General features: G+C 39.6%; 1 protein-coding gene and 1 pseudogene across 2 annotated transcripts; one reads left to right on the top strand and one right to left on the bottom strand.

Moving 5' to 3' along the window:
• Nucleotides 1–12094: 12094 nt before the first annotated feature.
• PATL1 (PAT1 homolog 1, processing body mRNA decay factor) lies at nt 12095–45074 on the bottom strand. 2 transcript variants are annotated; one of them, XM_053561665.1, is made up of 19 exons: nt 44915–45074; nt 42807–42918; nt 34169–34386; nt 33808–33888; nt 33060–33254; nt 32021–32122; nt 31475–31564; nt 30764–30981; nt 29009–29098; nt 26644–26824; nt 25689–25812; nt 25131–25228; nt 24418–24477; nt 22956–23104; nt 21198–21357; nt 16567–16722; nt 14316–14407; nt 14078–14227; nt 12095–13753 (listed from the first exon to the last, which is right to left on the bottom strand). In XM_053561665.1, the coding sequence occupies exons 1-19, from the start codon at nt 44927–44929 to the stop codon at nt 13732–13734; spliced, it is 2313 nt and encodes a 770-aa protein (XP_053417640.1). In that variant the 5' UTR covers nt 44930–45074; the 3' UTR covers nt 12095–13731. The 2 variants fall into 2 exon arrangements, with proteins under 2 accessions (XP_053417640.1, XP_053417639.1); XM_053561664.1 differs by lacking the exons at nt 42807–42918; nt 44915–45074 and adding an exon at nt 36756–36871.
• On the top strand, nt 27138–27531 carry LOC128565304 (thioredoxin-like; annotated as a pseudogene).
• Nucleotides 45075–55875: the final 10801 nt, after the last annotated feature.

Below are 55875 nucleotides of genomic sequence, written 5' to 3'. Positions count from 1 at the left end.
ATCCAGTCACCTACCAAAGGACATCTTAGCTGCTTCCAAGTTCTTGCAATTATAACTGAAGTTGTTGTAAACATGCATGTGTGGGATTTTTTGTGTGGACACAGGCTTTCAACTCATCTGTGTGAACTATCCACATTGGCACTGGCCCCATCACCCAAATTTTGCCAAGGAACAGTTTGTTAACGGCACAGATATCATCAATGGAATGCAATGTGCAGGCATTTGCCTCCCTGGTTTTACTCTTTGTTTGTAGTTTCAAGGGATAGCAGGAGTCTCCCTCTCACTGACCAAGAAAATTGAGTTTGTTTTTGGTTAGATTCCCCTAGAAGTTTCCTGGAAAGTGTTCTCAGGAACACCTCCTGTGAGGATGTGAAAGAAAGGGGATACATCTTAGGGAAAAGCCTCTCCTTGGGCTTGCAGGAGAGGCCTCAGATATGGGGAGATCTGGAGTTGGCCTGTCCCAGGTGTCCAGTCTTGAGAGAAGATGGCTGGGTGCTTATGCCACAGCACTGACGTCACTGAAGGCAGGCTGTGTCCAAGGAGCGGGTACAACCGAGGCATTTCCTTTTGGGGGAGGATAATTACCAAAGGGAGAGAGGCTTAGCTGTGAGCCTGCTGCCACTGACACTTGTCCTAAAGAGGGGTCTTGGTGGCACTCTAGAGCATTCATTACAACACTAAACCGTTTTTTTTTATTTATAGGTCAAGACTTATATTGTGTGGTTCCCTTAATCTATGTGAAATCAGCAGCAGACTGGACACCTGGTACTACGTAGGTGCTATACTTGACAGTAAGCCTGTTATGTTGTCAGGGGCCTTGAGGCTAAGCCTCTCATTCATGCTTTCCCTAAAGAAGTCTTAAGGCCTACCAGTTTCAGGTACTTGCAGAATGAATTTGGGCTCCGTGGTGAGCAAGGAGTGGTCTGCCAGGTTTCCCTTGCTTGCTGTCTAAGTCTTCCTTGAGCAAGGACTACCTCCTAGCCCTGTGATTTTCCTCTTTTGTTCCTGTTGTTTGTTCAACAGGATGATGAAATTCACTGAAACTAGGAAGACACAAAAATGAGATGTCAGTGTATCTGGATAAGTTCTTTGACAGAGTCTCAGGAGAGGTAATTCAGCCCTCTACTTTGGGGTTGTTAGAATGGTCACTGTTACAGAACAAGAATCACATTCTGTGTACTGATTTTATAGTCATCCAGGGAGTAACTGTACATTCTAAAAGGGAAAGCTACATACAGACTGGGAAAATTGTATCTCTACTTCCCTGGTGAGTGGAACCATTGGCTTACTTATCCATTAGAGTGTAGTCTAACACGATCTCACAGTTTTGACCACCTGGCTTCGAATCCTGTTTTTTTGCTAAGCAAATGCAATCTTGAGCTGCTTACTTAACCTCTCACCAGCTTCCTTATGACCACACTAACAGCATCTATTTCTCAAGGTTTGGGGGAAGGATTAAATGAAATGCCTGGCATATGGTTAATAGTAAATGCTAAGTGTAATTATTAATTATGTAAGACTATACAGCACAACATAAATAACCCAAGAAGGACCTTCCATCTTCCTTGAGGGCCTTAGACATGCTACAGAAAAGCCTGGAAATATCAGGACTTTATATGATGTGATAATGAAGTTATACAGTGAAGGAATGCCAGCTTTTATTGAGTGTTAAGTACTTTCACAAATATAATTTTGAGGGGAAAGTTTAATTGTTTTTTTTTTTTGGTAGAGAAGAGGTATCACTATGTTGCCCAGACTGGTCTCAAACTCCTGGGTCCAAGCAATCCTCCTGCCTCAGACTCCCAAACTGTGGGATGACAGGCCTGAGCTCTCGTGCCCAACCAATTTCATTATGTTTTATCTTTTGGTCACAATTCCAGTTGTTCTACCACATCTTTTGGAGAAACAGACTCAAACAAGTAATCTACAAAGGCAAAGCTGGCATTTGAACACGGATATGAATAGGCCTAATATCCCTCATATTACATGTGCTTTGGAATCTCTTTTTTTTTTTTTAACAAAAGAAACAATTTAAATAATTAAATCAGGTGTCAAGATGTCATCAACACAATGAAGTAGCATTTCATTCTGATGACAGAAAATAATTACAAATAGTTTATTGCCTTCAGTGGAGGGCCATGGCATCACACAGCTCACAGCAACCTCCAGCTATTGGGCTTAGGCGATTCTCTTGCTTCAGCCTCCTGAGTAGCTGGGACTACAGGCGCCTGCTACAATGCCCAGCTATCTTTTTGTTGCAGTATGGCTGGGGCTGGGTTTGAACCTGCCACCCTCAGTATATGGCGCCAGAGCCCTACACACTGAGCCACAGGCGCTGCCCAATTAGTTTCTTTTTTTTTTTTTTTTTGAAGTTTTTGGCCAGGGCTGGGTTTGAATCTGTCACCTGCGGTATATGGGGCCGGTGCCTACACCTTTGAGACACAGGCACCACCCCAAATTAGTTTCTTTTTTAAGAAGTATCAGTAGCCTGCCCTGGAACTATCCCAACACTTTTTACCACCCTCTTCACAAACTCTTCTGTTTCACAACAGGTGATCATACTTTGCACTTCAGAAAAAAATGGACAATTGCTGTGGGCAAAAAATTCCCTGAAATTTGTATTAATTTTACAAAGTAGTAGGAAAAAATCTGCCCCCACTTGCACTTCATGTAATATAAGTTATGTATTCGTTATCTGCAATGCTTGGGACTGGAAGTGTTTTGGACTTTGGACCTGTTTGTATTCTGGGGTATCTGCATTATGTATACAATACTATCCAGTTGAGCATCCTTGAATCAGTAAAGCCAAAATCCAAAATGCTTCCATGAGGCTGGGCAAGGTAGCTCACGCCTGTAATCCTAGAAGTATGGGAGGCCAAGGCAGGTGGATTGCCTGAGCTCAGGAGTTTAAGACCAGCCTGAGCAAGAGTTAGATCTCATCTCTACTAAAAATAGAATAACTAGCCAATTGTTGTGGTGAGTGCCTGTAGTCTTAGCTATTCAGGAGGATGAGGCAGAAGGATCCCTTGAGTCCAAGAGTTTTTTTTTTTTAAGACAGAGTCTTACTATGTTGCTCTGGGTAGAGTGCCGTGGCACATTAACTTGAAACTCTTGGGCTTAAGCGATTCTCTTGCCTCAGCCTCCCAAGTGGCTGGGACTACAGGAGCCCACTGCAATGTGCAGCTATTTTTGGTTGTAGTTGTCATTGTTGTTTGGCAGGTCCAGGGTGGATTTGAACCTGCTAGCTCTGGTGTATGTGGCTGGCGCCCTAGTTTCTCAGCTATAGGTGCAGAGCCGAGCCCAAGAGTTTGAGGTTGGTGTGAGCTATGACACCATGGTACTCTACCCAGGGTGACAAAGACTCTGTCTCATACAAAGAGAACAAAAATGCTCCCATGAGCATTTCCTTTGACAAAGTGTCCTGTCAGTCTTCATAACATTTCAGACTTTGGAGCATTTTGGCTTTTCAATCTATGCCAAATGACTGAAAAAGTGTTTCCTAACAATTAGGATTGGGTTTGTTCGCAAGTAATAAAGACAAGTTACATTAGTTTAAACACATAAGAGTTTATTTTCATACATAAAAGAAAGACAGGGGTGGGCAGGTCAGCTCAGGGTTGGTATGGTGGTTCACTTAAGTCTTCAGAGACATGACTTCTTTCTCCCTCATTGTATATTGTTTCTGTGATTACCTTTTGATCCAAGGAGGCTGCCCGAGCTTCAGTCACTATGACTGCATTCTAGGCAGCGAGAAAGAAGGGAAGACAAAAGGGTAGCTCCTCCCTCTCTCTTTAGGAACATTTTTGGAAGTCCCCCACAACATGCCTTCTTACTTCTCTATTGAATGGAGAAGTAGACAATGACTGTAACTGTAATTGAGGTTTTCCTTGCCTTCCACTCACTCACTTCTGTCTTGCACAAGTCACATCCATGTTCTTATTCTCTTCTTCCTTCCTTCGAATATAAACCTATTGTATATTCATCACAAAAAATTTAAAAGGGCTCAGAAATGACAATTTAGAAAATGAAAATTCCCATTACCACACCTTCCAGAAATGACCATTGTTAACAGTTTGGTATACATTCTACTGTCTTATGGATTCTAAAAAATAATTTTAAAATGTTAATGATGAAATACTTGACATTTATATTTAGTAGTTTGCTAGGCCTCCTGCAACATAGTACCACAGACTGGGTAGCTTAAACAACAGAAATTTATTTCCTCACAATTTTGAAAACTACAAGTCCAAGATCAAGATGTTAGTAGGGTTGATTTCTTCTGAGGTCTCTCTTCTTGGTTTTTATTTTTTATTTATTTTTCGTTTTAGAGACTTTTTTTTGAGACACAGTCTCACTCTGTTGCCATGGCATCATAGGTCACAGCAACCTCAAACTCCTGGGCTCAAGTGATCCTCTTGACTCAGCCTCCTGAGTAGCTGGGATTATGTGTGCTCACCATGACCTCCAATTATTTTTCTTATTTTTAGTAGAGATAGGGTCTCCCTCTTGCTTAGGTTGGACTCGAACTCCTGAGCTCAGCTCCTGCCCTGGCCTCGTCTTGGGTTTTTAGATGGCTGTCTTTTCCTGTGTCTTCACATGATCTTCCCTCAGTGCCTAAGTCTTAATATCTTGTTTATAAAAACACTAGTCATGTTGGTTTTGGGCCCATCCTAATAGCCTTATTTTAACTTAGTTACCTCCTTAAAGACTACATCTTCAAATATAGTCACATTTTAAGGTAGTAGGGTTGAACTTTAACATGAGTTTCGATGGGGACACAGTTCAGTCCACAACATACACAGAATGCATACGATTTATGAAAGTCACAAAGCATAATCATGAACCTAATACTAATAAATCCAGCACTTGACATCAGAAATGAAAAATGACCCGTTTCCTATGTCCTTATTCTAATCCCACTCCCCTAAATACTTCCAAAAGTAAATGTTCTAAGTTTATTAAAAAAAAAATTCCCAAAGTTATTTTGCCTTTTAAAGGCACAGTCTTTAAATCTCCATACACAGAATGATTTCTAAAAGCATAAATCAGATATCTTTTGTATTTTTTTTAAATAAAAATTCTGCAAAGGCTTCCCATTCAATGAGAAGAAATCCTTTAAGGCCTTATGTAATCATAAGGTCTGTCCCATGACCTTCACTCTAGCAACACTGACTTTCTGTGGTTCCTTGATCTCTTCAGATTTATTCTCCTATCACAGACATGGCCACTTTTTTCATTTTGCTCAGAATGCTTCTCCAAGCTTTATATGGCTGTCCTCATAATTCACCCATCTGCTTAAATGTCACTTGCTCATCCAGGCCTTCCCTGACAACTTTGTCTAAAGCACAAATTCTGGCCAAGCGAGGTGGCTCATGTATGTAATCCTAATACTCTGGCAGGCCAAGGAGGCAGGATCACTTGAGCTTAGGAGTTTGAGACCAGCCTGAGCAAGAGCAAGACCCCATCTCTACTAAAAATAGAAAAACTAGCCAGGTCATGTGCTGGGTGCCTGCAGTCCTAGCTACTTGGGAGGCTGAGGCAAGAAGACCACTTAAGCCCAAGAATTTGAGGTTGCTATGAGATATGGGGCTATGGCCAGGACCACAGTGAGATTGTCTCAATGAATAAATAATGAAGTATAATTTCCTTCTTCTCCCACTGTTGATTCACTTCCTTCTCTCCTTAGTATTTATCACTGTTGAATATCCTCCTCAGTTCATAAGCTGGACCAGAACAGAGGCTGTTTGTTATTGTTATCACTGTAACCTGGAATAATGTGGGATGAACAAGTGCTTGCCTGACTTACATCATCGAATTGTTCCTAACCTGAGTTGCTGTGATAAAATGAGTGACAATGTATTTTGAAAAGGGCCTTTCATATGTAGATTAATTTATTACATCAAGGTCTATTCTCTGAATAACCCTATTAAGCTCTCCTTAGTGTAACTCTTTCATGACCAGTGAGTTCTTTTGCACATGCATACACAGATTTGTAGGATGCCTGCGAGGTGTTGATTCTGTTGGATTTTGGGGTACAGTTGTGAACAAGACAGTGTCTTCATTTGTGAAGCTCATATATTAATTAATTAAGGAATGAACCAATTACCAATGACTGTATCTAATGTAAAAAAATGCATTCAAAATACTGGGAAGGAGGCAGAGTGAAAGAAGTCTTTTTTTCTCCCTTCATCCCATTTAGACCAGTGGACCATCTAAATGGCTGACAGCTGCATCTCTGTGACACTGATCCTTATATATTGCAATTGGTTCTGATAATTATAACCTGAATTGACTGCTTTGATATTACTGAGAGCAATTGCGTAATTTGCCGACTGAAAGTGAAGGAATTAAAATTCAATCAGAAGAGACTGTAGAAGCGACATTAAGGTCTTGCAGCTTTTAGCTGCTCTTCTGTGAAGCATGGGTTCAGGAATAGGAGCCTTCTTGCAATCAGGACCCTGATGTGGACCTTAAAACTTAAGGTTTAAATCCCACTTTTACCTCTTACCAGCTAGAAGGTCTTACTGATCTAGTTTTGGTACTGTAAAATTATTTAGGTCATTAAATATGAAATGTCTGATTTCAAATCAAAAGTTTAGTTTGTCTCAACGAAGAAGTACAGAAATAATTAAAGTATGTGCCTAAACTATTAATACGGTTTTGCCATCTTAATGGTGGCTTGTGTATGCTAGCACCAAAGTCCCCTGGAGAGTGAGTGGCATTGATATAGCAAAAGGCATTTTCTACTTGCTGAGAAGTGAGTATTTTTCCTTGCAAGGAGTGGTCCAAAGCCTAGAAGTCAGGTGGTGCAAGATCTAGTGAATATGGTGGATGACAGTTTCACATTCCAGCTTCTGTAGTTTGAATGTCATTGTTTGTGTGACATGAGGTTGTGTTGTCTTGCAAGGGAATTGTGGCCTGTCTCTATTGACCTAATCTTGGCACACATCTTCATCCAGTTGGTTGCAGAAGATATCACTGTAATCGACTGACCAGGTTTTATGAGGCTGCTGTAAATAAAACTAGCACTGGACCACCAAACAGACACTACTAGCTTTTTTTTGATATTTGGTTTTGGAGTGTGTTTTGATGCATCATCTTTATCCAACCATTGTGCCAAATGCTTGTGAATGTCAAAAGAATCCAGTTTTTGGCCGGGCACCATAATTCATGCCTGTAATCCTAGCATTCTGGCAGGCTGAGGCGGGTGGACTGCTGAGCTCGGGAGTTTAAGACCAGCCTGAGCAAGAGTGAGACCCGTCTCTAAAAAAATAGCCAGGAATTGTAGCCAGTGCTTGTAGTTCCAGCTACTCGGGAGTCTGAGGTAGGAGGATCTCCGGAGTCTAAGAGTTTGAGGTTGCCTGAGCTATGATGCCACGGCACTCTACTGGGGGAGACAAAGTGAGATTCTGTCTCCAAAAAAAAAAAAGAAAAAAAATCCATTTTTTATCACATGTAACAATATGGTGTAGGAATGGTTTGCCTTATGTTGTGATAGGAAAGGCCAGCTTCAAGATGGTTTCCCTTCTAACACTCATTTGTGTAGAGCCCATCTACCCAGCTTTACCTTGCTGATTTGTTTCAGATGGTCTAATATTGATAGAATAGTATCAAACCTTGCTGCTCATTCCCACGTAGATGGATTCACTTCCACTATAGCTGTCAGCTCTTCATTATCCATGTTGGTCTCAGGTTGCCCATGTGGCTCATTTTCAAGATTAAAATCACCTAAACAGAACTTCTCAAGCCATTAATGTATTGTGTGTTCATTAGCCATGTACTTCCTGAACACTCCTTTATTAGTATTTCCAGCTGTCTGAGCTGCATTGATTCCACTCAAAAATAGCATGAATTTATAACTTAACCATGGTTTTACAACAAATGCTCTTAAAAGAAATTTGAAAGATAATTGAAAGTCAAAATGTGCATTTGAAAGACCAAGGATATACCTTCACAATGAAAATAAGTGTTATAGTGAAATGCTGGAGATACCAAATGTCAAACTTGGTACGTAAGGACATTGGACATTTCATACTTAATAACCTAGTAGTTGCCCACCTTATTTCAAAAGGTTGTAGAAAAGGCTGTTTTAGAAAATGAATGCATGTTTTTTGTAGATTACAAAATAGTCATAGAAATGTAAAGATACTGTGGTTTTATCTTTTGTTCCCTATTGGATGAAGAACTGACTGATAAAAGTAATTGAATCCTATTAACTGGGAGGTGTTAGATAAATGAATGGCATGATGGTGCACACTGGAATACTACCCAACCATCAAAAAGAACAGTGTAGCTCTCTGTACACTGACACAGAAACAACTCCATGATGTGTCAAGAGGAAAAAAAGTAAAAATATTTATAAATCTTTGTATGCACATGCATAGAGAAATCACTTCGAGGGCAATCAACTATTAGTAGTGCTTTTTCCAGGGGGTAGAATTTCAGATGCCCTCCCTTTGTTAGTTATATATGTAGATGTTTTTCTCATTCTTTAGATTGGTATAATCTAAGAAGAGATTATATATTTAAGAGATTATTCACAACTGGCAAAATACATACATCACTGATTACTTAGCACCCATCTAGATATTTCCCAGATCTCATGATTTCAGTTAATATTGCTTTGGAGAATGAACTTGCCTAAATTGGAATTTTGGAGAGTCATGCTAATTACAAGCTCCTCAGATTAGGTTTACGTGCAACAATGCAAACAGCAGCACGGCAGATACTGTCATGAGACCTGCAATCTATTCACAAGTGTGACTCTGATGCAAGAAGGAAAGAGGTCAAACAATGCTATTAGGTAATAGAAAGTGAAATCAGACTAAAGACTTATTTCTTAAAAACCTACGTACTAATTTCTTAGGAATCATAATATTAATGTATTTAAGCAAAGATGAAAGAACAGGAAAAGAGTAAGACTCAGCTGGACTCTGTGGCTCATGCCCATAATCCTAACACTCTGAGAGGCTGAGGTGGGTGGACTGCTTGAGCTTAGGAATTTGAGAACAGCCTGAGGTAAAGCGAGGCCCCCCTATCTCTAAAAACAGCTGGGCTTTGTGGTAGGCACCCGTAGTCCCAGCTACTTGGGAGTCTGGGGTGAAAGGATCGGTTGAGCCTAAGAGTTTAAGGTTGCTGTGAGCTGTGATTTCACAGCACTCTACTAAGGGTGATGGAGTGAGACTCTGTCTCGAAAAAAATTTTTTTTAAGTTAAAAAAAAAAAAAGAGTAAGACCCCTTCAATCTCTCCACTTCTGCTTCTCACACGGTGGACTCATTGCCCCCCAAAGTATTAATAGCTGGCCATGAGATTCAAAAAGTCATATTCTGGCCTTCTTAATGTTTAATAGGGCAACTTGGGTGATTTAACAACTGGAATAAAATCTAATTTAGTGTAAATATAGGCAATAGACCTTGAATTTATTATTAAAGTAGTTCTTTGATCTGTCAACTGGTGTATCATCTTTAACATTCATAATAACTGATCACATTTCTCAGGATAATTATTTATGGGTGACTTTTCCAAACTCCTACCATATACATCTGCTAAACAGTCAAATGCAATGGTTCTGAAGTTAAGCACAACTATATTAAGCACTTTTACCTTCTTAGAACTAGAAATAGCTACTAATTTTACTTTTTAGATAATAACCCTTTTATGGTTATAATAAAATACATGCTCATTGAAGACAAACTTGGAAAATATGAAAAAGCAGGCACAATGCCCTACACACAAAATCCTTCACCAACCTCTCCTTAAAGCAGCGGTTCTCAACCTATAGGTCGCCACTCACAGGAACTGTATTAAAGGGCCACAGCATTAGGAAGGTTGAGAACCACTGCCTTCTAAAAGGCAACCATTACTGTTTGATTATCCTCGAGTGAATTCTTTTTTCCCAAATACGTTTTCTCCACAAAGATTGACTTGTACAGAACTTTATTTTTACTGAACATTATATTCTTATTATTTTCCTAGGAAGCTAAATTCTCCAAAACCAAATTTTCTTTAAAAATATTTTAGAAGAACAGAAGGAATACATTTTCTCTGCAGAAAATCTGTAAATTACTAAAAAGCAGAAGTTCGCATAATCTCACTGTCTAGAGACACCAGTAACCTTTAAGAACATATCTTTTTTTTTTTCAGTTTTTGGCCGGGGCTGGGTTTTTGAACCCACCACCTTCAGTATATGGGGCTGGCACCCTACTCCTTTGAGCCACAAGAACATATCTTTTCAATATGCTTTTGTTCACCATATACACTTTTCTTTTAAAAAATTGGATTCAGGCTTGGCGCTTGTAGCTCAGCAGCTAGGGTGCCAGCCACGTGCACGGGGATTGGTGGGTTCGGAACCGGCAACAACAAAAAGAAATAGCTGGGCATTGTGGCAGGTGCCTGTAGTCCCAGCTACTTGGGAGGCTGAGGCAAGAGAATGCTTAAGCCCAAGAGTTTGAGGTTGCTGTGAACTGTGACATCACAGCACTCTAGTGAGGGCAATATAGTGAAATTCTGTCTCAAAAAAAAAAAAAATTGGATTAAAAGCATATATACTGTATGCTTTCTCACTATGTCATAAACACTTTCTTTGATCCTACTCTTTTCTATAGGGTATCCCCAAAATCACCACACATAGGGAAATAGGACTAAATAGGGAAAATAGCTGGTTTTTCTATTTTTAGTAGAGATGGGGTCTTACTCTTATTCAGGCTAGTCTTGACCTCCTGAGCTCAAGCAGCCCCCCCACCTCAGCTTTCCAGGGTTGGGTGGTAGGATTACAGGCATGAGGCATCATGCCCAGCCTATTAGGGTCCTCTCTTACTAGAATATACATATTAACATGAGTTTTTAACTCTGTGCCTTATCTTTGTAAAGTGACTATTGCTGACACACATTAATGGGAAGTTAGTACATGTACCATCCTCACTGGTTACTCGGAGGCTTAAAAATGATTTTGAAAGCATTCATAACGCTATCAGGTACATACTCTCTGACTAAACATCAGTTGGTATTGTTACTTAAAACTATTAGTACATTCAAAAAGTAGAAGCACTTCTTAGTATTATTACTACAAAAAACATATATTTAAATTTTCTGGACCAGGGCTTGTATTTCTCAAACTGCAGTAAACTATAGTCCAAAGAGCAGCAGAGCTCACACATCTCACTCTCTTTCTTGGCTTAGCCACTAACAAGCGGTGGGACCTCGGGTAAGTCACTGCTCTCTCAGAGCTTCAGCGTCCTTGAATCTTAAATGTAAGGGCTGGACTCTAGGATCTCTAAGGTCTTCCTCATTCCTGACATTTGGAATCTAGTCTTCCCGGAACCTAAGGGCATCCTCTGGCCAGTACAGCCTAAGAAAGCACGTAACACTTCATGTTAAGAGGTGGGCTCTTTTACCAAATGATAATTTATTCCTTACAGCAATAATATCCTGCAGGAGTCCATAAGCTGTGTCACCTCAGGCAAGCTATTTAATAACTTCAAGGAGCCTGTCCCTTCATCAGGAAAAAAAAAAAAAACTTTATGTAAGAGGGTACCTGATAATGTTATCTCCCTTCCTCTCTTTAACATTTAAAACTTTTTTCTTCCTTTCTCTACTTGTTTGCTAAATCTTTTATCTTGAACATTTTAGAGTAAAAATGATACTTACGTCTAAAATAATTACTATAAAATTTATTTTCCCATCTCTTCTGAAGAGATGAATTTTGAGACAGAATATAGTCAGGGTTAAGGAAATACTAATCATGAGGACTAGATGCCAAATGGGGTTAAACAAGTAGATACTTGTTTAACAGGAAGTACAGTACACACTACAGATGAACTCCAGTATATCTGCCACAATCTGTAATTCCACCTTGTAGTTAAAATGGAGGGAGGAGGACTGAAAGCATGATAGGTTTTTAAGGGAAAGTTAACATATAAAAATATTTATCTGCCTTCCTCACACAAAATTAAAAAGGTAAAAATATTAGGTAATAATATCCCTACAATCTCCAACATCAAGAGGTTTGCCAGTCAATCTGAATGTGCTAAAAACACATTGAAAATTATGTTCAGAAGTAATAAGAAAGCAGAAAGGTAGGCACGCATTTTCATCAAGTATACAATTTGTTTTTATTTACAATACCCTATAAAAATGTAAATTTAGAAACTTTTATTTTTATTAATTAGAACCAAACAAAAAAGATAATGCACAGTAAGGAAGAAATAATAATCAAGTATCCACTTGATCACTTGTGAAGGGAAGGTAGGAAAGGCGCGCAGTGGAACCGTCAGTAGATAATGGTAGAGGGAAGCTAGATAATGTCATTGGGAAACAGCTGGTGGAGCCTGGGACTTACAGGATGGGAAGAAATGGAGACCGTGAACAAAGACAGCTGGTCAGAACAGAGAATCTTTCTGTTGTACATGTATGTGCAAAATTTTATTCTTGTTAAATATCATAACCTGTCCCCCCCCCCACTACATTCAAAAAGGTAAGGACAGCAGAAAGGAGATAAGGACGGTCATGTCAAATTAATCAGATTTAATTTTCTTCAGGGCTGTAATCTCTAGGAATTAAAACCCCTTATCTTGGATGATTGCTGAATAGGACAGGGGTGAGTGGAAAAAAATCATGGCAGGCTGTGCCCGCTAGTATTCAAACCCAGGCCCCAGGCTGCCTGGGAACGGGACCTGGTGAGATGAAACAGCAAGGACAGCAGTTTTGCCCTGGTGCAGAGACTCTGAAGGAGGCCGAACTGAGCATCCACAGTTACATTTGGAGGTTTCTACCCATGACACCAAATAAAAATGGGGAAGAGAGAAGTACAGCATGGCTTACTGAAGAAGTCTCAGGAAGACAGGGCGAGTGTGCAAAAGGCAACACTGCCCAAAGCAGGCTGTGAGTGAGGATCATTCTGGGTGATCTTGAATGCACTTGACGGGACAGGTTCAAGTACACTGTAGTTATAGTAGGAAAAGGTGTATCTGTGTGCTGTTTCCGCTAAGGTGGACAGAAACAAAGGAAATACAGGTGGGAAGGAGAAAAAGGACTTAGTGTAGAGCTGGGCACCAGCCAATTAAGAGTTCTGATTTCATTAAATGTGCTGGATACCCTGTATTTATATTTAAAACAAGTAGAACTCAATAATTACAAAATGGAATAGAAACCAATTAAAAACACATCATCTGGTTTGTGTTTAGAGGAGGTATAAGTCAACTAAATAGTTTTCAATCTAAAACTCATTCTTTAAGGACCCTCTGAAGGCCACATAAATGTATGCATAGGGTTTGAGTGTGTATATGTTTCTATATCTTGATTTCTATTTAATTGGCTCTCCTAGTCATATTAATGTGGGGCAATGAAAAAAAAGACTTCAATAGGATGAGGGAAGGAATACTTTGGCAGGCTATAATCTACTTTGAACTGGAATAATGGTGGTGGGATAGAGGGAGAGATTATATTTGTGTCTCTAGGGCAAAGAAAATGCAAAATTGACTAAAAGTAGGACATGCAGAATTTTAACATAGAATGTAAAGAACAAACCAGCAGAAGTATCACCCAGCCAAATTTCACAGAGCGGTGGGGAAAATATCTGGCATTTAGAGACAACCCCGAAACAGGAATCGATCCCATCAGACTTTGCTTTGGGGAATAAGCTACCTTCCCTCCCTCATTAAAAACACTCCATTGGTGATGGCAGCAGTGCAGGTGGCAGCCAAAAGGAGGTACAGGACACATTTGGAGATCTTTTATCGTATCCCCTGAACTAGCCTACGGATATAAAGAGAGAAAGGAAACTTGTTTGTATAAATGAGTTAAAACAGAAGGCATCTTTTTCGTTGAAGTTACATACTTGTTAAGAATTCTGATAGGACACCCGAGATATTTCTTTACCCTTAGCATGTAGTCAACTTCTATGAGGGCACTTCTGCACCCAGTACAGTGTTTTATATCTAGTACATACACAAATAGTTAATAAATATCAATCTCTTCCATTAAATTCAGTTTTATTTCCCCTCCCCCTGCACCCTCCCAATCATAACTTCTAAAGTGCCAACTTTAGTGAGATGTGGAACTCTCCTGTTCCAAACTTACTGCAGTTTTGTCTCCAGCAAGTTCAGTTTCTGCCGGTCAACATAGCGAGAAAAGAGGGATACTAGGTTTGTGGGTATAGAGATTGGCTTGGCCAGGGCTGCTTGGGGAATCCGTAGAAGTTCTCGGGTTGCCATGAACATCACCTCTGTCCTGGTAAAGGAAAACCATTAACAATATGAGATAAAAAAATTAAAAGATTACTTAAAATAACTTGAGAGAAGAAACAGTCTGTACTGACCACTGATTATTTTGCATTGATTCTGTGGCAGAGTCTGAACTCTGTAGGTCTTCTCCACGGCTCAGGAGGATGAGGAGCAGTGACAGGCCAAACTACAAAAAAAGAGGGAATCAAACTCAACATGGCCTCTAAACCTCCTCCACCACTGCTGAGGGGATCCTAGCATTAGATGGGGAACAGCACTAAATCAAAGTGACTTGGCTGCTGTACTTTTCTATGAAATCAGGTAAAGATTAGGCAAACATGAGTGGAAAAGGCTGCCTCCTTCTCCAGGCTTTCATTTCTGGCCCAGCTGCAACCAAACAGCCTATGGAAAGTCATGGTGTCCCAACAGGCCTCCCTATTTCCCACCCTGAGGTGAAAAGATGATTTTTTTCCTCTGCTGCAGATAATGTAGAAAGATTTGGCTTTTCTCACATTTATAAGAACCAAAATGGATTAAAAAAGAAAGTCAAATGAAGACAAACTTTGATACGGAAAGTAAAAGTCAAAGAAAAAAAATGTAAAAAATATTACATGGGTGGTGTGCGTGGTGGCTCATGCCTGTAATCCTAGCACTCTGGGAGGCCAAGGCAGGTGGACTGCTTTAGCTCAGGAGTTCGAGACTAGCCTGAGCAAAAGTGAGACACCATCTCTACTAAAAATAGAAAAACTGAGGCAAGAGGATCGCTTGAGCCAGAGTTAAGAGGTTGCTGTGAGCTATGACCCCACAGCACTCTACCCAGGGGAAGATAGCTTGAGACTCTGTCTAAAAAAAAAAAATTAATGGAATAAGGTATTTTGAATTAAGAAAAAAAGTGTTAAGAACCACAGAAAAATGTACAGAGCAGGGTAACTGAAATACATAGTATAAAGAGAATTTTTTTTTATAAAAGGACATGCCTATCTAGAAACAAACACTTAAAGAGGATGTTTTAATAAAGATCTAAAAAATAGAGAGGATTAAACTGATGTATTCCCCATATCATGATTATTAAAATTCACCACTATGCTTTAGAGACTGAAATATACAAAAACTGGTTTTTTTCAGGGGGCAGTATACGTAGCAAACAGTCTGAAAGGACAAAGAATGAAAAAACACATAGGGACAAGAAGGACCAAGTTAAATATATGAATCACAACTATGAGGGATCAGAAAGGAAGGCTGGCAATATTTGGGAATCCATCCTATCTTTTGGAGTTCACCTCATAGAGGACAGATGACCCTGCCTTTCCACAAAATTTCCCTTCATGTTATTGTCAGGAAAAAAGCACCACTGCCTTTACCAGAATTGATTCAAAGAGATCAAATAACAGGAAGGCATCCCTGACTGCTCCAAAACTCAACCCTGTGTGCCCTGAGGCACTGTCCCCTTGTCTACATCTGACGCCCTGTCCTTCAGTCATGCTTTAGCAGGTTTGGCAAGGGAGAAAGAGGCTTTGAGACTACTTTTCATCTCTAGTGGACATAGAACTGCCTATACAGCAGGCACTATATAGCTGACCTCTACATACCAGGACAATCCTGGATAATCTGATCATTTTGCTCTGCAGAGCCAGTTTCCTATCTATGGACACAAAGCTAGAAAGTGGCAGGCAAGGACTAAAACCTGGTCTTTTAAAAACTCATGCTCTTTCTTCCAGAATCTTTGCATTTTTTAACCTGACACCAATGAAATATAAAATGGAAGATTCTACTATTTATAACAGTCTTATGACACAGACTACAAACTGCCTACCTAATATACCTTCCTCCTCATTATCAGATTTTATATGTAGTGACCATCATGTGAACGTAAAGGTATCTGTCAGCCTTCCCTGCAGTTAGGTGTGGCCATAGGACTATGTCTGGCCACTGACATAAAGTAGAAGTTGTGGGTTAGAATTCCCAGAAAGGTTCCAATAGAGAGCTAATCCATAACTTTTGGCCTCCAAAAGAACAGAGAGCTAATCCATAACTTTTGGCCTCCACACTTACACTGCTCTGGGCATGTAAAGACAGGTCTTGAATCCCCCAACCATCCTGGACCATGAGGTTATCATGAATATGGACGCTACTGCTAAGAAAAGCAGGGGCAAAAAACTAAAAGAACCTGGATCTCCAATGACACAGTAGAGTTTCTATACCAGATTTATTTCACTTGAGATAGATAGAGTCCTATTTTATTCACACCACTGTTATTTCTAGCCTCTGTTACTAAAAGCTTTATTTTTATCTGTAACTCAAATTTAAACACCTTACAAATTCAGGGGCATAAAAGGGCAAGACTACCTTGTTCTGGAGCACAGCAGTGAGGTGAGGACTGGAGGGTGCTGGTGCAGCTGCACTTTGAGGTAGGTTCATTAGCTGTTGCAGAAGGCTGGTGACAGTCACTGATGGAAGATGATAGAGGAGAAGAGAGAAGGGACTCAGTAAGCATGGCAGCACCTACAAAAAAATCATAAAAGCATTACATCCTGGCAACTGTTACTTCAGTTACCCTCTAGAAGCATGCTCAGTCGTATACTCAGCCATTTAAAGCAAGATTTAAGAAAAATGAGGTGATCAGCCTAGCAAATATGACTACAGTCTTAACCACGAATTTTAAGGTATCTACTGAAAACTTTTTCATCTCAATTTGCACTGGAAATGCCACCACTCTGTGTAAGCTGGGGGTATAAAATCATTTCCAAATACATACCTAGAAGCATGCTAAAATCATCAATATTTTACCTTATTCCACAAATATTTAAATACCCACAAAGTGTCAGACACTGTGGGCTTAAAAAAAAAAAAAAAAGATAAATGGGACATAGACCCTCACAGATCTTAAGTACAGTGGGGAAGATGTAGGTAAACTGGTGATTTCAAAATATTGTGAGAAGCACTCGAAGATAAGTTAAATTCATAGTGCGACAGAATTATTGAGAACTATATTCAGACTCAATTCTATCTTATTTTTATACTATTCAATGAGGAAATAGAGAAATGATTACACAATTTTTAGAGAAGCTAAGTGATCAGAAACTCAAGTGTTCGGGGTCACAAAGTTAGGAACTAGAACCAGACCCGCAAGGCTGCTGAATTCTAGCCTTCTAGTCATTCATTTCTTTTAGCATTTGGTCCAAACTGGAAAGACAAAATACAAAGCTATTAATATAAATAACTATGTTATAACACATAAAAGGAAATTAAGAGTGCTTCCATGCATTCCAATGCCCATGGTATAAAAAGTGATGGTTGGTTTTACTTTAAATAGTATCCAAGGACACAGAGAAGAACATTTTTTGTGGTTTTCTACTCTAAATAAACTAAGCTTTTATAATGAACATTTAAAACACACATTAAAGTACAAAGAACAGAATAATAATTTTCACGTACCCAACCTGAACAAATTATCAACATTTTGACAAACTTGTTAAATGTATGTTCCTTCTATATCATATCATCCAAAATTACTTTGTGTCTCTAACAAAATCTCTCACAGTATCACACCTGTCAAAATAACAACTTTTAAAATTATTTATTTTTGAGACAGAATCTTGCTCTGTTATCCTGGGTAAACTGTAGTGATGTCATCATAGCTCACAGCAAGCTCAAACTGCTGGGCTCAAGATTCTCCTGCCTCGGGCGGCGCCTGTGGCTCAGTGAGTAGGGCGCCGGACCCATATACCGAGGGTGTCGGGTTCAAACCCGGCCCTGGCCAAACTGCAACAAAAAAATAGCCGGTGTTGTGGCGGGCGCCTGTGGTCCCAGCTACTCGGGAGGCTGAGGCGGGAGAATCGCCTGGGCCCTGGAGTTGGAGGATGCTGTGAGCTGTGTGACGCCATGGCACTCTACCAAGGGCGATAAGGTGAGACTCTGTCTCTACAAAAAAAAAAAAAGATTCTCCTGCTTCACTCTTCCTAGTAGCTGGGACTATAGGCACATGCCTGGCTAATTTTTCTATTTTTAGTAGAAGCAGGGTGTACTCTTGCTCAGCTGGTCTCAAACTCCTTAGCTAAAGCGACCTTCCCACCTTGAGCTACTGTGCCTTGCTAATTTTTAAAATATTATCTAATATCTTACTCCAAATTCAAGTTTCTCCAATTGTCTCAAAAATATCTTTTAGGCCAAGACACAATGGCTCATCCCTGTAATCCTAGCACTTGGGAGGCTGAAGCGGGTGGACTGCCTGCGCTCACAGGTTTGAGACCAGCATGAGTCAGAGTGAGACCTCATCTCTAAAAACAGCCAGGCATTGTGGCAGGTACCTGTAGTCCCAGCTACTCATGAGGCTGAGGCAAGAAAATCATTTAAGTCCAAGAGTTTGAGGTTGCTGTGAGCTATGTCACAGCATTCTACTGAGGGTGATGAAATGAGACTCTACCTCAAAAACAAACAAACAAACAAACAAAAACAACCTTTAGTAGTCTATTTGTTTTATTGATTAAAATAAGATACTCATTGCATTTGTCTGGGAAGGCTTCTGAAAATCCTTAACAGTCCTTTGCCACTGCCAAACTCCTTTTCTCATTTGTTGGAGAAACGGTATCCAGTAGTTTGGATCTAGCTAACTGTATCTGTGTGGTGTCCCTTAGGTTTTGTCATCCTGTTTTCCCTACAAACTTATAGTTAGAAGAACTGCAGTTTTGATTAGATTCAGGTTCAATGGGAAGTGAGAGGGGCATGCGATAAAACTTCATGAACAGAGCTGAATAGAGCTCTGCGCTTTCTCCTGCGTTACGTCAAGCAGCACATAGTGCTTGGTTTTCCTGCTCTCAGTGGCATTCGCAGCGCGCCAGTGGGTTCAGGTATTGCTGGCCTCCAACCACTGTGAAGTTCTCCATCCACTTTCTACCTAATGCTTTTAGTAGCTAGTAAGGTCCAGATTGAGGGACTATTTTTCCATTAGGGTTTGAAAAAATGGGTTAGAAATTATTTTCTAGTTTTATTATTTTTCTTCTAGAAATTCTAGCTGAATTTCTTCTACAAAGAACACTCTAATTATCATGACATTTGGTGGTAATGGAAAGGCAGGATAAATGCTTGATTCTTTCCCTTTATTTACCTATTTTCAGAATACTAATAATAATGATTTCCAAAGGTCACCAATATACTTTTAGTGTCATTATTAACTCATTAAATATAATTGATATATTTCAATCCATTCTGTAATTTTTCTTTCTGATGCAAACTGTCCCACTTTTGGCCAATAAGACCCTTTTATTTTAAGTTGGTTTGCATCTTTTAGACAGAATCCTAATAATCTATTAGTTTCCTTGCTTTCTTAGAGAAAAAGATATTCCAGGATATCTTATACAATTTCATACTTCAGACCCAAGAAAATGGTATTTAAAAATGAAGTCTATTACTCATTCATGTATATAGACAGAAACTCAATCGACAAGGTCTTCTCACTAGCAGGTAAGCTCCATGAAAGCAGGTATCTGCATTCCTATCTTTTAGCACCATGCACCAGGTGCTACGTTTCTAGGATATAAAATAGTGCCTGGGACATGGAAGTATTCAAAACCATACGCTGAGTGAATAAACCTCGTTCAAACTTTTTTCCACTGATGAGCTTACACATGCCTCATTGTATACAATTTATGTGGTCCAAGGTAGCTGTTACTTTTTGAGTCTAATCTTGTTATTTCTAGGGTAACCTCAAATCCTTACATTATTCTCCAATTTATTTTTCATTTACAGAATATTTTTGAAGTATTTTTCACATTTCACTTTTTTCCAATGAGAACCAAACTTCTCATTCATTTCCTGCCTAGATGCTAAAATTTCAAGGGTCTACAGAAGGAATAATTTCTAACTTATTCATGGCATAGCACTAAAGGTGTCCTAGCACCTTTTGTTTTCTAACTACCCAGGTAGTTATTACTTAACTTCTAGTCTATAATAGTAGTTACTGTCTACATTTTATTATTCTGAATCTCATATTCAGTAACACCAATCCTTTGTCCTATTCTTGCTTGTCATTTTCTTGTTTTGAACTTCTATTCTAAAGTTTACTAATCTTTCAAGTGACAGGGTTAAGCAGAGAGAAACTCTATTCAAGAATTAACTTGTAAACTTGATAACCATGTTTCAAATTCCAGTCTAGTTTAAGTCACAATAAAAATTATTTAAAGGATTGGTCTGATTCCAGTGGGGCAATATTCAACTAAGCCTAGCAGCTAATGTTAAGCTAGTGATAACAGTCTAGTGAGGGACTTTTTTTTTTTTTTTTTTGAGACAGAGCCTCACTTTGTCACACTCAGTAGAGTACCGTAGCATCATAGCTTACAACAACCTCAAACTCTTGGGCTCAAGAGATTCTCTTGCCTCAGCCTCCGAAGTAGCTGGGACTACAGGTACCCACCACAACACCCAGCTATTTTTAGAGATGGGGTCTCACTCTTGCTCAGGCTGGTCTCAAATCCTTAAGCTCAGGCAATCCACCCACCTCGACCTCCAAGAGGGCTAGGATTACATGTGTGAGCCACCGCACCCGGCCCAATGAGGGATATTTTATATAAAGCAAAGTAACTCAGACTAGAAAGTTTTCAAACTTCAGAGAACATCAGATTCAGCTGCAGACCTTGTAAAGATACAGAGACCACGATCCTTTTGTAAATTCTGATTCAGCAGTTTAAGGTAGAACTGAATTATCTGTTTCCCACGTAATTATGATACAGAATATAGCTTCATGACTATGTCAAGTAAGACAGAATTATTGCTTTCTTTATGTTTAGAAACAAGGTCTGTTCAATCAACACAGGATTAAAAATTTTGGCCTAGGGTACTTAAGGTTTTGCTTTAAATAATCTAATCATACTGCCAAAGATTAAACAAACACAGAAGGGAAGAGGGAAGGAAAAGAAGTTTGGATTCTAGAAATTTTATCGACTGTAAAGACCCAAAGGAAAGATGTTCCACATTATGTTCACCTCATCTTGTGCATCCTTCTTGATAAGGAAAGGGAGGTTCCTGGCTGTTGTCATGAGAATGTCAGCTGCTTGCTCTGTGGAGAGGAAAGGAAGAATACGGGCTACCATTCTCTTCCCTTTTCGGATACACATGATCTGTACAAAGTGGTCATCACTTGGCCTGTGAAGGAAGAAAAACACTAACTTAGGTCCGCAAGAACAATATATATATATGTATTCTTTTCCTTTATTAACTTTTAAGTAACCATACAATATCACATGATTAACAGAGCAATTATCTAAAAAATACGGTGAGGGGCAGGCAGTTGGGGGCGGGAAAAAAATAAATATATATAAGCAAAAAGAATTTCATCATCTCAGTCATTTTGAAGAGCCTTTTCGCTGTGTATTATATATTTTTCTTTCAAAAAAAAAACAAGCCTGAAGAATTCATTATCACTTTGTAACTTGATGTTTTTTTACTCAACTTCTTTTTTTTTCAGAGGCAGAGTCTCGCTTTGTCATCCTTGGTAGAGTGCCATGGCATCACAGCTCACAGCAACCTCCAGTTCTTGGGCTTAGGTGATTCTCTTGCCTCAGCCTCCTGAGTAGCTGGGAATACAGGCACCTGCCACAAGTCCTGGCTATTTTTTTGTTGCAGTTTGGCTGGGGCCTTGTTCGAACCCGCCACCCTTGGTATATGGGGCCGGCACCCTACTCACTGAGCCACAGGCACCGCCCGCTCAACAACTTCTTGTGAACACTTGTCCATGTTAATAAATATGCTTCAACTACATACTTCTTTTTTTTTTTTTAGCTTTAGAGACAAGAGTTTCACTCAGTCGCCCTCTGTGGAGTGCTTGGCGTCACAGCTCACAGCAACCTCCAGCTCTTGTTGGGCTTAGGTGATTCTCTTGCCTCAGCCTCCCAACAGTTGAGACTACAGGCGCCTTCCACAACGCCCGGCGATTTTTTGTTGCAGTTTAGCTGGGGCTGGGCCTGAACCCACCAATATCAGTATGTGGGGCTGGTGCCCCACTCACTGAGCCACAGGTGCTGCCCTTCAACTACATACGTTTTAATGGCTGCAAAACATTCTATGTATCAACTATATTTTAGTTCATCCAGTCCCCTATTAGCCCAACTCCAGAAAAGTGTGCTGAAAATGGGATGGTTTTATTTTCTGCTTTGTGTAAGCTCTAGTTTAGGGAAAAAAGCAATTCTCTTAAATGGGCAAAGGGAAAGGGAGTGCTTAGGAGATGGAGTCCTCATTCATTCATCAAGTAAGTATTTAGGATTTATAGAACAATTACCATTATCAAGATTCTGTTGCAGATAATGGGTAAGAAATTATAAGAGATACAGAGAAGATTGTTAAAGAGCTTAAATTTGTTTACACTTCTCATTTAGTATAAAAGCAAATACATAAGGTTTACAAGGTTGAATATGTTAGTAGTCATAAACCAGGTATAATATGTAAGCTCGAAAACAAAAACCCAATAATGTTCCTCTTTGTATCTCCAGCACCCATCACAGTTCCTACAAGGTACTGAATATGTATTTGTAGAATGAATTCAGATTTTTTTCCCCTGGCTGGGAAAGATTATACAACATTTTATATGAAGTGACATTTGAGTTAATTTAAGCCAAAGGGATAGATTCTGAACTTACAGAGATGGTAGGGAAGGGCATCTAAAAGGCACAAATGTGTACTAATAAGTTTGGCAAAGGAAGGAATCTAGTTGGTCTCATGTTGTCCTCAAAGCACACAATACTTACCTCTCTTGTCCAGGAAATTTCCCCCTTAAGTTGTCATACATGCTACAAATTTTGTGCTTTCTCTCCTCCACCAAGGCAGGTCGCTCTTCTTCTAGACTTAGGAGATAACGCCTTTCATAATCCTCTACATCAAGGAGTAAACTAAATGTCTAAGAAGGGAGACACAAAGCAGGACACAGCACGCTATGTCAAGTTCACAGAGTATTAGACAGACTTCACAGTTTAGACTACTAGACAAAAAAAAAAAAAACAAAAGAATGAAAAGTCACCATAGTAAAACTGAATTTTTTAAAAAATGGTACTTTTTTGGGGGGGGACAGAGTCCATTATGTCACTCTTGGTAGAGTGCCATGACATCATGGCTCACAGCAACAACAAACTCTTGGGCTTAAGCAATTCTCTTGCCTCAGCCTCCCAAGTAGCTGAGACTACAGGCGCCCGCCACAATGCCTAGCTATTTTTCTGTTGCAGTTGTCATTGTTCTTTAGCTTGCCCGGGCTGGGTTCGAACTCACCAGCCTGGGTGTATATGGCTGACGCAGTAACCACTGTGCTATAGGAACCAAGCCACTACTCTTTTAAATGCAGAAAAATATAATACAATAATTTAAAAGATCCTGTTAAAGCATATTTCTTTGTATCTTTCTGACCTCTAATCTAGCAGGTAAAGATAGTAAAATAATTATACTTTCCAAATCTTCTAGCAGCAACAGCACTGCAATTTATAATCATCTGTATTATTGCCATAAGAAATACCTTATATTTACAAAAACAGTAACAGTTAATTTTACTACTAGGTGTCAGCCACTGTTCTAAGCACTTTGCATGTACTCATTCACCAAATACTCACCACAACCCCAAATACTATTACATCTCCATTTTCACAGACGAAAAAACTGAGAACAGTATAGAAAGGTTAAATAACTTGCTTCAAGTCCCAGACTCTATTAGAAATGGAAATTTGCCACCTGTTTCTAGAGTCTGTACTCCTAATCAGTATGGTCTATAGCCTTGCAATGTGGTATTTACTCTTTACGAACCAATTACATATATTTAATCATTTGTCTCACTACCTAGAATAGTGCCCAGCACCCAGGGAGTGCCCAATAAACAGCTATGAACTGACTTAATTGAAAATTCATAGGTGTGACAATGTAAACTCTCATTCCCATTTTATCAAGCTTAGAAAAGTGCGCTGCCTAAAGACACTCAGCTATTAACTGAATAAGCTTGGACAAAAATCCAGTACCTCTAACTTTAACTGTAGTGTTTTTTCCATGATGCTGATGCCATAGGAAAAGTATACCTACATCCTTTCTAGGGTTCTCTGGTACACAACAGACACTTAACAAAAATATATTCAATTATTAAAATCACAAATTGCTCTTTTTTCCAGTTCTTGTGTACACATACATCTGAGACAGTTCTTTACTTAAAACTCAGCAACAGATTCTAAAACTTACTTTCTCAATTATGACAAGGGTTTTTCTTCTCTTGTCTCGAACCTGTTTTTCTTTTGTCTCCTAAAAAAGACAAGACTATTCAGTATAAACTCTTTACCTCTGTTAAAAAGAATTTAATGTGCAGGTTCATTTGTGAAAAGTTTGAGAAGAAAATTTATTCTTTGAAAGTTAATAATCTCAAACAACACTAGTGTGGACAAAGGTCACACGCAGAGTTAACTGAACAAACTATTAAACTGAATTCACAGATAGGCAAAAGGTAATTAAAGAATGCATTAGAGAGTGAAGAAATAAGAAAATCTTAAAAAACAAACGAACAAAAAAACCCGGGCAGCGCCTGTGGCTCAGTGAGTAGGGTGCTGGCCCCATATACAGAGGGTAGCGGGTTCAAATCTGGCCCTGGCCAAACTGCAACAACAACAAAAAAACAAACAAAGAAAATCTTAAAACATATAGAATATAGTAATTTTTTAAGACAACAAACTGGAGTAAATAGATAACTTTTGTAGGTAGAGTTACCCTGTCCAGAGATGCCTGTTTCTCCAGGCCCCAGTATCTCAGCACATCTGTAGAAAACTAGAATGCCGTGATATGTGGTGGGAAGCTCCAGTTAGACTACGAAGAACTTTCCCACATCTGATCTTTTCCATAGTGACCCCAAAAGAAGTGGTGACAACCCAGATGTTCTTAAACACAATTCTGCTGACACTTACATCATCCTCACTCCGAGATGTCACAACAGCATCAATCATTTTTCGGGGATTATTCACACTAGAGACAGTGAGCTTTCCCAAAGAGCCCTCAAACTGCACTGCAAAGACAAAACATTTCCAACAAAATAAAACTGAGCAATGGAACGGCAGGCAGTGTTCATAGATCTTTACTTTTCTCTGTTCTTTACTCGTAGTCTAATTTGTTACAAAAACTGAAGCAATCCCTTATCAAAAGTTATCCTTTCTCTTTTTTGTTGTTGCAATAATTATCAAAATAAAAATCTAAAGTATTTCTCCTTCATCTATTCTAGAGGTATTAAAAATTATAATAGGCTTGAGAAATTATGAAATCTCTTGTAGAAAAGGACCTAAAGGTCATCTGTCAAACCATTAACTCCATGCTTGACTAAAGGCTGATCTTTGCATTTATTAAAAAATGATACTTTTTAAATCATTTTCAAACATCTCTATCTATACACATAGATAATTGTCTGTGTTTTACCACTTCAGCAGCATCTAAAATTTCTCTTATTATGGGCCTAGGGATGAGAACCTTACCTGGCTTATAGGCATGCTCCAGTTTGGCCACCTGAGGGGTGATGAGCTTAGTGCGCTCCTTTTTAGGGCCGTCACCTTGCATTTCTTCAGCAGCTGACAATTTCTCCAGTTTTTCAAAGTAATTCTACCACATGAGAAAAATATTTCAGTTGCAACACAAGCACAGAACATGGCTGTTTTATACCATTATAGAATTGAAATAATAATTTATACCAGTGATAGTAACACTGTTACTCTAGAAATGTACTGATCTCTGATTTTTGTTTTGTTAGACTACTGTAATTTACTTTATTAAAAAAATCCCAGCTTTCAAACAAGTCAATCATCAATGGAAATATCTTTATTTTTAATTAATTAATTAATTAATTTTTTTGGAGATAGTCTCACTCAGTTGCCCTGTGGGTGAGTGGAGTGGTGTCATAGCTCACAGCAACCTCAAACTCTTGAGCTCGAGTGATTCTCTTGCTTCAGCCTCTCAAGTAGCTGGGACTACAAGCGCCTGCCACAGTGCCTGGCTATTTTTTTTAAAGACGGGGTCTTGCTGTTGCTCAGGCTGGTCTCAAACTCCTGAGCTCAAGTGATCTGCCTGCCTCAGCCTCCCAGAGTGCTAGGATTACAGGCTTGAGCCACCATGCATGGTCTGGAAATGACGTTAGAACTGCCTGTATTCTTAATTGAAAGAACCAGATTATTGATGTCAAAGGGATTTGAAAACATTGGTCTGAGAGCTGCTATACACATGGAGGAAAAGCCATAAGCAAACCTTAATGAAAAGGCTAAGTATCTAGCTCGAAAACAGAATAGAATTTGCTTTGTCAATTCTGATCTACTTGAAAACCACCTCAACAGAAAATTCTACCAACATTTAAGTCTAGTGATATTTAAATGAGTATGTTCACCAGCATAAGGGATCAATCTGTTATCCTCGTAACTATCCTCATAACCAGCACAGTACCTGGTAATAAAAATCATCCAGGTAGGGATCAGTGCTTTGCAGTTGCATCATCTGGATTTTAGAGACCCAGTCCTTTTCACGCTGCAACATGAGATTGGCATATGGATCCTTTCGGAGATGATCCTGGTGACTGCTCCGGTGACTTCCTCTATCTCCTGCACCATTGAGATTCCGATGCTGACTGAAAAACATATGCCGAAATCGCTCTAAGTGGGTGTGTTAATTATGCCTTTTAACAAAACATGATTAAACCACACCAATTAAAAAAGAAAGGGGGGAGAGCTATGAATACTAACCAAAGAAATAAAACTAAGGTCTGAGTATTTTACTATATGCTAAGCACTTTCACCCATGGACTTTAGGATAAGCCCTATAATAACCCTATGATAAAAATTGTTTTCTCCACTAAGACAACAAATCAAAAGCTTGGTTCAGCACCTTGGATCCATTTCCATCAGTTCTTCTTGGCACCCATGAGACCCCCAACAACCAAAATGGTAAAGTAGATGGAGTACAAGTTTGCTTTTCAGGAAGCCTTGATGCTATCAGAGATAAGCTTGTAGTAGCTGACTTCTCAGCCACATGGAGTGGGCCTTGCAAAATGATGCAGCCTTTCTTCAATCCCTCTCTGAAAGCGTTCCCATGTGGTATTCCCTACAGTAGATACAGATGACTGTCAGGATGTTGCTTCAGAGTGTGAAGTCAAATGCGTGCCAACCTTCCAGTTTTTTAAAAAGGAACAAAAAGTGGGTGAATTTTCTGGCACTATTAAGGAAAAGCTTGAAGCTACCATTACTAAATTAGTCTAATCATGTTATCTGAAAACATAAATGGCCATTGGCTATTTAAAGCTTGAAATTTTTTAATTTACAAAAGCTATGAAGTATGAAGACTACATGCTCAACTGCCATCTGATTTTAAATGACAAGAAAATATTAATATTACCCTTAAAAAAAATTAAGGCCAAGAGAGATGAAGTGATTTGTCCAAAGCCCTACACCTGGTGGTAGAGTATGAGATTCAAACACCAATGGATTTGACTCTAAAGACTATAGAATTTTTTTAACTTGTTCAAAACCATGAAGTATTTCGAACACAGAGAAAAAGCTCAGCAAATATTATAATAAATATCCATTTACCCACCACCTAAACTTAATGAAAAAAACTTTACTTGGCCAAATTTACTTCAGATTTTTAAAAAGTTAATACTAAAGTAATACAGTATTACAGTTACAGTTGAGGTCCCTCTTGTATCCCTCTGGATCCCAGTTTCCACCTACTCTCTTTCATAGAGGAACCACTATTCTGTTCTTGGTATGTATCCTCCCTAAAATGTTTTTACACTTTAATTACTTCTGTATTCTTCTTTAAATATTGCACAGTATTATTCTGTGTGCCTTTAAGTTTCACACAGTGGTACTATACATGTAATTCTACCCCTTTCTTCTTCATTTAATGTTATACTTTTCATATTTATGCATGTTGATAATATACTGAGGTATATATTGAAAACTAGAACTGCTTGGATGTGGTGTATCCACATTTCCAACCTTATTTTCTACTGCCAAATTGTCTCTCAAGAAGCTGTACACTGTATCCTTGCCAACAATGACAGTCCTGAGACACTTCAAGTTTTTGCCTGTCTGATGACATTAAATGGTCACCTATTTTTAATCTGCATTTTTCTGATACAAGTGAGACTGCATCATTTTTACAAGCCACTTGGGTTTCCTCTACTGAACACTGTTAAGTTTGTCTATGATGTCTTTTGTTAAATAGAAGTGTAATATTTGAATACAGACAAATGCAGTTATACCTTTATTATTTGTACTTTTCATGTCTTGTTCATGAGCCCATACTTGTTCTCCCTCTACCCAAAATATTGTGGAAAGTCTTTGAATTTGAGAAGGAAACATACGCACTTGCAGAATAAAAATGAAGGTTGAACAAACTTGCAGTTATGTTTAGTTTCCTTATTTCGTATGTATGAATGACTATAGAACATAAGACCCAGGAAGGCAGGGATTTTAATGACCTTGCTAAGATGGTAAACAAAACACAGTTAAGAGTATTGTAAGAATTTGATAAGGAGGGAATATAAAATGTTGGCTTAAAAACAATCAGATCTAAACTGTAATTCTAATTTATGATCAACAGAATAGTTTGGAAATTGCCATTTAAAGTGCATCAAAAACAAAATGACAGCATTTTATCAACTGACTTTACCAGTAAAATAAGCTTAATACTAAGTAAACTTACTAAAAAAAAAAAAAAAAAAAATTCAATTAAATTAACCATATCTTGTTATATTGTCAAAATGAAAATCTAAATTAAGAAGCCATGAAGTTGTAGGATGAATACTTACTTTCTATTCTGTTGCTGTCTCTGATGCAAGAGTCGACGGTGCTGTGGATGCAGGTGAGTTGTATCTGGTCTAAACATTGGAGCCTGAGATCTAAGGAAAAAGGAAAGATAGATTTTCAAATCTGTTATTCTGATGATTTGAAATTGTAAAGAATGCTGTTAGTACAGGATAATTCACAGAGGTTCACTCAAAGGACTATTGAAGTCTATTCTAAGGAGATCTTTCAGTGGCAAACGACTGCCATATTTTTACACATCTACAAAGACCAATTCTCAGCTCCTGAATCATGGAATCTGAGTGAATTAGCACTTTTCTTTTTGCTCTTGTTTAAAAGAAATCTTTAAATAGATCTAATGTACTCAGTTTCAACTATGTGGGAATGACAAAAATGTATGTGTGATGGTTAAGATTCTGTCAATCTGGCCAAGCTGTTGTAACCAGTTATTTCTGTCAAACACTGTCTAGAGTCTCTCAGCAGTAGTTCTCAACCGGTGGTCACGACCCCTTTGTAACAATGAAAATACATCACGGCATTAGGAAGGTTGAGAACCATTGGTCTAGATTGTTACTGTGAATGTATTTTGTAGATGCGATTAACATTTACAATCAGCTAACTTTACAAAAAAGAGATTATCCTTAACGTGGTTGGGTCTCACCCAATCAGTTGAGACCTTAAGAGCAAAACCTGAAGTTTCCCAGAAAAGGAGGAATTCTGCCTCAAAAACTGGAACACAGAACACAGAAGTCTATCTCTAACCTGGTGGCCTGCTGCAGTTATGTCAAATTCAATACTGCAACTTCACCTTTTACCTGTTTCGGGTCTGCTCATCTGTCACATAGATTTAGGACTTGTCAGCTTCCACTATTAAGTGGGACAACTCCATGAAATAAAACTCCCTCAATGTGCTTGTGCTCTACCTCTCTCTACCCTACTGATTCTGTTTCTCTTGAAAACCCTCAGTGATACAACACAAGATGTAACAAAACAATTTCACTGAAGCAGGAACTTGAATACCTCTTCTTATAAAACTAAGCCAATTTAATGTTGAGATTAGCTGACTTTTCAGCATCTGTATTTCTGTTCCTTAGCAAAAGTAATTCTTTTTTTTCTTTGTGGAGACAGAGTTTTACTTTATTGCCCTCGGTAGAGTGCTGTGGCGTCACACAGCTCACAGCAACCTCCAACTCCTGGGCTTAGGCGATTCCCTTGCCTCAGCCTCCCAAGTAGCTGGGACTACAGGCACCCGCCACAACGCCCGGCTATTTTTTTGTTGCAGTTGGGATGGGGTGGGGTTTGAACCTGCCACTCTCGGTATATGGGGCCGGTGCCCTACCCACTGACCCACAGGTACCACCCCAAAAGTAATTCTTTTTATGTTTTTTAGGTTGGTCTTAAATGACCCTCCTGAGTAGCCCCAAGTAGCTGGTATTATAGGTAGATGCCAAGGCAATAATTCTTAAGTGATAACACTGTGCTTATATGTTAAAGTGAGTGTGTTTATAAAATGGATATGAGGTGAGACTGAAGAGGTTTCAAAAGAAATAAAATTAACTTGTAATGGGCAAAAGTACACTGGAAGCATGTGACTCTTGAGATAGACATGATTCATAAGACAGTACAAGGATTACCATACATCTCTGTATTTGCTAACTTAAGAATCTTATAACATCTCAAAATATATTTCTTTGGAAATATTGAGAGATTTCTATATAATAAAACTAGACATCCACGATCAAAACACTTGGATGATGTACCTTAGGTTTTGCAGGTGAGGTCCTGGGCCAGGAGGGTGCTGCTGCGGAGGTGGTGTGGCGGAGGGTGGAGCACTAAAGAAGGCACGGAAGCCTGGTGCTGGGGGAAGCATCTGCCCAACTCGCCCTTGTAGCAACTTGGGATTCATGGCAGCAAGTGGACTACCAACAAATCCAGGGACCCGTGCGAACTGGCTGGGAGACATCCGTCCAGGCTGTAGCTACAAAGAAAGACAAGATCTTAGATTTAACCAGTAAGCCTCTTGCCTTTATCTACAGAAAAGTGAATACTGTTTCCATCAGATAACTTTGTTTGAAAAAGTAAAGGAAAACACCAGAGGTGGTAGCAACTAATAGCAAAAAGAGGGGATATCGGCTCGGTGCTCATAGCTCAGTGGGTAGGGCACTGGCTACATATACCTGGGTTGGTGGGTTCAACCAGGCTTGGGCCTGCTAAACAATGACAACTATAACAAAAAAACTAGCCAGGTGTTGCAGCGGGCACCTGTAGTCCCAGCTACTTGGGAGGCTGAAGCAAGAGAATCGCTTAAGCCCAAGAGTTTGAGGTTGCTGTGAGCTGTGATGCCAAGGCACTCTACGAAGGGCAACACAGTGAGACTCTGTCTCAAAAAAAAGGGGGGGGGATATTATCTAATTAACCTTAGGAAAACAAGAAAACAAGACAGTTCTTTGTAGGTATAATCACAGGCTTACCTGTGCTCCTCCAAGAAGCTGTGCTCTCTGGAGGGGGCTGAGAACAGGAGGAACACTAGGAGGGAAAGGGTGACCCAGGAGGGAAGAGTTCTAAGGAAAAAAGAAAAGAAATTTTACTCATACTATGAAATAGGTAAATTAATCAATATCATAAGTCAGCTCAGTAGAAATGCAGTATAAATTTGGATATAAACTCTCTTGAGTCAAGCTCTCCTCCACTGAGGGAACACAAAAAGAATAATGCCAGAAATTAAACAACACTATGACCAAATAACATGAAAAAGAAAGCAGTAGAGTAAGGGACTGAAATAGTGTGAAACCAGATGATCACAATGAGTTTGTATGTTTAAAGACAGGAGTTGAGGTAAAAAACAAGTAAACATGAACCATGCCCTCTGACCTAGAGACAATAAGATCTAGAAATTCAACTACGCAGATTATAAAAAATATAGGAGATGTCAGCAATTCTACACCCTGGTGGTAATCATACAGACAGTGATCAGAAAGTACACACTGTACATTTCATTAGGTTGTAAAGGAACATACCGGGACACTGCAGATCTGGTTTGGGGACATCCTCTCACCATAGGGAGCAGGATAACGCGGTGGCATTGGGGGCCGAACATGGACAGGCTTCGGACACAAAATCTATCAGGACAAACATATATACAACTACACTCAATGAAATCTGTTTTTCTTTCACCTACACTCCCTCCCCTCAAGTACTGGTAGAGACATAGAACTCAATGCGAAGTCCTACTTCTAAGCAAATTGCTATGACCATGGGTTCAAATACAAAACCCTTGATCACTTCCTCTCATAAATAAAAGTGTCAATGCCCTAGGGAAAGTAGTGTTAACTGAAGAAGATTTAGCTAATTCTCCAGTTATCCCCACCCTTCCATGCTATCTGAGGGAGGTACCAGCAGATATTCTGACTTGCAAATTCTCTCCAAAAGGATGTATTTTGTCATTGAGGGAGAAGGAATGATAAGAAAGCTGGAGGATTAACTAAGTCCTATTCTGAAGCCCCTGTGATATGGCCGCCATGCTCAGCACTTTCAAGATACAATGTGACTCCACCATTTCATAAGATGTTGAGCCTAACTAGGCCATACCAACACCACCCTCCCCCCATACCTTCCAAATTGGCCTTCCTTTTCAGCTGCTGGTTTCAGGTGGAGGAAAGTCTATGGAACAGGACTGCACAGGCTCTAGGGAAAGCAGGGATATCTTAAAGGTAAAAAGGGATGTGGACAATGCTGTGTGTTCCCACTCCCCCCAGTTTTTAGTTATCTCTCTGCTAATGTTCTGGGCAGCCAGTAAAACACTTTAAAAAGGATATATGAACTAAATGTGGTTAACTACCCTTTTTCTCCCCCAATTAAAAGGCAGCAGCAACACCAGCAGTAAAGTGTATTAGGGACTGTGTCTCTTATTTGTACTAACTTCTCTTAGTGGCTATTTTTCTTTCTGCTCTAATGCCTACCCCAAACTTCCACCCTCCTCCCAGCATCACCAATTTCCCAAATAATTTTGCCCAGATTCCCAACAGTCTGGGCTGAGTGTCTGTTAGTGAGAGGTACCTGTTGGTTGAAGCTGGGTACAGCCATCTGCTTAGGTGGGGTGCCTATGGGGACAGCTCTAACAGGAGGACTCCCAATGATAGGTGAAGTTGACCGTCTTGGTAATGCACGTTCAGAAAGGTCCCGATCATCTTCTGGGCCCTGTGCGGGCCTCTGAGGCAAGGCATATTCTAACACAGACATTGTAGGCATTTCCTAATTGAGGAAATTATTTTTTAAAATTTTAGCTAACTTGAAATGTTTAAATAATTTCCACAGATGCCAAAAATATCTTAAGAATTTAAAAAAAATTTTATTTATTTTAAATTCATATATGGTAAAATTCACTCTTTGAAATACACCTGAGTTTTGATAAATACACAGAGTAAGGGATCTGCCGCCATAATCAAGATATAGTTTTATCACTTCCTGAAATTCCTTTGTAGTCAACCTCTATCACCACACCTAATCACTGATAAACACTGATCTATCTGTCTCTATGTTTTTGCCTACAAATGACTTAAGTAAATCAAATCATACACTGACAAATTTGAGTTGTGATGGCTCCCTTGCAAACTTTATCCTGGAGGCTGAGGAAGGATACATCAACAGGCACAGAGGTTCCAGTGCAGGATGTAGCAGTCAACGTTGTATGGGCAAATGACACACACCTACACATCCTTTCAGTAAGGAAAAGATGACTATAGGAGACATCTTAAAATTGGGGGTGGGTATTAGAAATTTAATATAAAGAGAAAATATTTAATACCTGAGCAAGCAGTGGTCCTCGGATTCGCCTCAGAACCTCAGATCCATCCCAGATGCTAGAATTCAGACTTCCTGGTTGGGGCTGACAAAAGAGGAAAACACACACACAAAGTCTGGAATACTGTGAGACTCCAGGTGACTTATCTGCTGTTGGGAGAATAAGGCTTCAAAAGAGCCTCAACAGCTTAATTATAGCACTCTAGCATACACATTCCCTAACTACCCATCTAGAATTGCTATCATTGGGAATTATAAATTTTCTACAGCATATGCAATTCTGTCATTGTAGTAGATGAAATAAAATGGCAAAGCTTAATACTTCACTTTAATTTTTAGTGCTCTGGTCATAGTAATTTACTCACTTGCAAAACTGGTCTGGTTTGCACTGCCCTCATGATAGCTGGATCTTCTAGTTCATTTTCAATCACCATCTTACTGAGTCTTTCTGCCAGATTCTCCTCATGGTCACCCAACAAGTCCATCTCATCCCTTTCTCCATTGCCTGTTTGTTCATTAACTGCCACTGGTAGCTTCTCTTCTAGTTCAGCCAGGCGCTCATGTGCTTCCTGCCAATCATCATCTATAAGACAATACAGTTCATTTTGTTTGAAAAAGTTTGATAAAATTTTGTTACCCAAATGAACAATTCCAACTCCAGAACACAGGTGGAAGGTTAAGTTATGAGTCAAAATATAGGAGATAAGGTTTAATCTAAGGGAAACACAACATATGCTTAAACAGCAAATACCATCGCACCAGAAATAAAATCCAAGCATTTGGATTAAATAGCTGAAAACATTATCAATGATGTTCAAACTATATTATAAAGCAGACTTCTAAACTGGTGATAGATAAGCATATTTCTACCTGTTGGTTTTGAGACTCTATGGCATTAGGCAAAAACTTAAAAAAGTTAAAACCCATACCATTAGCATACAACTTTCTCTTAGATTATAACTGTTATCTTCTTTACAAGCTTTTTAATCCATTCGTTTTATTCAATTAATATCTGGTAAGCGTCTATTATTTGACAAGCACTCTTAAGGTGTGTGGGATACAGGAGTGTACAAAACAGACAGGGATCTCTCCTTTGTGCAACCTTCATTCAAGTAGAGATATATAAAAGACAATAGCATAATGAATAATTAGTATATTAGAAAATGAAAATGTTTCAGGAATAAGGAGCATGTGAGGCAGACTGAAAATTTTATATAGATTGTCCCAGGTAGGCCTCATTGAGAAAGTGACATTTGAACAAAATTTCCAAAGAGTAAGAGAGCTAGCCATGTAGATATTTGGAAAAAGAGGGTTCCAAGCAGAGGGACGATCAGTAGAAAGGCTTTAAGGGGAGAGAACCATCACAGGTCAAAAAGTAAGGAGAGGAAGCCCATCCAGGGTTTCTGGACCACTGTGAATGAAATAAGGGGTCAATAGAAGTTCTGATGTGGCTTAACTTTTTCTTTAAAAAAAAAAAAAAAAAAAAAAATCACTCTGGCTGCTGTGTTGGAAACAGGCTGGGGAAGGCAGGGGACAATTCTAGACACACAGAAGCCTGTCAGGCAGCTGCTGCATTAAGCCCAGGGAGAAGGGCCCAGTGACTTGGCCCAGGGTCAATTCCTGTTTCAACTGTGTCTTTGCTACTCCTACACACTACTATACAGTCTGCACCACTAACATTAAGGTTCTTTTCTCATTTGTTACGATGACACAGCATTGTTTTTGAGTCCGATTACAGCATGGATCTTACTTCTACCACATCTCATTCCAGTTCTTTGCAACCCAATCATTCCATTCTGCTTCCAGCATGAAAACTCTACTCAGGGCTTTACTCCTGTCACCACTCAAATGTGGAAGCCTCTCCCTCCCTCGATGGAACTTTCCTGAAATAATCCTTTCATTTTAATTCTACCTTTACCTCTTCTACACATTTGATGAGGTAATGTGTAGTACTACTTTCTGACCCCCACAATAGACTATTCTTTGTATATGTTATGTATTTTATCCTCATTTTAGTTACATATTTCACATATTCTATAAAATTCAACAGGTATAACAGGTAATTCACTTTATAAAACATAGACTTTCTTTTCTCCACTGACAAAACACATTATTCAAACATGACAAAAACATGTAACTTAAAAAGTTAAAGTTCCCCATAATTCCATAACTATGTTAAGTTTTAAAAAATATGCCAACTGTAAGGGTTAGCTTGTTTTTTTTATTCAAGCAATATATCTTGAATATCTTTTCGTGCATGTGTACATAGGTATAAGCACTAATAATATCTTTCTTTTTAATACCAATATAAGATTCCATTCTATTGATACTAAATTTAACTTATCCCCTGATAAACATTTAGATTTATAATTTTTCAATATGATAGTGTAATCAACATTATACTATCTTAACATTTTTTTTTTTTTTTGAGACAGTCTCAAGCTGTTGTCCTGGGTAGAGTGCCATAGCATCACCATAGCTCACAGCAACCTCAAGCTCTTGGGCTCAAGTGATCCTCTTACCTCAGTTTTTTGTATTTTTAGTAGAGACAGGGTCTCACTCTTGCTCAGAGCTGGTCTCGAACTCATGAGCTCAAGCAATTCACCTGCCTCGGTCTGGCCTTCTAGAATGCTAGGATTATAGGCATGAGCCACCGTGCCCAGCCCTATCTTAAGTGAATATTTAAATAGGCCAATTTCTTACCAGAGTAAGACTACTAACATTTACTACTTTTATCACATGACAATGTATCACATAACACTAGTGATCCAAAAAGTGAGGAAAAGTGGGAATTCATCTGTATAATATTGGTTATCATAGGACCCATTGTCTTGTTGGGCACTGTGGTAGATTTGAATATACTAGTTGTGGTAAAGGGATCTCTTAAATTGTTGATCAACTTGCCATCACTAGAATAAAGGTTGTAGGCAAGAACTATAAAAATATCCTTACCTAAGCCTCTAGATTGGATGTGGGACTTCTTTCTAATCATGAGGTATTTTCTTTTCTACCCACAGCTTCCTCTTACTTGAGTGTCCAGTCAGGTGACACTCTTCCTCTGAAATGTCATCTTACAAAAAGAACCTAAGGTAGCCATTTTAATATGATGACCTACCCTGATGTGCATACTTTGATGTGCATACCCTGATGTGGTCAAAAAACAAAAAAAATCCACTTTAGATGAACATTTTAGTACTAATTTAAATGACTAGCCATCTGAAATAAATAAAGAGCAACATAATTAAAAGTCAATTGTGACATTAAAATTTATGTCATTCTTGGTAAGGAAAGAGTAAGCTCAGACAGGATAAATTGTTTTTTTTTTTGTTTGTTTTTTGCAATTTTAATAATGTAGCAATTACAAAAGAGTGTTAAGTCTATAATCCTAGATGTAAAATTTTTATTTTATTTTTTTCTTGAGACCGAGTCTCATTGTGTCGCCATTGGTAGAGTGCCGTAGGATCATAGCTCACAGCAACCTCAAATTTTTGGGCTCAAGCAATTCTCTTGCCTCACCCTCCTGAGTAGCTGGGACTATAGACATCCACTACGATGCCCAGCTATTTTTAGAGATGAGGTCTTGTTCTACCTCAGGGTGGTCTTGAACCTGAGCTCAGGCAAACCACCCACTTCAGACTTCCAGAGTGCTGAGATTACAGGCGTGAGCCACCACACCTGGCTCTAGATGTAAGGATTTTAAAAAATATTTATTTTCAGCTCAGCATCTGTAGCTTAAGCGGCTAAGGCACCAGCCACATGCACCAGAGCTGGTGGGTTCAAATCTAGCCCGGGCTTGCCAAACAACAATGACAACTACAACCAAAAAATAACCAGGTGTTGTGGCAGGCGCCTATAGTCCCAGCTACTTGGGAGGCTGAGGCAAGACACTCGCTTAAGCCCAGGAGTTGGAGATTGCTGTGAACTGTGACACCATGGCACTCTACCCAGGGTGACAGCTTGAGGCTCTGTCTCAAAAAAAAAAAAAAAATAAAATAAAATAAATATTTATTTTCCAAATTAAAAAAGTTCATTTTCTTAATAAATTGTTTATAATGCAGTAGAGTTCAAATTTGCATTGTTTTCATTTACCACTTACATATTCATGTTTGCTAACAACCCCTACCAAATATGGATAATCCAGTTTATCCTTAACAATATTTTAAAAACACTGAATAGCCAGTCTCTGAAGACAGATCTGTTGTATTAACTGTTAATTATATGCTGTATTATACTGTCAAACACATAAGCAAAGCAATCTATGTCACAGAATACCACTAACATTTTAGTTTTTTCTTACTCTTGTGGAAAATCATCTGAAGTGGTATGTCAGGTCTCATGCCCTTATTTTAAAAGAGTTTTTCAGCCCTATTTTTCAAGTTACCTAAAAAATATGGTTACTTAGATATGCTAATCTTTGACATTAATCCATTATCAGTAAAAATGATAAAAAGCAGGCAAAAGAATAACAAAGAAATGAAGGGAATGAGATATCAGCAATAACTAATTAACCTATATCCTGATGTGGGTTACTGAATTCATGGCTGCTTCTATAAACTTGCACTTGTAATAACTCTGTAATAACTCCCCAGAAACTTTTTTTTTTTTTTTTGAGACAGTCTCACTATGTCACCCTCAGTAGAGTGCTGTGGTATCACAGTTCACAGTAACCTCTAACTCTTGGGCTTAAGCGATTCTTTTGCCTCAGTCTCCTAAGTAGCTGGGACCACAGGTGCCTGCCACAATACCCAGCTATTTTTTTTTTTTTTTTGGCTGTAGTTGTCATTGTTGTTTGGCAGGCCCAGGCTGGGTTCGAACCCACCATCTCCGGTATATGTGGCTGGAGCCCTAGCCGCTGAGCTACAGATGCCAAGCCCAGAAACTGTTCTTATGGATATTTCTGAATAAAAACAAATAAAGAGGAACTAGAGTTGATTTAATTTTAAGGCAATCTCAATTCCTAAACATCACAGCAGCTATCTACAAAAGAGAAGTAGAAAGAATGGGGAGGCCTTCCAAGTGGAAGCAGCAGATTTACAAAGATTCCTAAAAGACTGTTTTAACAAAGCTGGTAGTTTATGCTAATAATTGTATTTATAGTTACTTAACCTCTCGCCACTCTGTCACTCTTCCTCTTTTGTTAAAATGAGGATAGTAATAGTACCTACCCTAACAAGGTTGCTGTGGGGAGTTAATAAGTAAAACTTCTAGAATGGTGCCTAGCATATAATAAACACCATTTAAGTATAAGCTACCTTTAGAGAATAAGTTAGGATTTTTATAACACATTTATTGTTCTAAGATGAAGCAAACATTTTTTTGTGCAAAATACAGTAACTAGTTTAAGAGAAGATGACATCACCAAGATGTGAAATCAACCCAAGTACCCATCAACACATGAGTGGATTAATAAACTGTGTTATCAGTATACCATGGAAAAAAAAAAAAAGAGAAGATGACATCAGAATCTTTGTAGCCAGTAACCTAAAACACCCACTTAAAAAGAGGTATTATTCAAGATGCTGACTCCATGAATTAAAAATCATCAAATCCAAACATGTGAAAGGTCGACATTTCACCTCCTAGTTAAACTCTCTATACCAGGAGCAAGAAAACCTGTACAGGGAAATCACAGAAATCACAAGTTAACTTAGCAATTTTCTTTTCATAGTATTTATATCAAGATGTTGTTAGGAATTAAGATTTTCACATTACAATTAAGAATATTATACTTTCTAGCTGGGCATTGTGGCATGTGCCCCTAGTCCCAGCTACTTGGGAGGCTGAGGCAAACAGAATCACTTTAAGCCCAAGAGTTTGAAGTTGCTGTGAGCTGTGATGCCACAGCGCTCTACCAACGGCGGCAAAGCGAGTCTGTCTCGGAAAAAAAAAAAAAATACTGTGCTCTCAAAGGAAACGGCTCATGTTTGGATATATTTTCTCCATTATAAACTTTGTTGACCAAAGAGTTCTTCTTAGTCATCCATCTCCCCTAGGGTATAACATGGGCTAACCACATGCTATTTCATTGCCTTTCCTTTGTAGTACCTGTCTTATACTCATATGACAAGGGGTTTTTCAACATGTGTATATTTTCTTCTTTTCCATCATATATTAAATGAAAAATATAGTTCTGCACATTCCTAACATTCTTTTCTTTCTTCTCTTTTTAAAATTTTGGTCAAACTGCTGGGCTTAGGTGATCCCCCTGACTTGGCCTCCCAAGAAGCTGGGACTACAGGAATATGCCACCATACCTGGCTAATTTTTAAATTTTCTGTAGAAACAAGGTCTCACTATGTTGCTCTAACTGTTGCAAACTTCTGACCACAAGCGATCCATCCACCTTGGCTTCCTAAATTACTGGGATTACAGGTATGAACCTTTGCACATGGCCTCAACATCCTTTTTTTTTGAGACAGAGTCTCACTCAGTCACCCTGGTTGAGTGCCATGGCGTCATAGCTCACAGCAACTTCAAACTCTTGGGCTCAAATGATTCTCTTGCTTCAGCCTCCCAAGTAGCTGAGACTACAGGTGCCCACCACAATGCCTGGCTATTTTTAGGGACAGGAGTCTAGCTTTTGCTCAGGCTAGTTTTGAACCGCTGAGCTTAATGAATCTGCCTACCTTGGCTTCCCAGAGTGCTGGGATTTCAGGCATGAAATTCGTGCCTAGCCCTTATAACATCCTTTGAAGGTAACGTTATTCCCATCTTATAAGGGGAAATGGAAACTCAGGAAGGAAAAAAAAAAAGTCTTCACAGAACTCTGGAAGTCCATGAGAAGGCAAGACTATTCTCCTTCTGTCCAGGTTCAAAACTGAAGACAATGTTACTATGCTGTCATATCTTAATATAATGTCTATAAATCAATTCCATCAACTTCATTCTAATACTGAGAATTTTTTGAAAAATGGTAACATTTAGTATAATATTTTAATAGAAAAAGAATTTTAGAAACAGGCACACAATGTTTATGAGTTCTATTATATTCAATTGGTTATTACTAATCTATCTCCCCAAATATAATCTGCAATTCGTATCTGTTTCCTGCTTGTATAATTTTACTTTATGTTCCTTTCCCTGTGATTTTCATGGAGAAGGAGAACAGCATCATATGTCAAGATGTCATCCTCCTGGACAATCTCACCACCTAACCTAAGGTATAATCCAAGAGGTCCTTGATCTTGATTCTCTCCCACTGTAAGCCTAGCTTCTACTTTCTTTTTTTACTTTTTAGAGACAGTGTCTCACTTTGTCGCACTTGGTGGAGTGCGGTGACATCATAGCTCATAACAACTTGCAGCTCTCGGGCTTAGGCAATTCTCTGCCTCCTGAGTAGCTGGGACTACAGGTGCCCACCACAACACCTGGCTATTTTTTTGTTGTTGTTGTTGTTGTTGTTGCAGTTTGGCTGGGGCCAGGTTTGAACCCACCACCCTCAGTATATGGGGCCAACACCCAACTCACTGAGCCACAGGTGCCACCCTAGCTTCTACTTTCAACACTTTCCTCGCTGCTCCCAATAGTAAAGTTTTAGCTCTCTACTGAATTTTGTAAATTATTTACAATAAACTTTTTCATTTTTGCCAGTTCATTCAACTTCATATAAGCATTAATAAATTTCATTATTAAATTGTTTAAGTCACTGCAAAACCAGTACCCATTATAACACTTGAAGTCCTCTTATTTGTTTTTGATACTCAATGTCTTGGGATTACCTACTACTGGTAAATTTCCTCTTCTTCCTCATTCCTTAACTTTGAATATTTGTTACACAGACAGAAGTGGTATGACTTCAAAGAAATCACACATACTTACACATCCCAACATAAATATAATTGCTGCTTTTCAACACCACAGCCTAAGCAAAAATATCAGCACTCACTCTTACCTATTCATTCGAAAAAAGTTTAACTTCTTAGTCCACTTGTTCTAAACTTGTTCTAGGGAGCATCTGTTCTCAAACTTTATCATAGAAGTTTCCTTCTTAAATTCTCTATCTCATTATTTATAAACCCTGTGACCTGTAATCTTAGTTTGGCTCTTTAACTTTTTTCAGCTCTTAGTATATTCTATCTATCTGCAGGGATGGAAAAAATTTCAACCAAAGCACAACACTTTTCTAAGTTAGGAAGATTTTCTATGACCAAGATTCTTGGTATAAAAAACTTTTTACTTTTTTAAAGATACAATAAGACAACCCCACAGTTAAAAGGATACACAAATAATAGACTGAATTTAAAAACACATACCTACATACTAGAATCTGCATTTTACTAGTCCACTAGTTTTCCTTCAGTTACATGTTCTACAAATAAAAATTCTTCTCAATTATTTTAAATCTCTTTTAAATGTCTGCTTCTCTAGACATTTGAATGTTTTTTTTTTCTTTTTTTCCTTAGAATTCCATCTCCAGAATTTTTCTTTTCTTTTTTTTTCTTTTGAGACAGAGTCTTGCTTTGTCATCCTTGGTAGAGTGCCATGGCATCACAGCTCACAGCAACCTCAAACTCTTGGGCTTAAGAGATTCTCTTGCCTCAGCCTCCCAAGTAGCTGGGATGATAGGCACCTGCCACAATGCCCGGCTGTTTTTTTGTTGTAGTTGTCATTGTTGTTTGGCAGGTCTGGGCCAGAGTTTGAACCTGCCAAGCCTGAGCCCTGGTGTATGTGGCCAGCACCCTAGCTGCAAAGCTACAGGTGCCAAGCCCAGAATGAATTTCTTATAGTAGCAACTGAGAGCCTAAGGTCATATAGCCAGAAGGGACAAGGCTTAGAGAGTAAGCTTGGTTTAGAAAACCTTGTTTTCTGGGTGAGGCAAAAGGATGCCTGGAGGAGCAGAATGGATTCTTCCAATAAACAATGAACTACTCAGACTGAGATCAAGAACCCAAGTATTGCTTGCCAAATTAGTGAATGAGGTACTCCTACCAAGACAAAGCACTTTATAAGCAAGCATTTGACAAGATAGAGAGGCCAAGGTGATATTATAAAGATGTCACATACCAACTGCACCTGACCCAAATGTATCATCATTGAATTGATCAATCTCTTCATCTTCCTCTCCCAGGCCCTGAAATGCATCTTCATCTTCATCTAGAGGACAATCCTCCAAAGACTAAAAAAAAAAGACATTAGGTATTCATGAAACTCACATCATCATTAAAAAAGGTTCTAAAAATATTCACCTTACCTTTCCAATGAACATAATAGTTTCATTATGACTTTTTTAAAAGATGGCATTTTTTCCCTCTCCCCAATTTCCCTAATATTGGAGGATTTCATTATCTTTCCTTCAGTTCCTATTTACTATTTCTTATTTCATTTAACTCTCCCCACAAGCATTCTATTTCTCCATTTTATCAAGAATCTAATAATAGCATTTCCTCATGCAACTGAGAAATTAGGCCCACGACTTCCTTTACATCACTGGTTGGAATAGTGATGACAATTAAAAATGAACACTATTATTTTGCTCGAGTTTTATGTATTTTTCAGCAAAATTCTCATTTTCCTAATTACATTCATGTCTACTTTTTAACTAATTATCCCGTTTTAAAGCTTTTTCTTCATTTTTCATCCTCACCTTTTACAGACCTAAACTCTTTTTTTTTTTAGAGATAGAGTCTCACTGTACTGCCTTTGGTAGAGTGCCATGGTGTCACAGCTCACAGCAACCTCCAACTTCTGCGCTTAGGCGATTCTCTTGCCTCAGCCTCCCAAGTAGCTGGGACTACAGGCGCCCATCACGATGCCCGGCTATTTTTTTGTTGCAGTTTGGTTGGGGCCGGGTTCAAACCCACCATCCTCGGTATATTGGGCCACCGCCCTAGACCTAAACTTTTAATGACAAAACAAAAAGCTAGGTTTTTTCAACCACCATTAAGTGAACTCTGGAAAAGCTGTGATACTACAAATTCTGGTAATTCAGACTGGCTTCATTCTTAGAAGCAGGGCGAACATGGGCAAGTCATTGCTTCTGATTAACTCATCAAATACTTTTAGGAATCTATTGAATCTAATTAGGGCTTTGTACCAGGCTCATCTTATGTGTGTCCTATTTTAAACATTTTTTCCCCCTTCACTTCAGTTTTATTCAACTGATTTATTCTCCAAGTTTTCTTTAGTAAGAAAAACCTTAGGTTTGGTCTTGGATCACTCCTATTAAGTACGTTGCCAGTTTTCAAAGTTCAGAATTGGAATTCCACATTCTATCAGTATGGGGGTGTTCGATATAAAATCCTCGCTTGGCTATCTCTTAGCTAAGCTGTTCCCCAAAAAAAGTTTAGGCCGAAGAGCTGTTCTACTCATCCTAGAGACAAATCAGGCACGCAACTACTAATTTATCAGAGGCAACTTCCAGCAGTAATCACAAACATTTAACCAAATCACAGCTTTTTATCATTGAAAATATTGTCAGGAATCATCCAGATCAATTCTTTCATTCTACAAATCTAGAAACTTTACATCCAGAGATTCGGAGTAGCTCAAGGTCACACCCAGTAAGCTAGTGACAGGACAGGACTTTGTTGCTGTAACTACAATCTCAGACCTGTCACCAAAACCGCGGAACTTCTGCAGGACACGCCCCCCTCCCGTCGCGGAGCTCTCTTTAGTCAGTCGCCCGGGTCCAAGGGCAGGTTCAGGCCCCTGGGACTTGCCCGGGGCCTGAGTGTATGGGAGGAGGGTGTGGGAATGTAACTGGAGTTGGGGGTGGGAGTTCCGGGTCCAGGGCGGGAAACTTGTGTCTTGAGCATTCCTGGGTGACTCTTTCTCATGAAATGCCACCAGGCAGGTGCAATACTCTCCCCTCTAAGGCTCCACTAGGGGTGGGGCCGGGGGTGCTCTGATTAAGGAACTTAACGGGCCCTCCCTACACAAAACGGAGGCCAGCTCTCCCCAGCGGCAACTAATGGGACAGTTCCACCCCTTAAAGCCCGCTCATAGCCCCAGGATTAAACCCACAACCCCAGGCTAGTCGGGCAGGGCCCCGTCCCAAGGCTCCCGCAGTCCACCCCCGCCCCTAAGGAGCCGCGGGACTGGCGCTCAGAGAGCGAGAGAGGAAAAGGGGCGCGTGAGGGAAGGAGGGGTCACTTCCGGTCGCAAGAACTCACCTCGTAGCGGAACATTCTTGGGGAGGGGGGAGGGAGCGGGGAGGGGAGTGGGGGGAGGGAGGGAAGAAGTGCTGACTCCCCGGCTCCTCCGTTCGTGGGTCTTCCACCGGCTCGCGACCCCTGGCCGCGCCGTACGCCGGAGCGTGCGTGGGAACGTGCGCAGGCGCGCCTTGGGCAGGACTGCCGCTCCGCCCGGCGCCCGGCGGCGGCTGCGCGGGGACGAATTTGGCGTCTCGCGTCCTAGTCTCGGCGGCGGGAAGGAGGTCCCGTGGCGAGAGACTGCGCACGCGCTGACCGTCAAGGGCTTCCCTTCGTTCGGAACTCGCAGCTCCGCCTCCTGGCCCTGCTTGGCGGGCCGGGCTGGGAGGGCTGTCACGAGTTTTCCGTCAGCGACCCGGCGGAGAAAACCCTTGTGATTGTCACAAGATATGACTTCGAAGATTCCTGTCCTTAGCCTGGGCTGGGAGATAAGGAGATTCCTGGGCTGTTTTTCTAGCGTTCAGCACGCTCTTCGGCCTGCTCGGGAGTCTTCCTTTGTGGTCTGCACCTTCTGGAGAGAAAATAGGATGTAAAGTTCGTGGTCCCTGAAAGGGGCAGACTTAGCCACTTTTCAGCGGCTTGTCTCCTGCTGAATCAAAAGCAGGTCGGGGCTGTGATTTATGTGGCTTAAGGTGATGAAGGCATCTGGTCTTTTTTTAAAAAAAAGCCGAGACGTATTTGGGGAGGTTTAACTAGGGTGATATTTTTAGGCGCCAGGTGCATCAGGCACGTGGAGTGAGAGAGTCATAAAGGGCAGCACAGCCATGGGCTGCTGATCCGGGACAGCTGTGTGATCTTCCACCCTGGGTGACGCCGCTCCTGAGAGGGTCGAGTCCAGGAAACAAAGTGTCTGGCTTACAAGCCTGGGCACCCTGTTTCCAGAAGTCTCTTTGGTGGTTTGTTACTTCCTCCTGCATTTTGCATGCCCTTTAAGCCCGTTAAAACTATTGCTACTACCCCCCAATGGCGACTAAATTTGCACCACAAAGAATGAATTCTTGTGGAATTCGCAACCCATTTCTTTGTGTATTTTTCTTTTCTTTCCCTTTTCTTTTTTTTTTTTTTTAAATTTTTCCTACGTTGTCTATTTTTAGTAGAGATGGGGTCTCGCTTGGCCCTGTCTGGTCTGTAACTCCTGAGTCAGATGATCCACCAGAGTGCTAGGAGGCGTGAGTCACCGGCTTCTGCTTTTTATTTTAGGTACAGTCTGTGTCGCCCTGGCTGGAGTGCAGTGCCAAGATCATACAACACTGCAGCCTCGAACTTTTGGGCTCACGCAGTCCTCCTGACTCAGCCTCGCAAGTAGCTGGGACTCCAGGCACGCAGTTATTTTTAAAATTTTTGTAGCGGTTGGGTCTGGATATGTTGACCAGACAGGTGACTCCTCGCCTCAAACGATTCTTTTGCGGAAGTTTGCCTTTCCAAAGTTGGGATAACAGATGTGAGCGATCCACAGGCCTCTTAGTATCCTAAAATGAAGCCTCGCCTACGGATGGCATGCAGTAAATTACTTACACGTTAGTGTTGATTGGATTAATTAGACATTGAGTACTGGAAACAGTGGATTTCGACTTAGAAGTTCTAGGTGGGAATCAGTGCTTTGTCAGCGGTTATGAGATATTGGACAACTTACATAAACATCTCAGAGCCTTAGTTTCTAAAAGTGGTACGTTACCTGTATGGCAGAGTAGTGGTTCAATGAAAGGATAATACTACTACTACTACTACTAGTATTAGTAGTAGAAGGCTGCCTGGCCCTCTGCTACATGCTTCATATGGATTTTCTCATTGTATCTGTTCTTATGTGCCCCAGTGACGTAGGTATTACTATTTTTTTTCCCACTTTATAGATGAGGAACCTAAGGATTAGAGACATTAAGTAATTTTCCTCAAAGCACCCAATGGCAAATGGAAAGCTGGCAGCTGTGATTTCTCTGACTCCAGAATCTCTTAATGCCAAAATAACAAAAACAATTGTTTGTGTGAACCACTCCTGAATCTTAAAGAAGTGGAGCAACTCTTTAATTGGCTTGCACCCATAGCACAGTGGTTAGGGCGCCAGTGGCATACACCAAGGCTGGCGGTTCCAACTGGCTAGGCCAGGTAAAGGACAATGACAACTGCAATAAGAAAAAATAGCTGGGCATTGTGGCAGCCTGTAGTCCTAGCTACTTGGGAGACTGAGGCAAGAGAATCCCTTAAACCCAAAAGTTTCAGGTTGCTGTAAGTTGTGATGCCACAGCACTCTACCAAGGGTCACATAGTGAGACTGTCTCAAAAAAAGTAGTGTAGGCCGGGGATAAGATGATGATTGATTTTCAAGCATGCATGGAACATTATAAAACATTGAGATTAGGCAACAGTAGGTTTTAATAATTCCCAAAGAATTGGCGCTATGTAGACCAAGGGTTGGCAAATTATAACCTAGGCTGAATCTGGTTAGCTACCTGTTTTTCGTAAGTAAGGCTTTATTGGAATACAGCTATTCTCATTTATTTATTTTGGTTGCTTTAATCTTATGAAGGTAGAGTTGAATGGATACCGTGTGGCCCCTTACAAAAAGTTTGCTCATCCCTTATGTTGTAGATCTTGTGTTCTAATCATTACATTAGAAATCAATAGAAAAATAAACTGGAAAAAAATCTTATGTTTATTTTTTTTTTATTAAATCATAGCTGTGTACATTAATGCGATCATGGGGCACCATACACTAGTTTCACAGACCATTTGGCATATTTTGATCACTCTGGTTAACATAGCCTTCCTGGCATTTTCTTAGTTATTGTGCTAAGACATTTACATTCTACATTTACTAAGTTTCACATATACCCTTGTAAGATGCACTGCAGGTATAGTCCCACCAATGCCCCTCCCTCCGCCCCCCTCCTCCCTCCCTCCCCTTCCTTTCCTCCTTCCCCCTTTTCTTAGGTTGTAACTGGGTTATAGCTTTCATATGAAAGCCATAAATTAGTTTCATAGTAGGGCTGAGTACATTGGATACTTTTTCTTCCATTCTTGAGATACTTCACTAAGAAGAATATGTTCCAGCTCCATCCACGTAAACACGAAAGAGGTGAAGTCTCCATCTTTCTTTAAGGCTGCATAATATTCCATGGTGTACATATACCACAATTTATTAATCCATTCGTGGATCGATGGGCACTTGGGTTTTTTACATGATTTAGCAATTATGAATAGGGCTGCAATAAACATTCTGGTACAAGTATCTTTGTTATGGTGTGATTTTTTGGTCTTCTGGGTATGTGCCTAGTAGAGGAATTATAGGATTGAATGGCGGGTCTATTTTTAGATCTCTAAGTGTTCTCCAAACATCTTTCCAAAGGGAATGTGTTAATTTGCATTCCCACCAGCAGTGTAGAAGTGTTCCCTATTCTCCACATCCATGCCAACATCTCTGGTCTTGGGATTTTGTGATATAGGCTAATCTTACTGGAGTTAGATGATAACTCAAAGTAGTTTTGATTTGCATTTCTCTGATGATTAAAGATGCTGAGCATTTTTTCATAATGTCTGTAGGCCGCACGCCTGTCTTCTTCAGAGAAGTTTCTCCTCAAATCCCTTGCCCAGCCTGCGATGGAATCACTTGTTCTATTCTTGCTAATGCGTTTGAGTTCTCTGTGGATTCTGGTTATTAAACCTTGTCAGAGACATAACCTGCAAATATCTTCTCTCATTCTGAGGGCTGTCTGCTTGCTTTACTTACTGTGTTCTTGGCTGTGCAGAAGCTTTTTAGTTTGATCAGGTCCCAATAGTGTATTTTTGAAGCTGCTTCAATTGCCCGGGGGGGTCCTCCTCATAAAATACTCGCCCAGACCAATTTCTTCAAGGGTTTTCCCTGCACTCTAATATTATTTTTATAGTTTCATGCCTTAAGTTTAAATCTTCAATCCAATGAGAGTCTATCTTAGTTAATGGTGAAAGGTGTGGGTCCAGTTTCAGTCTTCTACAGGTTGCCAGCCAGTTCACCCAGCACCATTTGTTAAATAGGGTATCTTTTCCCCGCCGAATGTTTTTAATTGGCTTGTCAAAGATTAAATAACGGTAAGTAGCTGGATTCATCTCTTGGTTCTCTATTCTGTTCCAGACATCTACTTCTCTGTTTTTGTGCCAGCACCATGCTGTTTTGATCACTATCGATTTGTAGTATAGTCTGAGATCTGGTAATGTGATTCCTCTGGCTTTGATTTTATTTCTGAGTAATGTCTTGGCTATTCGAGGTTTTTTTTCTGATTCCATATAAAACGAAGTATTGTTTTTTTCAAGCTCTTTACGACAGTGGAGCTTTAATAGGGATTGCGTTAAAATTATATATTGCTTTGGGTAGTATGGACATTTTAACAATGTTGATTCTTCCCAGCCATGAGCATGGTATGTTTTTCCATTTGTTAAAAATCTTATGGTTTCAGAAAAAAAATTTTAAAAACTAATTCATGAACTAAATAAGAAAACATAAGGCTGGGTGCTGTGGCTCACGCCTGTAATCCCGGCACTCTGGGAGGCCAGGGTGGGTAGATTGCCTGAGCTCATAGGTTCGAGACCAGCCTGAGGCAGAGTAAGACCTTGCCTCTAAAAATAGCCGAGTTGCATAGTGGTTAAGATGTCAGCCACATACACTGAGGCTGCCAGGTTGGAACCCAGCCCTGGGCAGCTAAAACAACAATGACAACTACAACAAAATAAAATAGCCAGCTACTTGGGAGGCTGAGGCAAGAGAATCGCTTAAGCCCAAGAGTTTGAAGTTGCTATGAGCTATGACACCATGGCACTCTACTGAAGGTGACGAAGTGAGACTGTCTCTAAATAAATAAATAAAACATAATGGAAAGTAGAAAATATATGTAAAGCTAAATGATAAACATTAACATATGAAAACTTTTAGGATACAGTTGAAACTTTATATAAGAAAATAAGAATGCCTAATTGTAAGTGAACTATGGAATAAACCTAAAAAAAGTACAAAGAATGCAGAGCAGAAATTAAAGACACAGAAAACAGGGTGTCATACACAGGGTAAACAAATTTATTTTTTTTTTTTTAGTAACACCTGTCTGTGAGGTAGATTGAAAGTCCCTTTAAGAGAATAATGTGGCTTTTTCATGAGTTGCATAATAGATCCATTATTAAGATGAAGGTACAAGTTCTTTTCACAAGCTTCAACAAGTCTGAAGAGTGTCCCTTTCATGGATAGGAGAAGAGAGGAGTCCTCTGCATGCCACCTAGGTGGAAGAGGCTTTGGCAGCTTAGAAAGGGATCAGTTAGAGCCACTACATTGGCTTTCTTTGGTGTCATCTGTGCTTTCCACAGATGTTTTAAATAATACATTGTGCTATTTATAGAACCTATACATTCTTTTTTAAAGAACTGTAAAAAACACAACAATTTACTTTTTTGTGAGACTAGCTTCAGATGAAATTCACATCAGACAGTACATATCTCTAAAACAGTGATTCCAAACTGGAGCATGCTTCAGAACCAACAAGAGGGCTTTTTAGAACACAGACTACTAGGTTGCATCCCCAGAGTTTCTGTTTGAGTATGTTCAAAGTTGAGCCTGAGAATCTGTGTTTAACAAGGTCCCAAATGATGCAGATGCTGCTGGTTCTGGGACCACATTTTAAGAACCCACATTATCTATGAGTGCTTGATGGGTTATAGAGGGAGAAAAAAGAGTAGTGGGTTGTACTTACTGTGTCATTTCTCATGTAGTCAAAAAAATTTACAACAAACCTGCCCCTTGGGGCAACAGATCTTAGGAAAAAAGAATTACATAACAAAAATATGTACAAGGCAAATTTGTAGTAGATTAAACATGACCATGAATTCTCTGACAGTTCTTTCTTGATGAATGAGATTTTTTCCCCCCCTTTCCTCAATTTGGACTGAAGTTTAACTGCTTTGATCAGTACTGTATGGGAGAGGAGATGATGTACCAGTTCTAGACTAGTCTTTAAAAAGATGGACAGTGGGGCTTGATGTGGTGGTTCATGCCTGTAATCCCAGCACTCTGGGAGGCCAAGCAAGGCAGGTGGATTGCTTGAACTCAGGAGTTCAAAAACAGCCTAAGCAAGAGATCCCATCTCTACTAAAAAAAAAAAGAAGAAAGGAAAAATTAGCCAGGTATGGTTCCAGCTACTCAGAAGACTGAAACAAAGGATCACTTGAGCCTGAGCCCAAGAGTTTGAGGTTGCTGTGAGCTATGAGCCATGCAGTCTACCTTCAGTGACAGAGTTAGACTCTGTCTCAAATAAAAATTTATAAAAGTCCATGTAAAATATCCAGTTACTTTGCTGAAGAGATCACATGGAAAGGCCCCAAACGATATGGACAGAGGGAGGGGTCCAGCTGTATTGTTTACCAGTGATCCCAAAGTACTAAGTATGTGAATGAAGTCTTGGACTTCCACACCAACTCAGCTGGCAAGAGAATATTGAATGACTCCATTCACTTCCATGTGGAACACAAGAATTGCATAGCTAAGCCTTTCCAAAATTCTTGACCTATAAAATCCTGATACATAATAAAGTGGTTGCAGTTTTAAGCCACACATTTTAGAGTAGTTCATTACTCACTAATACATAACTGGACCTAATCTGCTTAGAAAACTATACAAAATTTGACTTCACTGGCTTGTGTGTATGTGGGCAGTAACTCTTAGTACAGCCTGCACAGCTACTATAGCACTGGCAACCGCTTCCCAGATGCCAACCATAGCTGGCTACTGCCTGAATGTGCACTCTGCTGGCCAAGTGCCAGTATGAATGCTCCTAACAGAGGTCTGCTGCCTGACTCCATGACTGATGTCCCTGTCAACACAGATGTGGCTGCCAGGACTTCTGCTGGACAATGACAACTACAACAAAATAAAATAGCAGGGGTTGTGGTGGGCACCTGAGAGCCTAGTGGAGGCTGAAGAGGGGCTCAAGACTGAGCTCCTGAAGGTGGGAAAGGAAATTATTGCTCTGTGCAGGTCTTGGCAGCAAAGAGAAGCACTGCAGTGAGCTCAAGAAAAGACGGGGCCTCTCCACTTAGTGGGGGCATGAGGCACAGCCTGTCCAGGAGACGGCATAACCTGTGAAGTCTCTAACACCTATGCGAAAACTTATGAGAAACTTGGAGACTGGAATGAGAAAGTACAAGATTCAAGAAACTCTCTCACAAGCTGGACAGAAGACTTCAGCTGCCTTGTCCACTGTGGGATCTGCCGTCAGCAAAAAGCTGGAGACCTGAGAGCTGATCTGTTCTCACACCCCTTTAGCAGCTACTCCATCTATCCCTCGATAAGTATGCTGGCCATGAAAAACTCTACAGCCTTCAAGTCTTTTAAAGACCCAGTTGGGACTGTAAAGTCTAAGGTTGTGGATGACAGAAAGAACCACGTTGACAACCTCCCTTCCCCAAATGGGAGTGGCAAACAGACCCCATCAGGTCATTGCTTTTCTAAGCCCACAGTAGCTTTGGCCAGCCACAGAACACATGCAAGCCCAGCCTGCTCATCATAGCTATAACTCTGAAGCAGAGCATCCAGCCCTGGCAGATGAACAGTCAGTCAGAAGATAGTTGTGCCTGTCCACATGAAGATGTAGCTGCTGCGTTCTCATAAATTAGACAACACAGATGTTTTACACTGAAGTTTGTAAATTGCGATCATTGTGCCATTCTTCCTAGGGTGCTGGAAGTGTACAGGGAGGAGAGTTCAAAGAAGTATCCAGCCAAAGACCAAGCTCCCTTGGGCATCTTGCTAGCTCATTAGGATGGCAAAAGGGTGAAGAATCATTACTATGAAACAAGTGGCATTTTCTTTCTTTCTTTTTTTTTTAACAAGTGGCATTTTCTGATCATCTCCTCCTCCCCCAACTCACAGAAGGACTACAGGAGAAACTTACCTGACCTGAAGTTTTTTATCTCAAGAGGCTGAATAAGGAAACTCCATTTTCTGAGTCCTCCAGAAAAAAAAAAAAAAAAAAAAGATGATCACAGCAGCTGCCTAATTTTTAATAGTAATCTAATAATGTAGCAGCTTTAACAAAAACAAATTCATTTTTTAAAATGCAGCGCACTTTTCAAAATTAACATTAGGCAAAATAACAAAAGTTGTACAAAATTTGAGAATGATGAGAAAGGATTATTGTGTGCCTTTTCAATGTTGAAGATAATAGCATTATTTAACAAGGCTGCCTTAGGATCATTTGAAGTTACAAAGGAAGTCAACTTTGCTTGACTTAGTATTAATAAGATCCCCAGATTCAATACAGAAGATTAATAAATTGAAAATTATTTTTGCCTAGTGGAGATGATTTTCTTTTGGTGGAAAAGATAATCCCAAAGCAGGCAGTTTTATTGCCCTGCAAGACATCAACCAACATCATATTTAACTTTTGAATCTTATTCCAGCATTTTTTTCTAGTATGTGTAGTTCAGAGTTTCATTATCCTCTTTTGAATTAGCTTCACCATTCTGTTAGTTCTTTGCAATAATGAAATAAATCTTTGACACACATTCATAGTATATTTGAAAGAGAATCACTTTGAACTTTTTGAGAATTATATTAATATTTTGGCAATTTATTATTTAAACTTTTTTTTGCAAAGGATTTAATTCGATTCACATTTGTCAAGAATCGATTATGTAAAAGGCTGAGAATTTGTTCTGTAAAAAGTCATGAGCAAAGTTTTAGTTTTCTGTTAGGTATGAGTTAAGTTCTGAACTATGAGTATACCAACATACTTCAGAGATGTTGTGGGTTTGGTTCTAGACCACTGCAATAAAGTAAACAGCACAATAAAACTAGTTTCATTAATTTTTTATTCCCCAGTGCATATAAAAGTTACATTTACACTATACTGTAGTGTAAGTGTACCATGGCATTATGTCTAAAAGACTCAATGTATACTAGTATACCTTCATTTAAATATACTTCATTGCTAAAAAAAAAAAATACTAACAATCATCTGAGCATTCAGTGAATTTTAATCTTTTTGCTTATAGAGGATCTTGCCTCGATATTGATGACTGGTTACTTAGGGTTGGGGTGACTGTGGCAATTTCTTTTTCTTTTTTTGAGACAGAGTCTCACTTTGTTGCCCTTGGTAGAGTGCTGTGGTATCACAGCTCACAGCAACCTCAAACTCTCAGGCTCAAATGATTCTCTTGCCTCAGCCTCCCAAGTAGCAGGGACTACAGGCACCCACCACAAGGCCTGGCTATTTTTAGAGACAAAGTCTCACTCTGGCTTAGGCTGGTCTTGAACCTGTGAGCTCAGGCTATCCAACTGTCTAGGCCTCCCAGAGTGCTAGGATTACAGGCATGAGCCACTGCACCTGGCCACGGAAGTTATTGCAGTTTCTTAACAAGATAACAAGTTTGCCATATTTTTTGGTTGACTCTTCCTTTCATAAAAGATTTCTCTGTAGCATATTATGCTGTGTGATAGCATTTTACCCACAGTAGAAATTCTTTTAAAATTGGAGTCAATCCAATTTTGCTTTAACCACTAAGCTCATGTAATGGTCTAAGCTAAACCCTTTGTTGTCATTCAACAATATTCACAGTTTTTTCACCAGGAGTAGATTTCATCTTAAGAAACCACTTTCTTTTCTTTCCATCAGATTTAAAGTTTAATGATGAGATTGGAGCAATTCAGTTCATCTTCAGGGCTCCACTTCTAATTCTAGTTTTCTTTCTTTTTCCACCATATTTGCAGTTACTTTCTCTACTGAAGTCTCGAAGTCCTCAAAGTCATCTAGGAGGGTTGGAATCAACTTTTCAACTCCTGTTAATGTTGATATCTTGACCTCCAGTGCTCTTAATATCTTCTGAAATAATGAATCCTTCTCAGAAAGTCTTCAATTTACTTTTCCCAGATCCATCAGAGGAATCCCTACCTATGAGTAATGACAGGTATAGCCTTATGAAATGTATTTCTGAAATAATTAAGACTTGAAAGTCAGAATTACTTTTTGATCTATAGGCTGCAGAATTGATGTTATGTTAGGAGACATGAAAATATCAATCATCTATCTATCACATACCTATTAGAGTTTTTGGGTGACCAGGTGTATTGTCAATGAGCAGTAGTATTTTGTTTGTTTGTCTAACTCTGTCGCCCCAGTAGAGTGCTGTGGCATCAGTCTAGCTCAGAGCAACCTCAAACTCTTGGGCTCAAGTGATCCTCCTGCCTAAGCCTCCCAAGAAGTTGGGAATACAGGCACCTACCACAACACCCAGCTAATTTTTCTATTTTTTAGTAGAGATTGCCCTTGCTTGGGCTAGTCTCTAACTCCTGAGCTTAAGTGATCCTCCAACCTCAGCCTCCAAGAGTGCTAGGATTATAGGAGGGAGCCACCACACCCAGCTGAGCAGTAATCTTTTTTTTTTTTTTCCTGAACAGTAGGTCTCAGCAGTGAGCTTGAATATTTGGTATGCCATATTGTAAATAGATGTGCTGTCATTTAGGCTTTGTTGTGCCATTTATAGAGCACAGACGATGGATTTAGCATAATTCTTAAGTGTGTTAGGATTTTTAGAATGGTAAACGAGCAACTTAAAATTAAAATTTTCAACTTAAAATTACCAGCTGCGTTAGCCCCTAACAAGAGTAAGGCTATCCTGACTCCTGAAGACAGGTGTTGAAAGTCATAGATGGCATCTTTTTCCAATATAAGTCTGTTTAGTTTACACTGAAAATCTGTTGTTTAGTGTAGCTACCTTCATCAATTATTTTAGCTAAGATAACTTCCTGCAGCTTCTGCATCAGCACTTGCTGTTTTACCTTGCACTTTTATGTTATGAAGACAGCTTCTTTCCTTAAACCTCATCAATCCAGTTCTGCTAGTATCAGACTTATCTTCTGTAGTTTCTTCATCTTTCTCACTTTTCACCGAAGCTAGGCTTTGGCTTAAGGG

Source organism: Nycticebus coucang, chromosome 14, assembly GCF_027406575.1.
Source record: "Nycticebus coucang isolate mNycCou1 chromosome 14, mNycCou1.pri, whole genome shotgun sequence".
NCBI lineage: Eukaryota > Metazoa > Chordata > Mammalia > Primates > Lorisidae > Nycticebus > Nycticebus coucang.
The sequence above is the reverse complement of the archived record's forward strand: the minus strand, read 5'-3'. Positions and strand labels throughout refer to the sequence as shown.

Coding starts and splice junctions, on each gene's coding strand:
- PATL1 (XM_053561665.1), bottom strand. Junction 29,099..30,763: donor CCTCACCTGCAAAACCTAAG/GTACATCATCCA, acceptor CTTTTTCCTTAG/ATCTCAGGCTCCAATGTTTA. Junction 14,228..14,315: donor TCAATGCAAAATAATCAGTG/GTCAGTACAGAC, acceptor TTCCTTTACCAG/GACAGAGGTGATGTTCATGG.